The sequence below is a fragment of the Lolium perenne genome, chromosome 1 (genome assembly GCF_019359855.2).
Source record: "Lolium perenne isolate Kyuss_39 chromosome 1, Kyuss_2.0, whole genome shotgun sequence".
NCBI classification, from domain to species: domain Eukaryota; kingdom Viridiplantae; phylum Streptophyta; class Magnoliopsida; order Poales; family Poaceae; genus Lolium; species Lolium perenne.
The window spans coordinates 44,739,856-44,811,944 of record NC_067244.2 but is presented as its reverse complement, the minus strand read 5'-3'; the positions used below and the strand labels follow the sequence as shown (position 1 = coordinate 44,811,944).

Below are 72,089 nucleotides of genomic sequence, written 5' to 3'. Positions count from 1 at the left end.
GTTCCCAGTAGCCGTCAATGGTCAACACCTCAAGAAGTATTTCCCAAGCATGAGGACCAGTAAATGAAGTATGAAGGGGGGCCAATTGGAAATCGGCCAGTGAAATTTTTTTATATGAATCTTAGCCGATGCGCAGACATTGACTTGAGAAATATGGGTACCAGTATAGCCGATGTACAGACATCGACTTTAGAATAATGAAAAGCCGATGTGTAGCCATCGACTCTAGAGGAACAAAACTCAATGGAGCGGATTAGATCATGCCAGAATGGCACCTGAGGTGTTTTTCCCGTGGATTTTGCTGAATCTGTGCGTTTGAGACCGGGAGATGGCGTGGACACGAATTGGATCTGTTGACCGCGTGAATAGGCAACTTTAATGGCCTTAAAGCATGTTATGGCATAAGCCGATGCCCTGCCATCGGTTCTTTGTGCATTGACTTCGTTTGACAATCGGCAAAATCGACAAAGAAGCAAAATTAATTGGGGAATATTTCTTCATTAATAAAGGATTTCTTACAAGGAAAGAGCCGATTGCTCAGGGGAGGAAGAACAAAAGAAGGGCCTATCGGCCGATCTGCTACTACTACTAGACCTATACTAGTAGACCCTACTCTACGGGCCGTCGCTGCCCTCGTCGTCGGAGCTCTCGTCGGCGCTGCTGCCGGCGAGCTCCTCGTCGCTGCTCCCATAGCCCTCTATGGGAGCCTCCTCCTCCTCCTCGTCGTCGTCGTCATCGTCATCATCCGATCCGGCGCGGAAGCGCTTCGCCGGCGGGTAGTCCTCGAGGGAGTCGTCGTCGTCTTCTTCTTCCTCCTCTTCGGAGGAAGTGTAGCCATCCCACGAGAACGAGTCGTCCTCGCTCGTCGCTTCCAGCTCCCCATCGGCGAGGAACTGAAGGTCGTCGTCACCACTGGTCAAGGACTTGTCGTCCTCGGACCAGACGTAGGGCTCGTGGTCCTCCTTGTCCCACTCCGATGCGGCGAGGATGTCGTGCGCCGCCAGCGAGCCCCACTCCGGCGTCGGCTCGCGAGATGAGGAAGAGTCGGAGAAGACTGACGAGGTGGAGGAGGACGAAGAGGAGAAGGACTGGGAAGAAAGATCCGACGAGGCGGAGGAGGAAGAAGAAGAAGAGATGGCTACGGGAGATGGGGAATTTTTTGGGTGCCGATGGCCAGAACAGAGCAAGGGGATGAAGTGGCGAACTGTTCAGAGCGGTTAAATAAAGGGGATATAGTGGAGATTCAATGCCACAACAGTTTCTGAGGAGGTGGTGCCCAAAAAAAGAAAAAAAAAACAACGGTCAAATCACGCGGAGAAGTTGAGAAGGCAAGGCAGCATGATGAAGGATGCTGCGACGGTTTTGCTCTGCCACGACATGACCCGACGAAGAAAAAGCAGAGTGATTTTGGAATTATCAATTCCAAAACCAGGGGGGCATGTGTTATCACCAGAATTTGACCGAGTCAGAGGTGGGCCGCGATCAAGATGGGCTTGAAGAATATACATGGAAGAAATACGTGAATCGGCCTTATATGCAAAGTTTGGGCTAGTTTGCCCGTGTATCTGTAATATAGTAGGATACGTGTCGGTTAGTTAGAGTTTGGCTCGTGCCCGGTTGGGATTATTCCCACGATTAGAAAGTCTACGGACTATAAATATGTATCTAGGGTTTATGAAATAAACAACAATCACGTTCACCACAAACCAATCTAGGCGCATCGCCAACTCCCTTGTCTCGAGGGTTTCTTCCGGGTAAGCATCATGCTGCCTAGATCGCATCTTGCGATCTAGGCAGTACAAGTTTATTCGTTGTTCATGCGTTGCTCGTACTGAAGCCTTTTTGATGGCGAGCAACGTAGTTATCTTAGATGTGTTAGGGTTAGCATTGTTCATCGTATCATATGCTATCGTCGTGCAACCCTTAGACATCTAGCCGCCCTTACGCCTATCTTAGGTGTAAGGGCGGCACCCCGCTTGATCATTATTTAGTAGATCCGATCCGTTATGGTTGCTCCTTGTTCTTCAAGGATTAGTTTAATATCTGCATAGTTAGGCCTTACAAACGGGTTGAAGGATCCAGTGGCGCGTAGGGTGTAGTTTGCTAGCCCTAGACAGGATGTTCCAGGGATCAACCTCGTGTTGGTTTTTAGGCCTTGTCTAGGGTCGGCTTACGATCACCGTGCGTGGCCGCCAGGCTCAATCACGAGTAGGATGTTCCGATTATGTGGTGAAAACCCTAAATCGTAGTAGGTCGTTTTAGCTTTATTTCGATCAAGCAGGACCACCATATATTCGTACACCCCGTACGGATCATGGGTGGATCGGCTCTTTGAGCCGATCTACAGGACAACCTGAGAGCCGATCGAGGCTCGTATTTAATGTTTACGTGTATGCCATGCAGGAAACTAAGCGAGGCACATCCATCACCTTCCTGACCAGGTATAGGTCAGGTGGCACGCCCTTGCACCAGCATCGGACGTGCGTGCCGAATCTTTGCGGGCCGTCGCTCGGAGGGACCAGGGCCAGCCGCAGTCCTGGGAGCCTCCCGGCTCTACTGTGTTGCCCGTCGCTGCTCGCCGGTGGGTTTCTGACCGCAACAATGACATGTTACCTAATATTAGTAAATTGGAACTAATCATGAGAGAGCATAAACTACTGAACATCATTAAGTAACATACACCTTACACAAACAAACTAAGCATGTCCACATAAATGAGTATATGTACAAAAATGAAAACAAATAGAGTAAAAAATCATACCAGCCTCTCGCCACAACTCGAATTGTCGTGACCATCATTATTGCTCTTTACTTGTATGGCTTGAATAATATGAAATGATAACTAAGCTCCAATGAAATTACGGAAGACCGTTGGACCCTGCAGCAACTTTACAAAACCAAAGAAGAAGAACAAATATTTTTGGATTTTCGATTTTTAATCAACACACAAAGCAAAAAAAATTGGATTTTCCAGTAGCAAACCATAAAGAAAAAATGAAACAAACTAAGAAGCAAATGAAGAGAAGAAACATAAATTTTTTGGGTCTTTTTGTGTTTTGGAAAGTAGAAACAAAAGTAAGAACAACAAAAAGAAAGAAAACTAACATAAACACGCAAATGCAACTAGTGGCAGAAATCTGCCAACCCAACACAGAAGGCAAAGATCGATTTTTTTTGAAAATGTTCTGTAGCTCATCTCGAAAACTGCTCAACTAACGAAAGTTAGATAAAAACCTGGGTCATATGCTAAGGAGAAAAATTGTAAGCTCCAAATTCCATTCTAGCTATTTATACGAACTTTTATGGTGACAACACAGATTCTGTTTTTGGGCAACATCTTCCCCAATTCTTACCTCCTTCCTATTAGAGGCTATCCTTGGTATAAAAAACGAATAAATAGGCTAAGGAGAGGTTATTAGAGTGGTAACAACTTCCAATATTCAATAAAATAGAAATTACATAAATAAACTAACAAGACAAAAAAAAGCAAAACATGGATATACAAAGTTCCGACGGAATATGATATGTAGATGAGCGAGATGTCGGTATACCTCCCCCCAATCTTAGCTTTTGGCCTAAGTGGAGATCAACCCCAGGGTGACCAAGCATCGAAATAAATGTTGCCCCCATAATACGACGAGGAAGCACCTTCGTCCTGGTATGAACTCGAGGACGGCCCGGTGTAGTGTGTGGTGTAGTCCTTAGTGGCCGCCTCCTGCTGCTGCTGCTGTCCATGGAATCCAAGCAGTCGAAGCTACTCATCCAACTCCTCCTTTGAGCGAAACCACGACTTCCTGTGAACACTAAACAAACTAGATTGTGGTAGGGGAACCTCCCTTTCTTCCCCATCAACAAATAACATTATATATACTAAACTTTCTGCGCAAGAGTTAGCAGTAACAAATTGTTGGTGTTTCATAGCAGCAAGATCAAGTCTTTGTGGTTCCAACAACACATCATTTGGATCAATAGTAAGATCCAAGGCAGCTACAACACGTGTAGCAACAATTCCCCCATAAATGGACCCTTTAGCAGATAAGCGACGAGCAATAAGAGCACAAAGATTATACTTAGCACTATCATTGAGTGCAGTAGCTAGAAAAGCCAAGTGATAATGAGAAATATTACTAGTATTTTCCCTACCAAGAATACTAGTGGCAAGGTAATAAGTAAAGTATCTAATAGCTGGGAGTTGAATGTTCCTTATCTTGCCACGCTGGGCTTTGTGGTCATCATCATTCGTCACCTCCTGGTAGAGCTCCAACAAATCAGCGGGGCTGTCCTTAATCTTCCTCGGTGTCCCAGTAGTAGGAATACCTAGGATTGCACAAAATTTTGACAAAGGCAAAGTGATAGACTTGTTATAGATTTAAATGCAACACTCGGCTTGAACTTAGTGTTGCTAAAGTGGAAACTCTCAACAAAGGTTTTAGTGAGCAAATAATATTGTTCACTCTCATCATTCATGTAAGTGGTTAAGCCAACCCTGTCAACAAGGAACAAGAAATCATCATAAATCCTTGCATCTATCATGAAGTTAGCACAAGTGAAGGTGGATGGATGTGCATCTCCATCATCCCTTTCACCAAAGTATTAAGCAATGAGATCTTCATTGTAGGATTGCCTATATTGGGTAGATGATCTTAAAGACCTCCTTGGTCCAGGTGCTTCCCTCTCAAAGATTTCTCCATATGTGTGTTTGTCCATCCTTGTTCTCTGAATTTTTTAACAAACCTCATAAAAAGTGATTTAAAGACAAACAAATGAGGGACAACACTATGGAGACTTATAAGAGGACTAAACATGCATCAAAACATCTTATCCCATCATAATACAAGCATGCAAGCTCACTTAACATGTCATCTACATCAGCAAAATACTCAAGATATACTCCACCAATCAAAATTCTACTTGGATAATCGAAGGAGTCACATACCAGAGAGCAAATGCTTCAGATTTTAGCAGGAAATATGGGCTAAGAAAGGAGATCGAAAATTCGCGAGGAAGAACAGCAAGAACACGGGTTTGAGCAATGAGGATGTGTTTGTTCGAGTGAGAGAGGAGAATGGTAGAGTAGGGAACAAGTGAAGGGCCAGGGGGCCACACCAGGCCTTGGCGCGGCCTGGGTGTGCCCCGCGCCACCACATGGTGTGGCTGGCCTATGGGTCCCCCTGGGCTGCCCCAGGTGCCTCCCTGCCCCTTTTCATGCGTAAATTTTTTATAGATATTTTCTGGAATTTTCGAGAAACTTTATTTCTGTGCAATTTTCAGAATTTGAATAATGATTCTAACACAGAAAAACAATTATGGAATGATGAAAAACTAATTCAAAACCGAATCTACAGCAACTCTAAGACATTCTAATATAAAGTCAATCAATAGTACATATGTGAAAACATAGTTTAATTCATTCAAAATTACTTTGTTAACAAAGTTGATCAAGTCTTGTTAGCAAAACAATTTTTTATGAATCAAAACTTCGCATTTCACTATATGATTATGTTACCTCAATCTCGACAGGCATAGTCCCAATCATGACAATATTATTCTCTTTCTTCGGCTTGGGCAAAGGCAAATGAAATTTCTCAGTTTGGATGGTATCAACATTAATAATTGAGTTTAGACCATAGTTCCTATCAATCTTCTTGGGAAAATAGACCGTGTGCTCTTTGTCATCAACATTGAAAGTTACTTTTCCTTGGTTGCAATCAATAACAGCCCTGCAGTGTTAAGAAAAGGTCTCCCAAGAATAATAGACATATTATCATCTTCAGGCATTTCTAGCACAACAAATTCAGTTAATATCATACAATGATGAGCAACTTGAACAAGAACAATTTCACATATACCAACAGGAATAGTAGTGGACTTATCAGCCATTTGCAAGGATATATCAGTTGGTATTAATTTTTCTAGATCAAGTCTCTTATAGAGAGAAAATGGCATAACACTAACTCATGCTCACAAATCACATAAAGCAGTTCTAACGTAATTATTTTTGATGGAGCATGGAATAGTGGGTATACCTGGATCATCAAGCTTCTTTGGAACCTCGCCTTTAAAAGAATAGTTAGCGAGCATAGTGGAGATTTCCTCATTTGGAATCTTCCTTTTATTAGAGACAATATCTTTCATATACTTCGAATAAGGAGGAAATTTAATAGCATCAGTTAAAAGAATTTGTAAAACAAAGGTTTCATCCATTCACAGAACTTGTTATAGTGCTCTTCTTCCTTCGATTTGTGTTTCTTATCGGGAAAAGGCATTGGTTTTTGCACCCAAGGTTCTCTTTCACTACCATGTATAGTAGCAATGAAATCTTCCTTAGAGTACTTTGCATTCTTAGTATGCTTTTCAGTTTCTTCTTCAATTTCTTCTTTATCGGAAGCATCATTTTTATCATTACCACCTCCAGTTTCAGCATCAGAGATAGATATTCTATTAGGATCTTTAGCAGGTTCAGAGGATTCTACAACAGTTTTATTTTTATTTTTATTTTTCTTAGACTTAGTCCTAGTATCATCAACTCGTTGGGAATCTTGTTCAATTCTCTTTGGATGCCCTCAGGATATAAAGGACCCTAAGTAGAAACACCGCTTCTAGTTCTTATTTCATAAGCATGTTTTTTTCCTAGAAGCATTAACTAGCAAATGTTTTTGCACTTTAGTGAGATGATCAATTTGAGTTTGAACCATATGAAAGTGTTTAACAAGCATTTTAACATCATTAGAGGTTCTTTCTACAATATCATGCAAATTATTGATAGCTCTAGAATTTTCCATTAGGTGATTTTGCACTCTCTTATTAAAATTATCTTGCTTAATAATATAATTATCAAATTCATCTAAGCATTGATCAGGAGGTTTGGAGTAGGGAATATCTCTACTATCAAAGCGTTGGAGAGAGTGTACCTCAATAGTGGAAGAACGAGGGATTGGCTTACATAATTCTTCTATAGGTCGTAGATTCTTCACATCTTCAGATTTAATACACTTCTCCTTAAGAGATTTCTTGGCTTCCCTCGTCACTTCATCATTTAATTCAATCATTCCCTTTTTTCTTTGGTGTTTGTGTCGGATCGGGTGTAGTCCAATCATAATAAAAATTTCTTATCTTGGCCAATAATTCCTCAGCTTCAGCGGGAGTTCTTTTTCTGAAAACACAACCAACACAACTATCCAGGTATGTCCTAGATTCAACAGTTAGTCCATTATAGAATATATCAAGGAGTTAATTTTTAGCTAATGGATGTTTAGGTAGTGCTCTAATTAAATAACAAAATCTTGCCCAAGATTCAGGCAATTTCTCTCCTTCTACCTGGACAAAGTCAAAAAAATTCTGCAAAGCAGCATTGAAAGTGCATGGAGCCCCCATGTGTGGTTTTGGTAATTAATGACAATCCCTATGGACTAATGTTTGCATTGAGTTATATTTGTAGGTGTTGTCCATAGGCAATGCTTGAACCATTTGTTGGCTTCAAGGTTGCAATAAGAAGAAATTGTTGAAGGATATCAAGTGTCAAGTATGTCTTGAAGATGAAGATGAAGTGAGCCCTCAAGTTACTTCAAGACATCAACATAATGTAGTGCAAGTTCAATATGAGCCATCTCGAAGAGATCCTTTGCTTGAGTCTTGCCATCCATATGGTGATCATGGATATGTGAAGATGCGCTGAAGAAGAAGCTCTCCCATGGTGGATTATGGGGGAGCAATCCACAAGACTTCGTCAAACAAGCACAATCAAGAAAGGCGTTCCATCTTGTTGCAGTCAAGACCATCATCATCAAGCTCAAGTGGAATGCGCAAGGTTAAGTTTTGCTCTTGATAGGGTTTCTTTCTCACCGGTCTCATGGTGTAGTTGGAGACCGGTTTATAGTTTAGTTGCCGTACTATCAAGAGGGCTCTCGAGTGAGTAACTCGATCGTATCGTTCAGAGAGAGCTCAAACCTTTGCATCCTTGCATCATCTTTCTTGGTTGTTATTTGGATCTTATCCATGTGATGTTTTAGAGCTTGTGCGTATTCTCATGACAAGCTCTAGTTCATCAAGAATGGTTTTTTGCTTGGGCAACTTGTAGCATTTTCGAGGTTGGAGGTTTTACCGGTATGTCTTTCTTAGATAGGTCAAACCTTTCATCATTTGTTTCTATACTCCTTTGCTGGACTATGATGGTTCCCTGCATGATCTTGTAGAGCTTGTTACTAGCTTCGAAACGAGTCCAAGATCATCAAAATCGGAGTCCGGATACTCAAGTTATGCTTTTTCTAAGTTTGCCCAAAGAGAGGAGTTTGGGCTGAGCGGTAGTACCGCCCGAGCGCGAGCGGTAGTACCGCCCGTGCACGAGCGGTAGTACCGCCCGAGGTACCGCTCGTGGTACCGGAAATAGGCCAAGCCTCACAGTATGTTTCCAGGGTATTGGGACATGCGGCCGGTACCACGGCCGGTGGTACCGCTCCGGCCCGACCGGAGGTACCGCTCAGCCACGGCCGGAGGTACCGCTCCCCCTCCGCGCGCACAGCACACACGGGCGGTAGTACCGCCCCTTGCTGGCCGGTACTACCGGCCCCAAGTCGACTGGCCAGCCCCAACGGGCAGAAATTGGGGCATCTTTTTAAGCCCCTCTCTCTCCTGTTTTTTTGACTGCTTGCTCCTTCTTCTTCCTCCTCTCTCTCTCAAGCTCACCACCATTGTTGATTGACTTTTTGTGAGCTTGATCTCTCTTTCCCCAACCAATGATTCTTGCATCTTTTTGAGAGAAAGATTGAGGGGATCTAGATCCACACTTTGACCAAACCAAATCACCTCTTTGTGAGTGAATCTTTGGGATCTAGATCTTGGAGAATTGTGTGTTCTCCTCTTTGTTCTTCCTCTCTTATTCCCCCAATAGCTTTTGTAGCTTTGTTGGAATTTGAGAGAGAAGGACTTGAGCATCTTTGTGGTGTTCTTGCCATTACATTTGGTGCATCGGTTTGAGTTCTCCACGGTGATTCGTGGAGGTGAAAGCAAGAAAGTTGTTACTCTTGGGTTCTTGGAACCCTAGACGGATTGGAGGCCTTTGTGGCGATTTCTTGGGAGCCTCCAATTAAGTTGTGGATGTGTGCCCCAAGCTTTGTGTAAGGCCCGGTTTCCGCCTCGAAGGAAATCCCTTAGTGGAACCGTGACCTAGGCCTTTGTGGCGAGGGTCACCGGAGATTTAGGTGAGGCGCCTTCGTGGCGTTCGGTGTGTGGTGTGAGTACCGCATCTTGGGGTGAGGCCTTTGTGGCGTTGGTGTGCATCGAGCAACCACACCTCAAGGTGAGCCTCTTGTGGCGTTCGGGAGCACTAAGCAACCGCACCTCTCCACCGGAGATTAGCACTCGCAAGAGTGTGAACTCCGGGATAAATCATCGTCTCCCGCGTGCCTCGGTTATCTCTATACCCGAGCTCTTTACTTATGCACTTTACCTTGTGATAGCCATCGTGCTTGAAGTTATATATATATCTTGCTATCACATACTTGCTTGTATTGCTTAGCTTAAGTTGTTGATGCACATAGGTGAACCATTGCTTAGAATAAGTTGTTGGTGCACATAGGTGAACAATAGTATATAGGCTTTGGGCTTGACAAAGTAAACGCTAGTTTTATTCCGCATTTGTTAAGCCCATCTCGTAAAAGTTTTAAATCACCTATTCACCCCCCCCCCCTCTAGGCGACATCCGTGTCCTTTCAATTGGTACCAGAGCAAGGTCTCTCATTTTTAGGCTTCACCGCCTTGAGAGTAAAGATGTCGGCTAGAGGATTAGTGCACGATAACACTCTTATATTAGATGGCACAAATTATGATGTTTGGAAAATTTGCATGCTTAGTCATTTTCGGGACATTGACCCTCATATGGAGAAAATTGTAGATATAGGTTTTTCTCCTCCTATGGATTCACAAAATCTATCTTTAGAGGATGAGAAAAATTTATATCTCAATTCTCAAGCTTCTTATGTTCTTATGAATGCTTTGCGAGATGTAGGTCTTTTTCCTTACTTGCCTTTCTGGAGCGCTCATGAGTTATGGACAAAAATTCAAGATAAATATGATGTGTCCAATATTATTAAGGATGATTGTATTGCTTCCACTTCCGGTCGTGATGAGTTCTCATCTTCATCCACTTCACCAAAGTGTGGTAAGACACAAGGTAATGATATGGTGAGTGGTGATGAAAATTGCAATGTTGATATTGGGCGTACTATTGATGATTCTTCATCTCTATCTCATTGCAATGCTTCATCTTTGGACTTAAACACATCTAGCACTAGAAATGATTTACATGCTTGTGTTGATAGTCCTTGCATATCATGTGTAAGTTGCTTGAATAAATCTAATGATGATATGCTTGCTTTGTCTTGTGGCCATGATAAAAATGCTTATATTTCCTCTAGTTGTTGTGTGACTAACATTGTAGAGGAAACCAAAGATTCTATTGGTCAAGACAAGATCTTGAAAGGAGCCTCAAGTAACTCCTCATCTTTATCTCACGGTCCTCATATATGCCTTATGGCCAAGGGTTCCACGGTACCTCCTACCATGGAACCTAATATGTCTCGTGGTGATAAGGATGAGGATGAATATGAAGAAGAGGATTGGGTTGTCTCTCTACGCGATAAGGGTGAGAGCGTATTCAAGGTTATTTGCAAAGATAAAATTGATAGCACTCACTTCTTTGAAATCTTGACTACCGCTATTGAGAGCCAAAAACTTATTTGGATGCATGAGAACACCATTGATAAAAAGGGTGCTCTTGAACGAGAGTATGCCAATGATGTAGCATCCTTAAAGAATGATCTTGAAGAAGAACAAGATACCGTAGCCTCTCTAGAGGAGCAACTTGAAACCCTTGAGGTGTCTCAAAATGAAATATTTGCTAAACTCACTAAAGAAAGAGACCATGCTAAAGCTAAATTAAAATTGCTTAAAAATGAAAAGTCCAAAGTTGGTGTTGGTCATGATAAACTTGTTAAGGATCTAGATGATCTAGACAAGGCCCACAAGGCCTTGGAGAGCGAACACTCTATCCTCACCAAGTCATATGAGCAACTACAAGCTTCATATTTAAAAGAGCATGCTATGTTACCCTCTCTTCTTGATATGTCTTGTGATGATGCTTGTGCTACTAACTCTACTACTTGTGAAGCATCTATCTTGAAGGAGAATGTTGAGCTAAGGGCTCAACTTGATTTGCTAACTAGCAATTATAGGAAATTGGAAGAAAATCATGGAAAGCTTGCTAGTTCCCATGAGGATCTTCTAGCTTCTCATGATAGGCTAAAGTTAGCTCATGAGGCTATCATATCAAAGGCAACACCTTGTGAGCCTCATGTGGATACTAGCACTACTACCCAAAATGCTATATTGCCATGTGCTAGTCCTAGTAATTCATCCACTCATAGTATTGCTAAATCTTGTGATGAATTATCTTCCTTGCCTTGTTGCTCTAACAATGAAGGTTCTACTTCCTCTAGTACTTGTGTTGTTACTAACCATGTAGAGGAAATCAAAGAGCTCAAGGCCCAAGTCACTTCCTTGAAGACCGACTTGGTAAAGAGTCATGAAGGGAAATGCAAACTTGACACGATGTTAAGTGTGCAACAATCCCCTAATGACAAGAGTGGACTTGGATTCAAATCCAACAACAAGAACAAGTCCAACAACAACAACAACAAGAACAACAAGAAGGGCCAAGTACAAGTCAAAGACCCGGCCAAGATTGTTTGCTTCAAGTGCAAAATTGAAGGGCACCATGTTAGATCTTGCCCTTTGAAGAAGAAGCAAAAAGGGAAGCGGCCTCAAGCTCAAACTCATATTCAACCTCAAGTTGAAGAAATTCCACTTCCCAAGAAAAATCAAGCCAATGCTCCCATTGTGGAGAAATCTAGTGAGAAGAAGGAGAAGAAAAGAACTTGCTACTTATGCCGTGAGAAGGGCCACATCTCCTCCTTTTGCACTATTGGTACCTCATCCAACTCTATCACCGTTGATGATGTTTATTCTCTTCGTAAGGATGAGGGTGGCAATGTGTTTGCCAAATTTGTTGGTGCTCAAAGTGGTGTCAAGAAAAGAACCATTTGGGTTGCCAAGCCTATTGTGACTAACCTCTTAGGACCCAACTTAGTTGGGGACCAACAATCCAAAACTTGATCAATAGGTGCTTGTTGGAGGGCATTGGAGACTTGGCTACATCATGAAGAATTAAGGGATCTTCATCATTTATATTATATCAAGCCAAGTCTTTTGATTATCTTGCTACTATCATATATCCAATGTTCCTCCTTGCGGTAACATGTTCTCAATTCATTTATATTGAAAGTTACTCGCCCCTTTGCATGTGTTAGTTTTGTTCCTAACATGTGTTTGTATATGTTGTGCTTCCTAATAGTTTTGCTTGAGAAATCAAGTCTATGCATGTTGGGTTGCACACCATGTATTTGTGTTTGTGATGGAGCCTCTTTGCATCTTGTTGTATCTTATATGGCTCTTATGAGCGATTAATGGACAATCCCATTTTGGGGGAGTGATATTCCTTTGGGAATTTCATGATCCTAAACAATGTGTGTACATAAGGAATATCGCTTAGAATTGATATTGCGAGATTATCTAGTCGCTATGTGGTATGTCATCTTCATGAGAAATTCAAATTCTAATGTCCATTAATATCTCTACTTGGATCTTATTTGCCTCTTGTGAAAATAAATTCCTTATCACATTATGGGGGAGTAATAAGCTTTGTGCATATTACAAGCCTAGAAAATGTGAACATTTGAGGTTGTGTCACATAGAATTGATACCGTAAATTATCTCTCTCCTATGTGGCATGTTTGCTCAAACAAGCTCCAATTTGCTTAAATGGCTTCATTGCTAATATCTTTGTGGATCTTATTTGTGAAAGTTTTTCTTGGCATGGTTTTTCACAACGTGTCCCTCAATACATTTTTGGAAAACCATGTGCTTCAAGTCATACTATTAATTGCTTTGCATGTTGGTATGAATACTATTAATTGCTTTGCATGTTGGTATGAATACTATTAATTGCTTTGCGTTGGTATGAATACTATTAATTGCCTTGCATGTTGGTATGACTAAATGAAGCTATCAAGAAACTATCTTTGCATGATGGTTAACTCTTATCTCTTATCATATGCTTTGTTCGTTGTAAATATGATCTTATGTATACTTACAAACTACCACCGGGAAATATTTCCTAATACCTCTTGTCCTAGGACAATTGGTAATCAATTATGAGGTAGATATTTATTGATCATATCTACATTGGCTCTTGCATTTAAATTGTCTTATTTATTGCGATGAATGTGTTGTGCTTTGACTCCCATGTGTCTTCCTTGCATCTTATGGATCTAATTTGTCTATTCAAACTTTCTTAGCATTTTAGTAGATATAGGTAGCGTGATGATCCTAGTTTTGTGCATTTTGTATTCATATGCAAAATCCTAGATAATGCACTAATCTTGGGGGAGCTCTCCTATATTTGTTAGAATGCTTAACATCTCTTGATCATTATCAAAAATTTGGTTTTGGGAGACATAAACTTTCTTTTTGGTACTTTGTGCCATCATAAAAAGTGTTGAGGGTTTGGTTTGTTTGTTGGAACCTTGCTCTCTTGGGAGTTGGTTATCTCATCCCTTTGTGTTTAGGTTTGATTAGCTTCTTATATTGAGATAATTCTTTGGAATCAATCTTGTGTTGATTTGATTCTTTGATATAACTTGGACAACCATTATCTCTTGATTTATTTGGTGTTTTGTCCAAATTGTATCTTCCTTTGGTTCTTGAAAATATTGTGCATGCATATTCAATATATGTATATCTTATGGCATGTGTTACTTCCTTTGAGCCAATATATAGGGTAAACTCCATCAAATCCTAATTTGGCTAAGATGTGCATGAAATTCATTTTCATATCTATATGCAAATAGAATTGTGGAGTTTGTCCTATATGTTGTAGTGTGTCTAACTACTTCGGACCCAATTAGTTTGGGGACCATTTTGTACTTACCTTTGTGTTAGGTACAATGGATATGCATTGGATGCTTGTCTCACTCTTATAAAGAAGTGGTGACTCAATGGTAACTTGAGGCAAGCTAGGATGGTCAACGAACACATATCTACTACATCCACTTCTCATGCATACTTTTCTTGTATCCAACCTTATGGTTGCATCTTGGCATGAATCTCTTGATTTGCAAATGTTGTGCTTCTTGCAAAAGTCTTAATGAAACCTCTTTATTGTGAATGTGAGTAATTTGAGATGAGTGCATTTGTTGGGAAGTATTTTAAATCATGCTCATGATTCATCCATCCCAACTATGCCTATCTAGCAATTTTGTTGCATATCAATTCCTCAAGGCTCTCACATGTGCAATATAGATGAAAGTGCAAATTTAGTTACTTCTTTTGGTATCCCCGTTTGTGATACTTGTTGCCTTTCTCAAATGCATCCCAACTATCTTCTATCCCTTGTTGATATTTGTGATGTATTTTAGTTGTTTGTGGTTGAAGTTCATGAATGTACAATAAGATAAAATTGAGCCTTTGGCCATGCTATTAAGCAAAAATTCTTATTGGTATATTGCATGACTTCGTCTTGGATATCATACTATTTTTCTTGCGTATCTATTTTGTGTGTGCATGTTTCTTTGTGGATAAATATTTTTGTGATATTGCCCACTTAGAGAAACTTATACACATAAGAGATGATACATCTCCTTTTGATATCTTATTTATTTATTGTGTGTTGATTGGTCATGCTAAGCAATATAATTCATTGAAGACTATGATGATGCTTTTTGCTCATCCTGGTAATAGTCTTATAATATGCTTTATCGTGCCTTTCACATATCCTCTTGGTTGAGCCTTTTTATTGTGGTGCCTCTTAATTGTTGCTCAACTATTTGTTTGTTGCAAGTGTTAAGCTTATTTTTCTATCTATGATCTATTACAAATGTTTGTGTTTTAAATGAGGGAGTGAGGATTCCATGTTATGCATATTGTATTCAAATGCAACATTTTATTTTATGCATGTACCTTGGGGAGCTTCCTCATTTGATTTAGAACACTATCTTGTGGCGATCATTAGAGTTTGATTCACTTGGTATCTTTTGTTATTGAATGATATTATGGGAGTGATGATTCCATGTTTGTGCACTTTATACTCCAATGCAAATTGTCTAATTTTGTGCACAAACCTTGGGGAGCTTCCTCATATTATTTAGAGCAATCTTCTTGATCTTACAATAATATCTATCTTTCTTTTGGTAACTTCCTTGTGGTTCATTTGGTTGCTTGCTTCATTTGTTGAAGCTTCTTGACTTTGTTATCTTTTTGCAATCTTTGATCCTATCTATAGTGTGATTCCTTCCGAATATTCGTCATTGGATATGTGCATTTGATTCCACTCAAATTATGAGAAATGCACACGCTATGGAGGAACTCTCACTATATTGGCCTTCTAAATTTTTCACCCATTTCGGCAATTGGTGCCAATGGGGGAGAAGTTTGGAGGGTTTAAGGGAATTTGGTTATGTCTTTGCTTTGTGCTTAAGCATGTGCCTTTATTGCATTGCATCTTGTTGCTTTGCATAGTTGAATATTTAGAGGAAACTCCACTTGGCTTTGAATGCCAATATATGCAATGAAAGTCAAGATCATTCACACATGCATATATTATGGGGGAGTTTGCTCTATATATTCAACTTATTTGTTACTTAAATTCCTTATATAAATCCTCTCAAAGAGATTGTCATCAATTACCAAAATGGGGGAGATTGAAAGTGCATGGAGCCCCCATGTGTGGTTTTGGTAATTAATGACAATCCCTATGGACTAATGTTTGCATTGAGTTATATTTGTAGGTGTTGTCCATAGGCAATGCTTGAACCATTTGTTGGCTTCAAGGTTGCAATAAGAAGAAATTGTTGAAGGATATCAAGTGTCAAGTATGTCTTGAAGATGAAGATGAAGTGAGCCCTCAAGTTACTTCAAGACATCAACATAATGTAGTGCAAGTTCAATATGAGCCATCTCGAAGAGATCCTTTGCTTGAGTCTTGCCATCCATATGGTGATCATGGATATGTGAAGATGCGCTGAAGAAGAAGCTCTCCCATGGTGGATTATGGGGGAGCAATCCACAAGACTTCGTCAAACAAGCACAATCAAGAAAGGCGTTCCATCTTGTTGCAGTCAAGACCATCATCATCAAGCTCAAGTGGAATGCGCAAGGTTAAGTTTTGCTCTTGATAGGGTTTCTTTCTCACCGGTCTCATGGTGTAGTTGGAGACCGGTTTATAGTTTAGTTGCCGTACTATCAAGAGGGCTCTCGAGTGAGTAACTCGATCGTATCGTTCGGAGAGAGCTCAAACCTTTGCATCCTTGCATCATCTTTCTTGGTTGTTATTTGGATCTTATCCATGTGATGTTTTAGAGCTTGTGCGTATTCTCATGACAAGCTCTAGTTCATCAATAATGGTTTTTTGCTTGGGCAACTTGTAGCATTTTCGAGGTTGGAGGTTTTACCGGTATGTCTTTCTTAGATAGGTCAAACCTTTCATCGTTTGTTTCTATACTCGTTTGCTGGACTATGATGGTTCCCTGCATGATCTTGTAGAGCTTGTTACTAGCTTCAAAACGAGTCCAAGATCATCAAAATCGGAGTCCGGATACTCAAGTTATGCTTTTTCTAAGTTTGCCCAAAGAGAGGAGTTTGGGCTGAGCGGTAGTACCGCCCGAGCGCGAGCGGTAGTACCGCCCGTGCACGAGCGGTAGTACCGCCCGAGGTACCGCTCGTGGTACCGGAAATAGGCCAAGCCTCACAGTATGTTTCCAGGGTATTGGGACATGCGGCCGGTACCACGGCCGGTGGTACCGCTCCGGCCCGACCGGAGGTACCGCTCAGCCACGGCCGGAGGTACCGCTCCCCCTCCGCGCGCACAGCACACACGGGCGGTAGTACCGCCCCTTGCTGGCCGGTACTACCGGCCCCAAGTCGACTGGCCAGCCCCAACGGGCAGAAATTGGGGCATCTTTTTAAGCCCCTCTCTCTCCTGTTTTTTTGACTGCTTGCTCCTTCTTCTTCCTCCTCTCTCTCTCAAGCTCACCACCATTGTTGATTGACTTTTTGTGAGCTTGATCTCTCTTTCCCCAACCAATGATTCTTGCATCTTTTTGAGAGAAAGATTGAGGGGATCTAGATCCACACTTTGACCAAACCAAATCACCTCTTTGTGAGTGAATCTTTGGGATCTAGATCTTGGAGAATTGTGTGTTCTCCTCTTTGTTCTTCCTCTCTTATTCCCCCAATAGCTTTTGTAGCTTTGTTGGAATTTGAGAGAGAAGGACTTGAGCATCTTTGTGGTGTTCTTGCCATTGCATTTGGTGCATCGGTTTGAGTTCTCCACGGTGATTCGTGGAGGTGAAAGTAAGAAAGTTGTTACTCTTGGGTTCTTGGAACCCTAGACGGATTGGAGGCCTTTGTGGCGATTTCTTGGGAGCCTCCAATTAAGTTGTGGATGTGTGCCCCAAGCTTTGTGTAAGGCCCGGTTTCCGCCTCGAAGGAAATCCCTTAGTGGAACCGTGACCTAGGCCTTTGTGGCGAGGGTCACCGGAGATTTAGGTGAGGCGCCTTCGTGGCGTTCGGTGTGTGGTGTGAGTACCGCATCTTGGGGTGAGGCCTTTGTGGCATTGGTGTGCATCGAGCAACCACAACTCAAGGTGAGCCTCTTGTGGCGTTCGGGAGCACTAAGCAACCGCACCTCTCCACCGGAGATTAGCACTCGCAAGAGTGTGAACTCCGGGATAAATCATCGTCTCCCGCGTGCCTCGGTTATCTCTATACCCGAGCTCTTTACTTATGCACTTTACCTTGTGATAGCCATCGTGCTTGAAGTTATATATATATCTTGCTATCACATACTTGCTTGTATTGCTTAGCTTAAGTTGTTGATGCACATAGGTGAACCATTGCTTAGAATAAGTTGTTGGTGCACATAGGTGAACAATAGTATATAGGCTTTGGGCTTGACAAAGTAAACGCTAGTTTTATTCCGCATTTGTTAAGCCCATCTCGTAAAAGTTTTAAATCGCCTATTCACCCCCCCCCCCCCTCTAGGCGACATCCGTGTCCTTTCAAGCATGTTGAGCACTAGCAGGGAAATATTTCTGAAATAAGGCATTAACTAAACCAATAGGACTATCAATAGATCCACAAAATAAATTATCATACCAAATTTTAGCTGCACCTTTCAGAGAGAAAGGGAAAATTTTAGTGACAAAGTAAGTGCGTATCTTAATATCATCGGAGAATAAATTGCTCAAAGTAGAGAGTTAATTCATATGTTTCATAGCACTTTCATTTGCAGTACCACATAAAGGTTCTTTCTACACAATAGATGTGTAAGATAAATCCAGAGAGAAATCATAATCCTTATCTCTAATATTTATGGGAGATGTGGCAAACTTAGAATCAAGATACAATTTATATCTAACAGCTCGTCTTGCAAGAAGACTTTTCATAGCACTTGCATCTCTAGTAGCATGACATTCTTCAATGAAGTCATCGTCAAGTTCAATATAAGTTTCATCAAGATCGTCACTAGGACCCCCTAGCTTCAGGTCAAGTAACAGGTGTAATAGTATTTTCAGCATTTTCAATTTATTTAGCTCTAGTAATTGTAGTATCTAGAAAAGGATCTAGCGAACCACTCTTATCGAGCACAGTAGAAACATCATCAAAATCATCATGAGCATTATCAGATTCAACAGAAGTAACAGTAGCATGTGGATGTGGAGGAGTAAGAAGCTTACTGATAACAGATGGCGAATCAAGAGCAACAGAGGTGTTCAGAGTTGTACTTCTTCTTGTAGTGGATGGAAATATAGGGACTTCGGTTCAGGAGTTTTCCTCATAATAAATAAATTGCAGCGAACAATAGCACCTTCAAGTGGGCTTGTAAATGATGCTATGCTCCCTGGCAACGGTGCCAGAAAATAGTCTTGATGACCCACAAGTATAGGGGATCGCAACAGTCTTCGAGGGAAGTAAAACCCAAATTTATTGATTCGACACAAGGGGAGCCAAAGAATATTTATAAGCTTCAACAGATGAGTTGTCAATTCACCTGCACCTAGAAATAGACTTGCTCGCAACAGTTTATTAGTAGTAATGGTTTTATAGCAGTGGTAGTAGTGAAGTAATAACAGTAATAAAATGAAAACAGCAGTAGTGATGATTGCAGTAGACATCAACAATAAAATACTGTAGGCACATGGATGGATGGACGAGCGCTGCATGAATGAGATAGTTCATATAACAGCATGAATTAGGCATTTGCAGGTATAATGATAAAAGCATCCTAGTATAAAGTAACCATAGGCGTGTGTTCTTATTTAGTCGTGCGTGCTCGCAATGAGAAACTTGCACGACATCTTTTGTCCTACCAGCCCATTGCAGCGGGGTCTCAAGGGAAACTACTGGTAATTAAGGTACACCTTTTAATAGAGTACCGGAGCAAAGCATTAACACTCCGTGAACACATGTGATCCTCACATCATAGCCATCCCCTCCGGTTGCCCAATTATTGTCACTTTGGGGCCTCGGGTTCCGGATAACAATATGTGTATACAACTTGCATATATGATCAAAAACAATAATTATCCTCATGAATCAATAACATGTTCAGATCTGAGATCATGGCAATCGAGCCGAATGTGACAAGCATTATGCATAGAAAGTTGCAACAGTGTCAAAAATACTAACAACGGATACTAGGCACTATGCCCATAACAATCTTATAGCTTTTACATGACCAAACTCATCCAATCCCTACCATCCCCTGCAGCCTACAACGGGAATTACTCACACATGGATGGGGGAATCATGGATGGTTGATGGAGAGGCATCGGTGGTGGCGATGGCGAGATCTCCTTCAAATCCTCGTCCCGGCAGGGTGCCAGAACGGAGTTTCTGATCCCTGGATTGGGGTTTCTGGTGGCGACGAAGCAGCGGGACTCTTTCTAGAAAAACGTCGAACCCCCTCGGTTTTCAGGTCAGGGTCTTTATATAGTACGAAGGAGAGGTCGAGGGGGTGGCCGAGGCGGCCAGACCACCCCTAGGCACGGCCAAGCTTGGCCCGCGCCTAGGGCTGGTGTGGGCCCCTTGTGGCCCCCTCCATCTCGTATTCTGGCTCCGTGAGTCTTCTGGTGAAATATGGATTTTGCGATATTTTCCGGGAATTTTCCTGAAAGTTGGATTTATGCACAAAAACGAGACACCAGAGCAATTATGCTGAAAAAAACGTTAGTCCATGTTAGTTTTATTTAAAACACACAAATTAGAGGGCAAACAACAGCAAAAGTGTTCGGGAAAGTAGATACGTTTTGGACATATCACGCTCCTGCGCTGGTTGCGCCTCCCGACTTCTGGGCTAGCCGCCTGCCTTTATCAATGCCGACAGAGGCATGTTACCTGAGTGAAGATAAAATCCATACCCATATTAAGGACAGAGGCATATTAATGAGAATGGTTTCAGAATTCGAAGCGAAGACTTAGTTCCAAATCAAATACCCTGTATTTTGTACTTGGTGTTCTTCTTCGACGCAATATCATTACTCGTCCCCGTGGCTTTGCCGGTGGCGCGGCCTCGTGTCTCGTCGCCGGTGGTCGCGGTTCTGGTTGCTGTTGGGCGCTTACGCCGTGTCGTGGTGCCGCCCGCCTCCGGCTCCACAGTCGATCGCGATAGATTTCCGATTTGGCGGCCGCATGATCTTGTGCAGTTTCTGAGTTTTGATATCAACAAGGGTGCATACATCACCGACCAGGGAATTAGGCCCAACAGCCACCAGGCCCAACACGGACAGAGATCATGTGGAGATGCATGGATGAAAGCTGAAACATATCGGTTCGTTGTTTCTGAATTCTGACCTCTCAAACAACATACCTATGGATGGCAGCAGAACACAAATCTGAACCGTATCTGCATACATATATCTACTATTAGTGCTAAAATTTAGGTATGGCTGCCAAACCTCGCCATATAGCTGGCTCCACCCCTGACTGGAAAAAAAAATTAGATGAGAAATAAACAGAAAAAGAGTTGGTATATGGGGTTAGTGAGCGAGCCCGTGCACCACGAAGGGGGTCTCCGGAAAGACCGATTCCGTGGAAACCCAAGATCAACGTTGGGCTGTGTCTGGAGGAAAGATTTCCCACAGCGCACATGTACCCGATGGCCGTTGGGCCAACAACCTGGGCCAGACTTTCCCCGCCACCAAGGCAAACTCCTCGGTGGACAGGTGTTTTCTCCTTCGAGACTCGAAGAGAACTTTTGACCGGTCACTCCAGCAGACGTGACACGATCCTCTTGTGCGAGCGCGCGAGCGCAGCTCAAGCACCAACGACCCGCATTTCTGCAGGTCCACCCTCCTGCCACGTGCTTCTAGCCCACAACCCTAGTATAGCAACTCTAGCCCCCCTAGCTGGAGTCAGTTGGCTGGAGTTACAAGCGCGCGCTACCACGCTTGGCTGCTGCGCGGGATGGGAGCTCGGTATATATGCAGGTCGTGGAGACCCTCAGCTAGCGAGGTGGGACTATTATTCGAGTTCAGTTGTACAGGGCAGAACGTCCAGGTCGAACTGGGCCGAACCCGCTCCAGAACACGTTGTCCACTCTCTCCACTGACTCGTTGAACAGCGCCGTGGCCCATGGTTCACTTCTCTCCGACCACAGCCCAATCAGGTCAAGTTTACCAAACCAAAACAGCCAAGATTCGCAAGGAAAAAAAAATCTACCAACAGCTGACTCTCAACGGCTTGGAGTTCCTATCTTTTCCAGCTCCATTTCTTGCGGGGGGAACTTTCTAAAAAAGTTCTATCGCAGCGTGCCGGCAAACTCCTTGCAAAGGCTAGATGTTCATTTGCACCGCTGTATGTACTACCTCCGTTTCAAGGAATAAAGCGTCCTCATTTTACGTGTTTTTTGTTTGATCAAGAATTAGTTCAAATATATAAAGATTGTTTGTATGAAATTAGCATCATTAGAAAGTGCTTTTCAATTCAAATCCATCGATACTAATTACATATAATATAATCAAGATTGTGTTGCTCAATTTTTATGGTCAAAGTTCGTCTTGGAATATGTGTGCGCCTTATTCCTTGGGACGGAGGTAGTAAATATTTTCCATTTTTTATGGTACCCCTGATTTATTTTAGTCTAAGGCCTCCTAGGGCACGATGCAAGCGAACATCTCGCATAAGCCCGTGAAAGCAAAAACTAGTATCTCTATCTCTATTATTTTAAAAGAATAAGTTTCTCTTTTTTCTCCTATCGTAGGTTTCGTCAAACGTATTTTAATAAGACTATTTTGCCCTCCCACCGCTCTATTCGGTTGATGATCGATAACTTAGATACAAGAGCAAGGGATTCGAATATGGGTCACGTTCCTTCAAAGAGATGTGAGGAAGAGTTATGGAGGTTGACAAACCAGCCGGCATAGAGAATTACAAGAGGGAGGATTTTCCCTTAAATTAACCCATTAGTCAAATCCTAAGATATAATTTTTCTTATGCTCTAGATTTCGCCTAACCTCATTTTTTCGTCTGCCGACACTGACTCCTCGTATGGGTTCCACTTCGAATCTTTATTTTTTGATCTTCCTGATTATGTGGTGGTTCACAGAGCGAATAAACTAGGAGTTTATCTTGGAAAAAACATCTCCTGAGATAGCTTTTTCAACTAAGAATTTAAAAGATGTCAAGAAAGGATAGGTCTTTACTTATGTTAAAAATAATTTAAACTTGAATGAGGATGACCTAAAAAAATTATTTTGTTTCTAAACTCTCTGGTCTTTTGAAGATCTCACTGAGGAAGAATGTGTTGGTTTGATGGATCATACGGATCTAGATAACCAAATTACAACAAAAAGGCGTGGGCGTAAAAAACTTTAAGTAGATAAGTTAAAGGTTAGAGGTAGTTCGGGGATAAGAAAGAATCAGAACAAATAGTTTTTTTTGTAATGCAAGCTCTAATTTGGAATTGTGAAGGTTTCAAAGATTTGTCTTTTTTGCACAAGGCACGAAACATATCGGTTTTTGCTGAAACAACTTTGTAAGCATGTAATATGTCAAGGTATACACGGGAAATTTTTATTTGTATTTTTCTAACATTTTAAAATATGTTTAATATGCATTTCAAATAAAGGGTGCATATGCACCCGGGTGTAGAAACATCCTGTCCACCTAAGCATCTTTTTATCCAAGAATCTAGTCGCCAATCTAATTTCTCGGTGCCTTTCCTTAGGAACCCTGCGACATGCCGAGATTTTGCGTTGTTTTGTCTACCCCCTCATGGGAGGTCGGGTGGCATTCTAGCCGGCGTTGATATGGACTCTCTCACGGTTGACTCGGGATATTTGTATATTAAATTCCATGGAAGATCAAAAGATGGGTTTGAATGGAATTTTATTGTTGTTTATGGTGCAATCGCAAGAACCAAATAAGAAGCCTTTCTTGGTTGAGCTTGTAAAAAAAAAATTAAATAGTGATCTTCCTATGTTGGTAGGGGGGGATTTTATTATCATTCGGGGACCTCATGAGAAAAATAAAAATAATTTTAGTGCACATTGGCCTTTTGTTTTAGTGCTATAATGGAAACTCTAAATCTAAGAGACATCATCCTCTTGGGTAGAAAATGCCACGAAAAGAAAAACTCGCACCCCAAGCCGGGCAACATTAATGACCAACTAGACATGGCCTAATCAGCTGCTCCACGTCGAATGGCGCTCAGTTTAATCAATCAACAACCGAGTGAAGTGACGTTAACCGAAGTTTTCCCTCGTGGCGAACAATAATGATCGGGCGTTGCGTGCACATGACACACAGATGGAAGTAGTTATCAGGTTTTGTTTCTCCAGAGAGAAAAAACGAAACCGAGAAGAAAAAAGGAGGATGGATGCAGACGAAAAGCGCCGGAAAGCAACACGCCTCCCTTCCCAATCTCGTAGTTTAATGGCTGCCGCCCCGCTACTGTCGCGCCGCCGCCCTAGCCTAATGGCGTAGCTAAACTACTCTACCCTCGCTCGCAGTCGCAAGCTGATTAAGCCTCTCCAGCGGCGAACAGAAAGATTTGTCTTTCTTTGCAGGAGAAAGGCAGGATTTTGTCGCCGTCGTCTTCGTCGGTGGCAGCGGTGGTTCGTCTCTTCTCTTCTGTTTTTCCCCTTCCGTTCGTTTTCTGGTCTGGTGGGAGAGAGTGAGAGGGATCGAGCGAAAGAATCGGTGGTGTGCTCGGCCGAGGTTGGGTTGCTCCGTCTCTTGGTTTGTTGGGGCTTGGTTCGATCTGGCGCCGGGTTCCCGGCGATGGGGTTCGGTCGATCTCGCCAGTGAGGCGGGGGTGGGCGTTCCTGCCTTCGGCACCTCTCCTCCGCGATTTGGTCGCCAATTGGATTCGATTTGGTTATTAGCCAGCTGCGAAATGTTTGGTTCATATAGTATTTCATGCGTTCTTCTCTTTTGCGTGTGTTAATCAGGTTTCTTGATTTGTTCTCCACATTGGTGAGATAGTTTTGTTCGATTTCTTTGTGGCATGGTATTGATTAGACGAGCTGAATCAGCCGGCTCTTGCTGCTGTCCTTGGGCGCTTCATTGCCTACACTGCTCTAGTACCAGTGAATCCTCTTGAGGACCGCAGTGAACTCGTTCGTATGATTGCCGCCCTAGGCGCCAACATTTGGTTTATGGCTATAAATTGATGCTAGACTTATTTGTTTCTCTGCAGGACAGGCAGTACAGCACTGATTCTTAATTTGAGACCACTTCTCTGCTGCAGCAAACAGGATATAAATGGTCACAGTGAGCTGAGGGTTGAGTATGTGTACCAACTGGTCTCAACTCTGAACACAGCTTCATAGGCTGCTTGATTGATACTTCTGTATCAGAGGTATTCATTTCTTCGTGCAGTCGTTAAATGTTTCTCTTCATAATTACATATTGTTAAGGGGGCAAGGTATGATGGTCTTGTTAATGGTGATGTAGTTCACCGGTTGCATCTTTGTTTCCTGAGCTGGATGCAGGCATGTATAAGAACCAGCTCCAGGAGCTTGCACAGAGGAGCTGCTTCAACTTGCCATCCTATGCGTGCATACGAGAGGGGCCGGATCATGCACCCCGGTTTAAGGCCACAGTTCATTTCAATGGGGAAGCATTTGAGAGCCCGACATTCTGTTCCACCTTGCGGCTGGCGGAGCATGCGGCAGCTGAGGTAGCACTCAATGAGTTGTCCAAGAGGGGGCCTTCATCATCACTTGCTGCTAAAGTTCTGGTCAGTTTTGTTGATGGACCTAGGATTTTCTTCTCATATACACTGTACTATGCAAATTATTATGTCATCTGCATGGGAACATATTTTTGTTTCCACTATCCACATGGTGAAATCAGGAGATATGCTTGACTACAACTACGAAGAATGCTCACCTTGGATTTCTGTAGCTTCTATCTCGTAATAGGAATTTAGGATATTTTAATCTTTCATAGACAATCTTTTGTTGATAAATTGTTGTACATAAACCATGTTTTTTTGCGAAAACGCAAAAGCCTTGCGTTTCGATGCATTGATAGATAAAGAAGGGTTTATGTACAAGTCCGAGGACGGATACAACACGCCGTACAACTCGACCCAAGAAAAGGAAAAAAAGACTAAACTAGGGGAGTAACTGGCGCACACCCCAGGCTCCCGCGTTTGCCCATTGCCGCGCCTCGGCCACGATGTCGTTGAATAAGGATATCACCGAAGGCCGTAAGCATGATAATCGACGAAGTGCCTTTACGCAGTTGGCGAGGGACGGTCCGCACCACCAGCGACCACCACTCCGCGAAGTCGCCCTCGGCCGTGGGAAGGCCTGAGGTGGATTGGATCCACGACAGGACCTCAAACCAAACCGTCCTGGAGAAGGAGCATCCTGTGAGAAGGTGCCTCATGGTCTCAACCGACTGGTCGCTGGTTAGAACTCATAAGTATTACAAAGAAAATGTGTCAGTCAGGATAAGTTTGGAATCTCGTTCTCCTCTTTAGGGTACTGAAAGTTGAAATAACAACATCTCCCTGTTGTGGGCTGGCTTAACATGGACGAAGATAAATATTGTTGTAGCTAAACTTTCAAATACTTAATATGCAACTGGATGGCATTATTATGCATCCCTCCTTATCTTTATCTGTCTGCAAAAGGTGCTTGTTTAATCTTATGCTTCATTTGACAACTTGCTTAATCTACTGTCATGACTTTCACTTTCCATTTACAATGTGTACAACTCTTAGTAGTTATTATGCCGATGGGTATTACGAAATGCACTTAGATATGTATAACAAGCCAGCCATTCCTCGAGTCAAAGAACAATAAATTTCATGTGCACTGTGGATCTATCTTCCGTGTCAGAGTATATTAAAAGTTCACTGTTCTTGACAATTCCCGCTGCAATAAGTCAAAGCATAGTTATACTATTGATGATGGATTGGTTGGGAAGGTTCAGTTACTTATTATATCTGATGTTGACTTGCCAGTTGTCCCATTTTCTTGCCTGCTATCGCAGTGAAAACAAATCCAAGCGCATGAGATGTTTGCGGTTTTCTCCCATATACATGTCAACCATTTTAGTTGATGTCATCTAGATTTCAGCATATTTGGACTGGATGTTGTATCATCACTTTGCTTATAAGTGTTTAATTTGCTATGTGTTCTGATTATACTACAAAGGTGATGAGCACATGTTTGGCAACACGACCTTTAGGAATGTCCTCAAAGTTGAGGGGCTAATGGTGTTCTCCTACACAGGATGAAACTGGGATCTACAAGAACCTGCTGCAAGAAACTGCTCATCGGGCCGGTTTAAAACTGCCTATGTACACTACTATTAGATCCGGACCAGGGCATACACCAATGTTCACTTGTACAGTGGAGTTAGCAGGAAGGATCTTCACGGGCAATCCTGGCAAGACTAAGAAACAAGCTCAAAAAAATGCTGCTATGGCTGCCTGGTCTGAATTAAAGGAATGTAAGTATTTTCTCTCCTTCTGGTCTTACTATATGATTTCATCATATCTGTTAGTTGATGCATCTGGTCTTGTTAACTCCAGAGTTTGTTCCAATATTTCTATCGATTTTATCGTGCTATCATTTTAGTTTCACTCAGCTTGTTCCCTTACCATCCATATTTATTGTGTAACAGTGCCTCGAGTAGGTGAGGTAGCATCTTCATCTTCTCCATCCGATCATGACAATGAGGAGCAGGAACAGGTCACAGTTGCCCGCACTCTTGAAAGTTTGAACCAGAAAAATGAAGGCAAGGCACCACATCAAAAGGAAAAGCAGCAACGCAATAACCGCCCGCAACCTCGGAGATCTTATCCTAAACCAAGTGCGTCATTTTACGGGTCACGCTTACAAAATCAGACATACCCAAATGTTGCACAAGAGCAAGCAATGTACCATATGTGGCACCAGGTGCAACCAACACAGCAGAAGCCCCATTTTCGGATGGTTCCAACTATGGGCAACACAAGGTTTCCACCGCCACCAACTATACTCTCCATGTACCCTCCACCTAGAGGACAGTTCGCCGTGCCAGCCAGCCAAGATGCTTTGGCTCTAATTCCATGTTTTCCTGAAGCTGCTCCTGCCCTTCCACGGTACTTCTCGCCTTACCCTGCCTCATACGTACCAACAAGTCCACTGCCAGCTGCAGTTAACATGATGCATGGGAGAAGGCAAGGGTGTGCTGAAACGGTTGAGCTTCCTGATGCACCAGTTTTCGCCAGATACACTGCTCCAGATTACTCTAGTGCTCTGGAAAATGTTTGTCCAAGTGAGGTTCAACAATGGCCTAAAAATGGGAAAGAGGCATATACCGAGAGCAGTGCTGCCACCGAGGAAAAGAATAAAGCTCCCCAGACTTCTTCAAGCTCCACAACGCATCACCCATCACAAAAGTTGGAACCAAATGAAGATAGAGAGTCGAAAAAGGCAGCAGAACAACCACTTCTTGGTCCATATGTTGTACAAAGACCTGTCCAGCGACAGAGTTATCCTAGTCCCGTGCAGCACAGCGAGCCTATCCATAGAAATAATCTTCCGTTCAGGACGGCAACATCACCTGGCCCATGGTCTTCGGACATGCAGACTCCACCAAGATTTGGTACTGCGACTCTTGCGAATTCAGCCAGTTTCTTATACCAGCAGCGGCCTCCATGGCTGGCGGCCCCAGTTACAGTTCGAACTTCTATCCCTGTGTGTTCAGCTAGACCAAACGCAGCGGTGAACTCTAGCCCGGGAGCAGCAACTCGAGTCCGACCTACTGTCCAGATGCTCTCTAGAAATAACTCTGAGGCCCAGAGGAACACGAGAGACATGAGTGATGCTTCGACAGCAAGTTCAGAACTTAGTAAGCTCCATATCTGAGCCGTGAGCAATGATCGCTTGTGCGGTAGGTTCAGAACTACGGTGAGGCTTTAGTTAGGGCTCAGACTTTGCAGTATATCAGTTTTGGTTACCGTTTTTCACCTTGTGGTATTAAGTTAGATAGAATGAGCTTTACAAAGAGTTGGAGAGGGTTCATGCTCGCGATCACGAGGCCTGTTGTATTTCATGTATACTGCTTTCTTGTCAAGAAAAATGAATGAGAACAATAATATGGCGAACTCAAGTTTCCTTGTGAGTACGGCTGCAAGGAAAGTGTGAGGCTGATGAGACGCTCAAGACTGATTCAATATTTAGATCAACCCGAGATCGATTTGAAAATAAATGAGCTAGCTGAGCCTATGTTGTAGTTCGGTTAAAAAGTGAGCCCAGTTGGAGCCAAGGCTAGTTGGCTTGATTTTGACTCGATATAGCTCGGACTAGTATAGATAGATTGTTATCTTTGATTCATAGAATGAAAATCATGATAGCTACCCTTTTTTGTTCTTCGGAATGAAAATTTTCGTTACCTTTAAATAGCTGCAGAGATTTTCAGCGTTACCACACGTAATTGCCACAACTTTGTGTTAGATGGAATACCTGTGGTTTCCTTCTACTAATTCCCAAACAAGTCTTGGGTAGGTTTCAACCAAGTTTTGCTAGCTTCTAACCTGCAGCCTTCCTGTGCTAACACATGAGCAAACCCTGTTGGCTGTACCCCGTGCCCGTGCCCATTTAACCTTGTAGTCAACCTGCTCCTGCAGCTCCCTCTTAATTTCTTCAACCGAAGGACCATGATGCATCGAGACATGTCCTTCGTCAATTGCCACTACCGGTGGCAAACGGGGCGGGATGCGGGATGCAATTTTGTTCTAGGTCTTCTTTAATTCTGCTGAAATCCAGTACCACCTTTTGCCCATAATTCTTGGGGACTTATGCAGGCGCAGCTTGCAACCCTAATTGCCACAGTTTCAGCAATCACTCCGTGATCAGCGACAAGTTTTTTCACCATTTTTATTCAGCTCGAAAATCGCTTGAGATGGTTACAAGCCGAACCAAGACTGTCCAAGCTGAAACTCAGGCTCTATCACTTCACCCCTTGTAATGGATGGCTTCTAGTGCCGATGCGCCCTGTTCAAATTGTTGACACCTGATGCTCCATCTCTCATTTTTTCGTCTTGGCCAACAAATCATTGTCTCAGCCTGGAGTCAAATACTAGAACTATATGAAATATTTTGGTACGTATTGCAGACCATGGAAGCAGATGGGAATGGGTCGACAAGAAAGCATTAACTATCAATGGCATGTAACTTACGATAGATCACCAAAAGCTTTAACCAGTTCAACAATCTGGTTGACCCATGAACACTGTCACGGTACACTGTTTAAACAGTTTAACGGGTAAACAACTTAACCATGTCACTGGAATCTAGTACTATTAAAGATAGGAATCCAGACTTCACCAATTTTCTTTTAACTTGATTCAGACTTGAGAGCAACTTCTACTTGATTTTGAGACACTATAGCTAATAAGTCCAAACACACAGGATGAGATGATGGGGCACGTCTGGGGGCTTCCCTTTGTTGTCAACAACCAGGAACACTAGATCACCGTCGCCTTCTCCTTCCCTGTGACAAATGAACGAACAGCAACAGCAGGTGAGTCCACTGGAATAATGACAGCACTCAATGACAGATGGAAGAACAAGGTAGCATCTAATCACTTACCGAGGCTGCACTGCCATCCCGGCGCCCTCTCTTGGAAGAGCTCTGGATGGGAGACTCAAATGCTGGACTACTTGCCGCAGGACGCTTTGAGGATGTCATGTTCTGCAAGTCACACAAAAAGTGGATGATTAGCAAAAAATGCATGACAATGGCTCATCTTGATGAAATGTGATTATTCCAGTGATATTCAGGGGAGTTAGGGCAAGAAGCTGATAGGAGAGCAATAACCAACCTTCTTTTCTTTCCTGGCCTGTCTATCACGCTCATCACACTCTTGGTTCTCCTTCTCCACCAGACGAATGAGAGTGTCACATCTTCTAGACAACTCTTGGGTGGTTCTGGACTTCACAAACCAATCGAAACGGAACAAGGGAGACATGCGGAAGGCCGACTTCAGTTCTTCCCAGTTTCCATAGCCAAGTTTGTGCACCATGCATAACTGTACAGCACGAAAAGCTCATTAATTATGTCAACCATTTCAGTTATTTGGTAAGAGTTGTGGCACCGGCATTTACCAGGAATCTGTCACATTCTTCATTGTACAACTTCCCTTTGTTCTGGCCATACTGAATTTTCAACTCCAACCATGGGTTCTTATAGCGGTCCATCTTTTTCGCAATGGCTTTCATAATCTCATCCTTCCGAGAGATCTTTGATTCTCCTTTCTCAATGTTCTTAATAATTCGGTCATAATCTGGTACAAGAAAGAAGACATCATATGGATTAGACAAAATGGACCGCACATGCCATAATTTGTGAGCTCATCAAGTAAGGAAACCCTTAAGAACAAATAACTAATATACAGAGAGAACGAGGAGAAAAAAAAAATAGGCGGAACGAGAAAATGGGAAGGAACATGGTCTGAGCATATACCATTCAATTCTGTGTATCTTTCTTTGAAAACTTCGGCATACCGCTGAACTTCCTCCTCTGTTTTCCCTTCCATTTCAGAGAATATACTCTTTATGTCGTCACGACCATATTTCTCACAAGCTCGAATGAATGTGTTGAAGTCCCTCCTTGTCCATGTTGAAAAGCCCTAAAATTTACTCCGCGTGAGAAAAGAAATAAGAAAGGGAAACCAGGTTCAAATTAAGATTTTATTATATCCAAACCTCTTCCAGCAGCTGCTCCTTCTCCTCTTGCTCCTCCTCGGTCAGTGGTTCCAGTTGATCTAAATGGCAAGACATGCAATCATCAGCATAACCAGATAATTGTTGCAGTGCAACTACAAATGTAAGACTTGGCCATACCTTCATCATCCCCATCACCATCACCAATTGTATCCTTTTTCTGATTTGTTTGCTGAATTATTTTGAAGGTAAACATTAGACCAAGGTGGGACGTATTTTATTTATTTTCAAAAATACAAGTCACGATTCTCTTGAATATGGATGAGTGCTGGCGTACTGGATATGCATACAGCAGTTCCACAGATCAGGCTTAGGTAATACACACCCATAATCAAATTCTTTAGCACTACAATATCTACTTGACCATGAAAGGTCATAATGAAAATAACACAAACCATAATTATGCGGTGTAGCTTGGGGATGCTTCTCAAGTAAGTAAAAGTAAGTAAATTAAGACTTATGAGACAGAAGACGGGAGTCTGAGCAGGCACTCCAGTGTAGGTGAAACAAAAAAGTACAGCTCTAGTTGAGAAATTACCACTAGGTATTTGACTTCCTTTTCATATAATTCATTGAGCCTCTGAGTGTTGAAGAACTGGAAATCATGCCTGACATATAGAAAATCAATACCAGATGAGAACACCCCATTAAGCACCAAGACCAAGAATCTAAAAATTAGGCTTTATTAAGTGACAAATGAGTAACTGAAAAGACATACAAGTTTGGCATTCGGGGAATTCTTGGTTCCCTAGGTTTTGCTGGTGCACCTTGGCGAAGTGCTTGCTTGAAATATTCAGACTCCGAGTAGCTACATAAATAAATTAACTAAAATTAGCATCATTAAATTAAATAATTAAAATTTACTATAACCTCAAGATATCGAACATACTTTCGCTTTCTTTCTCTTCTAGGAGGTTCTATCCAGTTATCGCTGACTAGCTTTTTAAAATCAGGCTTGTCCTCCTCCTTCAGAAAAAAGTAAGTTTGATTAACACAGGTTTTAAGGCTAAATATGATCAAATATTTCAATACTAACAAGTGGATGACTAGTTGAACTGAACTTCAGATATGCAATAAACAATGAACATGACACTGATTAATTACCTTGTCATCATCAAAATCATAAAGTTCCGCAGCTGCATAAAAACATAACATGCATCAGCTGAGCTAAATACAATGCACTGCATAAAATGCCAAAGCCACGGGAGATTATCTGGAAAAACACTATTTTGTGCAAACACATTCAACCATAACCTTAACAGATATATGAAACTCTAAAAAGAAGCTGGCAAGCAGCAACGTGGCCAGATATATACTGAAACGGAAGTATGGAGTATTTTAGTAGTTGAGTTTCAACTTTCAGTGATTTTTTTCAACTGGCTGAATATCATCCCACTCTACATATATTAACAATCTTTTTTTATATAAAAGAATAACAATCTTTAGGGTTACTACAACCAACAAGGCAGAAACTTAAAAATTGCAGAGGAAAGGATGGAGGGTCATACTGTCGTCCATTTTAAATTTAATGGCATCTTCTGTGAATTTCTTCATTTTTGCATCAAGCTGTGCTGTCGCTTCTTCTCCTCTAGCGATAATGCGGTCAATATCTTCATCTGTTATTGTACTATCCTTGGAACTGAATACCATTTCAGCACCAAATCTCACCATTTGCAACAACTCATCCTTATTGACAGCTGATAAAGTACACAACAGCAAAAACATATTAATACTTGTTCCAGTTAAACATAATTTTTTTATTTACATTACATGCAGTGGGAAGGGAAAAAAGACACTGATTGTTGTTTTTATTGTTGTACATGCAGTGAGAAGGAAAAAGAACAAACCTTTCTGTTCTGCCAATCGGCCTTGCTGTATGACCAAAGCATCCAAGGCAAGCTTCTTATATGCTCTCTCAATTACTTTTTCCTCAATGGTATACTGCAATGCAGTAATTTCTGTAAGATATAAAAATAAAAAAATGCTGCTACCCTTCCAATTTTTAAACATAAATTAAGAACCTCAGTGCAGAAACGGAAGACTTGAACTTCTTTCTTTTGACCAATTCTATGTGCACGGTCTTGAGCTTGCAAATCCACTTGAGGATTCCTGAGAAACCGAAGAACTTAAGCCAAAACTCCACGGTTACAACAAAAAATATTTATTTGAGAAGACTATACCAGTCACTATCATAAAGAACCACAATGTCAGCTGTTGCAAGATTGATCCCAAGACCACCTGCCCTAGTTGAAAGCAAGAAGATGAACTTTTCACTCCCTGGCTTGTTGAAAGCTTCAATGGAAGCATCACGATCATCGCCACCAGTATTACCATCAATCCGGCAATACTGATACCCTCTGTACATGAGATAATCTTCCAAGATGTCCAAAAGACGGGTCATCTGCAGGATATACAATTGTGTTCAAATACTCAAATGGAAGGAAAATAAGGTATAATGTATATGCCACAGAACTCTTTGTACTCCCTCCGTTTTTATTTACTTCGTGTTCTGAGTTTGGTCAAAGACAAACTTTATCAAGTTTGACCAAAAATATAGGGAAAAGTATCAATAACCATAATACCAAATACATACAATATGAAAATATAGCTTGTGGCGATTCTAGTACTATAGATTTTACATTGTGGATGTTAATATTTTTTTCTTAAATATTTAGTCAAACTTTATAAAAATTGAGGTTGACTTAACCCAGAATGCAAATTAATAGTGAACGCAGGGAGTAGAATCTGAGCATGGACACCAAACCACCTCACAAGCAGAATGTCCTTGGTACCATGTCTTGATCACAACCGGATGCTTTCTGAAGCAGCCAGGTTAGGTGCAGGAGTAACAGAAAAAGAAATAGTACCTGGGAGAATATTAGTACTCTAGAGTCACGGGCCTTTAGCTTGGGAAGCAATTTATCTAACAGAACCATTTTTCCTGTAGAAAGCATCAAGGGTGTGAGCTATTTGTGCAATTCTAGTAAGTTTGAGAAATTTATTACAAATACCAGAGCATACAAAAAATACCTGCATTCTCAATTAGATGGTCCCCAGTTGTGTAAGGTGGGCCAGGCTCAGCGCCTTGGAATAAATATGGATGATTGCAGCACTTGCGCAGTTGCATGGCTATGTTAAGAAGGCGCTTGCGCTCACCACCAGCATTAATAACCTCCAGATCCTTTTGAAGTAAAGCACGATAATACTGTTTTTGCATCTCAGACATTCCAACTTTAAGTATAGTCTCCTTCTTTGGAGGTAAACCTTTCTCAACATCAGATTTAAGCCTTCGAAGGAGAAAGGGACGCAAAACCTTGAAAATGACACAGCAAATGAATTATGTAAGGAAAAAAACTAACATGTGCTACCTATTGAGCATTAATACTTCTCGCAACAAAAAACTGAGAATATAAATTTGTAAATATTGTATCTGTTACCTTATGAAGCTGCTGAACAACCTCATGTTGATCATTTTCCCCTGAGATCTGGAACCATTCATCAAAAGTCTCCGCGGAGCTAAATATTTCTGGTAACAAGAAGTTGAGAAGAGACCAAAGCTCATGAAGATTATTCTGCAGCATAGTCAAGAAATTAGTGATGGTAAAGTTTCCTTGAACATAGCACAAAGATTGTGATAAGACTTTATGCTGATATACCTGCAGTGGAGTTCCCGTAATGAGCAGGCGGTAATTGGTGCTGAAAAGCCTCATTGTCTTAGAAAGAAGGGAGTTCTCATTTTTTATTCGATGAGCTTCATCAATAATAATATAGCGCCAGCTAAAACGCCTCAATGCAGTTTTTTCTTTTATTGCCATTTCAAAACTAGTAACACAGACATCAAACTTCCCTGGAGCTAACAAATTTTCCCGTATATGATTCTGGCCAAATAGAACAAGTATATTAGTAAGATTCCAAAAGAAGTTCATAAGAATAACTGAGATAACTTTGGACTTGCCCTTTCTTCTGGGTTTCCTAAGAACTTGACAGCACGCAGAACAGGGCAAAAACGTGCGATTTCCTTCATCCAGTTGCCAAGAGTAGACTTTGGTGCAACAACCATGTGAGGACCAGTTATTCCTCTGAACTCATGCAGATATCCAAGCAGTGAGATAGTTTGGAGAGTTTTCCCAAGACCCTAAATGAGAAGGTGTGGCATGACAAATATGAGCACACGAAGGTGAATCAAGTATAACCATATTAGCTTTATACACAAAAAATAGTGAAGAGTAGGCACAAAAGGCAGGGTGAGAAAAAAGACATACCATTTCATCAGCCAATATCCCATTGATGCCATTCTCATACAAACGTATGAGCCAGTTAAGTCCAGCTAGTTGGTAATCTCTCATCTTCCCATTTATGCCTGCCAAGTGAGGAAATGAGAATGCTAGCATTTAGTAGTTAACATACAAATAAGAAACGTTTATGGCGAAACCATACACAGGGCATTTATTGAGACGGTTGCATAGGAAGACAGAAATTAGCGATACTGAAACGTGAACACAAGCACTGGGTTCTAACCAAAAACTAAATAGCAAAACGACAATGTCAATTGCACATGACCACTAGTGTTCAGTACAAACAAACAAATGAAACATCACATGAGCTAAACCAACACAGTTATCTACAATAGCTTGGGCTGAATCAGACAATTGAACCTGAGTAAATCCCAGGCACCCATGTCCATGTCCAAGTAATATTTTATGTTATATAAAGCAAATTGTGAATCGGAATCCGAAGTCAAGTCGGATAGTCAGACCAGTGCATTGAGCAGATATGAGTCCATGCTGAACATAAGGACCAAATATGCCCTTCTTTGAAAATGGGCCAACTACGTTCAGCATAGACTCGCTTAGGAAATTGCTACGAGGCGTGAACAAAACAAGAGTGAGGGCCGCAGTTTTGGTTGTTGAATCCACTTTGCATGGTGCAGATGTGACCAACTTACCATATTGCCCATCTAACTAGACTGTCGAAGGACCTACATATAGAGTGAAATTATTTGATGGCTCCTTTATAAAATGTCAGTCTTTTTCGTAATTTATTTGAGCAGTGAATTCACGATTCTGTTCCAACATGAATATCCAAATTTAGTGACAGTGGCCAGGCCCTATATATTATCATCACTACTGCTGCCTCTTCTCAATACTGCCACCAAGATTTTTTAAAAAAAAAAAAAGAAGTTGAGATGTTACATCTCTTTGCTACCAGTAGGATACATTCTGAAGTTGGAGTCATAGCTTCAATAGGAGTGGTACACATGAATGTACCAAGACCATGTGATACCCAGATATAACTCACTTTATTCTCTTGTAGCAGCTTATGTTCGAAAAAGAAGTATATACGAAACCCAAAACTAACTGGCTATAACTCCACAAACCATCCAGATGAACCAGATCTCAATTTACACAAACAAACAAACAAATAACTGAATAAGAATGTCTACCAATTCATCACTTGTAGTGAGAATAAAACAGGAAAATCGTTCTGTGGCATTTTGTCATGGAACAACTGAACCTTCCACGGTGCAACAAACAGTGAACTTAACATCACCGGTATATAAACTGGTAAATGAGAAAAAAGATTCAATAAAACCATCAAGAAAACACTCACATGATGGTTGTATAAGCAAGCGTGTTCCTCCTGCACTAGCAAGTGCATCTTCCTCCTTGAGGTATTCTTCATCTTCCTCCTCCTCTGTCACCTTTGATTCATGACGACCCCTATAAGTTCTAACCACATTAGCAAAACAGAGAAGGCAGACGCTAGACGACAAATTACATGGTGCATTAAGTAAACAAATAACTGGATAATGTAGTTAATAGCAACAATGCAAATTATGACAAACGAGTCGAAAATACCATGCAAAATAGTTTCCCTCAGTTAAAGCTATGCATGCCACTTGAAGTCAGGTACCCTTAGTACACAAAGAATACTAAATTGCTAGTAGCTACATGTGATCAACGGAACTCAGATAGGTTTAGCACGATAATTCAGCCAATAATGAATTATAAGTATTTTGTTTAAGTTCATGATAAGATATCCTGCCTCATTTTAACAGCCCATCCATTTGAAGTAAATCAAATATGCAGCTCCACTGTTTCCAAAAATAGGAACAGAAAACAGTTTCCTGACTAAATTATGGTTATATGAATGCTCTTGTGAAATACTGTGGCCCGTCAAGACTACGTGAAAGAAAAGGGGCATGCACCACTGTGACTTCTCATAAATGGATGACACCGTGTAGTTGTACATGTAATAAAAAGATGTACTAAGTAGTACTGTAACATAAGATTACAAATCCAATTCTTCAATAGATGCTTATGCTAATACAGTAACACCAAAATATGCTAAAAATGCATGCTGCTGAAGGGCTGATGTACTACTGGATATTAGGCCTTTCTAGCTGGAGTTTCCTATTGCGTCTGAAATACCAAACCCTAAACCTTGAAAATAGGAGCTTTCATCGGACGAAAGAAAAAAAAAAGGAATATTCACCTTCCGCGAGACTTTTTCTCCGCAGATTGGCTCCCTTTGGCAAAATGAGCAAATATTTCAGTCTGCTGCAGGAGGTATTTGAGACGCCCCTTCCCCTTCTTGTTCTGCTCAAACGAGAGAAGACAACAAGCATAAATCATTTGCAAAGTGAGACATTCATGTTGACAGGTTTATCTTAAGGGGAGGAGGACAACAGAATGGGAACATACCATGTCAGCATCGATGGTGGCGTTTTGGCTGTCAAGTATCTCCTGGATCTTCTGCTTCTTGAGCTTCTGCATCTGCCTGAGCTTGGCGCGCTCCCGCTTGCCAACCTCTGCGTTTCCGGCGGCGTCCTCAGACTGCGATAGAAGATGACAAGCAAGTCAGTGTTGATTAACAGCAACGCAGAAATCAGCTGCTGCTTCGGCAACTTCAAACTACGGTGGTTGCCTTGAGAAACTAGGTAGATACCAAAGATGCACCGTATAGCTTCAAAGTTTTGCTGAGATGAAGTCTATACGAGAACCATAGAAAAACAATGATATACGGAAGATAAACTAAGCTACCCACAAACTCCGAACTACCAGTCGAGGCACATTTTCCCAGAGGACCACAACCCATGCATCAGACAACCGCTAACTTCCTAAAACCTAACCCTAGATCGCCTGTAAAATGCACATGAAGAACGTAGACGACTAGATCACTCGTAAAACGCCCATAAGAGCGTATAGCAACCATGTTGGTTTGCTTCAAGGCAACTATAACCACAGATAGATAAAATCGGTACAAAAGCGAAACGCACCTCGTCGGCGTCTTCCTCGCCGCCCTCCTCCGGGGCGGCGGCCTCGTCGTCCTCGGTAGACTCGGCCTCGCCCGCGCCGTCGCCGGCGTCGTCGTCGTCGTCGGCGCCGGCGCCCGTGGTGGCAGCCACGATCTCCTCCTCGTCCACCTCTTCCTCCTCCTCGTCCTCCTCACCGTCCTCCGCCGCCTGCTCGCCCTCCGGCTCCTGCTCTTCCTCGGATCCGTCCGACTCCTGCTCCTCCTCCTCCGGCTGCTCGTCGCCGACGGAGGTGGAGACCTCCTCGTCGTCGTCCTCGTACTCCGCCGGCTTCCCCATGGAGGAGGGAGGGGGGGCTAGGGTTTCGCGAGATCTGGCGGCTAGGGAAGGGAGTAGTCGAGTAGAGGGGGGAGAGATGGATCGGGTGCGGGGATTGGAATTGGGAGAGGGGATTTATGGTGGGAAGGGTTTGTGCGCGAGCGGGTGTATGAAAAAGAGATGAAACGCAAGGGGAAAGAAACTGCGGGGAGTGGCGGACTGCCGGGGTACTTTTGCGGGCTCGTCCCTGGAGAATCTTGTATTTCTTCCCGCCAATGGGATGCTCGGGGGTTTGCGTGGGCCTTCGGTTGGCGCTTTTTGGGCCGTTGGCCCAATATCCCATGATAGTGGCCACCGTCCCTATAATCACGGCGGGAACTTGATACGATGAAAGCATACGACCGCGTCGAATGGGACTATTTGAAAGCCATCATGATCAAACTTGGTTTTGCTAATGCATGGATAGATACTATTATGGGCATGATATCATCAGTATCGCTCTATGTCCTCTTCAATGGGACAAAGCTGGAGGAGTTTAAGCCTACTCAAGGGATCAGATAAGGAGATCCTATTTCACCCTACCTTTTTTTGATTGCAGCATAGGGCCTTTCGTGCCTCCTAAACCATAGAAGTCGGTCATCGAACCAAAGCGGAATCCAAGTGGCTCCACCGGCACCGCCGGTGAACCACCTTCTTTTTGCAGATGACAGACTGTTGTTTTTCAAAGCTAATGGTGAGGGTGCAACAGAAATTTCCGAGTCTCTAAACTTGTATGGCTTCAGGACAGAAGATCAACCGCGGGAAATCTTCTATATATTTTAGCAAGGGTTGTCCTCACGGAGAAATAAGTGTGATCAAGGAAATTCTAGATGTCCCAAATGAATCCCTCACTGAGAAGTATTTGGGTATGCCCACAGATGTAGGTAAGTCAAAAAATGGGGCCTTCAAATATTTGAAGGACCGAGTATGGAGTAAAGTACAAGGATGGATGGTAATGATTCTATCAGCTGTTGGAAAAGAGGTGCTAATTAAGGCAGTAGCCCAGGCAGTTCCGATTTATTCAATGGCTTGTTTCAAGTTACCCCGGGGACTTTGCCAACATATAGATGCTTTGATTAGACAGTTTTGGTGGGGGGAGTAAAGAGGGAAAACGAAAGACAGTCTGGGTTTCTTGGGAGGAGATGACGAAACCGAAATACATGGGAGGACTAGGCTTTCGAGATACTGAACTGTTCAATCTCGCGCTTCTGGCTCGCCAAGCGTGGAGAATTTTACAAGAGCCGGATACCTTAAGTGTCAGGATTATTAAGGCAGTGTATTTTCCTTACACTGATTTTTTTGGAGGCTGAATTGGCATCCCATCCTTCTCAGATCTGGCGGGCACTAATGGAGGGAAAGGAAGTTCTATCCCAAGGTCTGATACGGAGGATAGGGGTCGGAAAATCTACTCGGATTTGGACACAAAACTGGATACCGCGGGATCAATCAATAAGGCCTATATCATGCAATACTGATCAGTCGCCCACGTTGGTAAGCGAGCTGCTAGACTCGTCTACTGCTGCATGGAATATGGAGATGCTGACAAAATGTTTTGTGAGAGTGGACATTGATGCCATCTTGGCTATTCCGACATGCACTCGGACTATCCATGATTTTTGGTCTTGGAACTATGATAAGCGTGGAGTCTTTTCCGTGAGATCAGCATACCGTATGCTAATGAAAATGAAGATGCGAAGGGAAGCTTGGCTTGATGGAAGTGGGGGCGTTTCTGATACTTTCTGTGATCAAAAAATGCTGGACTAAGCTATGGAAGGTAGATGTACCTTCAAAGATTAGAGTCTTTCTTTGGCGTTTGGCTAAGCAATCACTCCCGACGACAAACCTCCTCCATCATCGCAACATGGCTACCACCAGTTCATGTGCTTTATGCGGGGCTACTGATTCTTGGCGTCACTGCCTGATCGATTGTAATATGTCGAGATGTGTTTGGGTGTTGGAAGATGAGGAAATAGTAGAGCATATGTGTGCAACGTCTGAGCTCAATGCTAAGAATTGGATATTTACTATGTTGGAGACTCTTCCTTTAACGGAGTTTGTCAGAATCCTTGTTACCCTATGGGCAGTTTGGACGGCGAGGAGGAAAGCGATCCATGAAGGGGAATTCCAGAGCCCTTTGTCTACTCATTTTTTTGTTCGAAAGTTCTTAAACGACCTAACCTTGATCCTGAAATCTGGTCCACTGACTCACAATAGTAGACACTAGCATACTGTTGTCCCTCGGTGGAAGCCACCAGCCGATGGTCATGTTAAAGCCAATGTGGATGGAGCCGTATCCAAGAACAATAGTAAGGGATCAGCTGCGGTGGTTATAGGGAATAGAGAGGGACATTACCTAGGATCATCGGCCATAGTGTTATCAGGTGTAGTTGATCCCCCAACTCTTGAAGCGTTAGCATGCCGAGAGGCGCTGTCATTGGCATAGGACCTAGGCTTACCGCGAGTTTGCACTGCTAGTGATTGCAAGCAGGTGGTTGATGATATCGCAGAGGATTCTGGAGGCCGCTATGCATCCATTATCAAGGAAATAAAGGTGTATCGATCGGAGTTTGAGAAAGTGACAGTGGTTCATGAAGGGAGAAAATCCAATATAGAAGCTCATAATCTAGCTCGTTTTGCTTTGTCTTTAGATCTAGGTCGCCACTTGTGGCTTTTAGCATTATGATCCTCTAGTTATACCTGTAATACTGAACATTGAGTAATAAAGTAAGCAGGTTTGCCTTCAAAAAAAATCACGGCGGGAAAAGAAAGGAGCTCCTCAAGGCCGACCAGGGACAAACCTATTCATCGCCCCGCTGCGGGGCGTATTAACGCCCGCACGCGGGAGACAGTTCACGTACCAAAGGTCCAAGTAACTTCTCGATCTGATTTTTCGTTTTATTCGGGTCCTTCTCGTTCGGGCGGTTTTCTTCGGGTCTTTGCTGTTTCCTTCTGGCTTTGGAAAATTTTAAATTCAATCAAATTTTAAAGTTAAGCAAATTTTGAATGTGAGAAAAAATCAAATCTAATCAATTTTCAATTTTGAATTTTTTTATTTTAAACATTTTTTATTTTGAACATTTTGAAATCTGTACTTTTTTTGTTCGAATCCAAATTTTGTTCATACTATTTTTGCAGATTCAAAATTTGCTCATATTCAAATTTTGTTCAGGTTTATTTCCCTTTTTAAACAAAAACTTAAAAAAATGGTCGGGAACAGTGAAGGCTGGGATTCAAACTTGGGTCACCGCCGACTACACAGGTATAGCAACCACTAGGCTATAGATCAGATGATGTGACAAGAGAAAATGTGTCGTTGCCTATTCGATGGTACCTCAGAGGAGGGATCCTCACGAGGGGGAGAAGTAGTAGGGGCCATAGGGCGGAGAGTCCTCGGGACGGTGGTATGCGATTTACCCAGCTTCGGAACACCTGCTCGAGGACCGGGCCTACTGTTGCTTGTCTAGAATTATCTGGGCGCTTTCGCGTTGTTACAATGAGTTGTGGTTGTGCCTCTAGGGCTCCCATGATCCGGATTATAAAGGCGCACGAATCTAGGGTTTACATGGAGAGTCCTAGCCGGATTACAGGTTGCCTAACTACGGTACAATATCTTGCCGTGTACGTCAAGGATCCGCCCTCCATCTACGTTGTACTGGATCCGGGTTCCTCATAGGCCTTCACGGATCCGGCCTCCTCCGAAGGTCGGTTAGGATCCGGCTCCCTGATCCTGGGCTGGACTTCATCCTTCATGATCAACAGCAACTGGGCCACCCGATGGGCCACATGCCACATCACCATCTGTAGGTCACCCGGGCTTGCTGGATCTAGGCACTGTCGATGGTACACCCATGAAGTATACCCACAACAGTAGCCCCCAGAGTTCTCCGAGATTCACCTCCTATTTCCGTCTTGCTAAAGCTTCGTGGCTTCCGACAATCTCGGCAACAATGGAAACTTTAAGAACTCCAACTTCATCTTATCTTCTTTCCAACTTTTAGTCGGAAAACACCTTTATCCTGCGGGACTTCATCCATCGACAGCATTGTTATAACGTGTCTCCGGGTTACTCCCCTGCTGAAATATCGGTTGACAATTTTTAAACTTTTACCCAGAACCTCGAAAAGTTCAAACTGTTCCGCCAATCTTGGCGCCATTTTCGGGCAGTTTGAGCGGTAACTTATCCTTAACCATTTTCACCGCTTAGGGTTTTCGACACGTGTCAGCCATCCAACGGCGCGATGCTTGCGTTCCGACCACAGGATGCGGAGCACGAATCTCCTTCCGCGGTCTATAAATATCCCACCGTCCACCCTAATCCCCTCATTCGCACCCTTTTCACCTCTCTCACCAGCGCCGCCTCCGAGATCCTCCTCCGCTGCGCCAGAACCCGACGGAAGATCGCCGGAGCTCGAACGCCACCGCGAGCTGTTCTTCGTGTTCTTAAGTCCGGCAAGCCACCGCAGCAAATACCTCACCGCCGGCGACTCCGACCACCGCGGACTCCATTCCGGTAAGTCCTCCGAGCTTCGTCTTCTGGTCGTACTTGGTAGGGATGACTAGGGTGTTTGACGTTGGGATCCGGCTAAGTTTAGTCATCTCGCATTTTCCCTTGTAGGTGTCTTCTTCGACTCCGCCTCCATCGTCTGAACCAATTATGGCGACGCTAATCTCTTCCGCCCCTCCTCCCTTCGTACCAGTTTAGCTGGAGCCTTCAAAGGATTCCGGCAAGAACATCGAAGGGTCGTCAGCTAACCCGGAAGAAACCACGGGGGATGAACAGATGGAAAAGAAGGCGGAGGAAGCAGCCGCCAAAAAATCCAAGGCTCGCACGCGAGACAGTGAAGCCAAGGGAAAGTGGTGGCCCTGCACCACCACGGAAACTGAACTCCGCAACCTCGAGGCGGAGGGATTCTTGAAGCCCGGGTCCTGGCGGACGATTCCGGGTTCGTTGAGTCCAGCTCCCGAAGCCGTCGAGCGGGGCTTCTCCTTTCCGCCCAGCGATTTCTTCTCAGAAATTCTGAAGGCGTACGGGCTACAGCCGCACAACATCTCGCCGAACAGCATATTGGCCATCAACAATCACGTGACGCTGTGTGAAGGCCACCTCCGGGTAACCCCAGAGCTCTCCCTCTTCCAGTACTTCTTCTCCATCAAGAAGGAGAAGGTTCCTCAAACTTTCTCTCTGGCCACCTACGGAACTATTACGTTCAAGCTCCGCCCTGGCCACGTCTATCCTCCCACCGACCGCCACAAATCCGCGCAGTACTGGTTCGGAGGCTTCTTCTATCTGAAGGACGTTTCCGACCCGGCCAGCGCGAGGGTGTTGCCAGCCTTCAAAAATGGCCCCGCCAGCGAGACTCCGGCCTGGACCCAGTGCCCACATCTTTCCGAGTCTCCTCAATTGACTCACGCAGTAAGGCGGATCTGCAAGCTGACGGGGGACGGCCTGTCAGGGAAGGACCTTACAATGTCCTGGTTTACAAAGCGGATCCAGCCTCTTCAGCATCGGGACCGCCTGATGTTCCAGTACACGGGGCGCGATGATCTTATGCGCGCCTCCAAAGATAACCTCTCTACTAACGCTGTTGATAAGCGGATCCGGCTTCTGATCAAGATTCTGCGTGATCTTCGGATTCACGTGTGCAACATGGATATCCACACCAATGGCTCCGGGATCGCGGTATGTATCTTGACCTAGCACCAGTTCTTTTGCTGCTCTTTGTAAAAAAATCTAAGTGTTTTCATGCTCAGTTGGAGGAACTAGAGGAGAAGGTCCTCGGAACCTTACTCCGAGTCCCTCACTCCGGAACCAACGACCCCAAGGCCGCTTCCGACGTGGAGGTCCCTGAAACCTCAGGTCCTGCCAAGCGGAAAAGAGCTGCTCCTTCCGGCCCTGCCCCGAAACGCGCCCGCGAAACACCAAGTGTCGCGGCTACCCGGAGGGCGGAGAAGGAAAAGCACCGCCTCAAGCAGATCAACACCAGCAAGCAATCGCAACCAAACATCAGCCAATTTTTCATGACGTCTTCTTAAGTGCTTGGTTTCCGTCTAAAATTCCTCTGCTACTATTTAACAGGCATTTGCTAAGTGTTAGGCCTTTACTTGTATGTAGCAAAACTTCCGGAAGCAAGCTCCCCAAGAACCCCAAGAAAAAGGCTAAGCCATCTCCGGCTTCTGTACCTGTTACACCGGAAGTAGAGGTTCCGCCCAAGGCCTCTTCGTCCGCTGATACGTCTCCAACGTATCTATAATTTCTGATGTTCCATGCTTATTTTATGACAATACCTACATGTTTTGTTCACACTTTATATCGTTTTTATGCATTTTCCGGAACTAACCTATTAACGAGATGCCGAAGTGCCAGTTCCTATTTTCTGCTGTTTTTGGTTTCAGAAATCCTAGTAAGGAAATATTCTCGGAATTGGACGAAATCAACGCCCAGTATCTTATTTTTCCACGAAGCTTCCAGAACACCGGAGAGAGACCAGAGGGGAGCCAGGGGGCCCCACATGCCAGGGCGGCGCGGCCAAGGGGTGGGGTGCGCCCCCCTATTGTGTGGCCCCACCAGGGCCCCTCCAGGGCTGCCCTTCCGCCTACTTAAGGACTCCATCGCAAAAACCCTAAAAGAATAAGCCACGATACGAGAAAAGTTCCAGAGCCGCCGCCGTCACGAAGCCAAGATTCGGGGGACATAAGTCTCTGTTCCGGCACGCCGCCGGGACGGGGAAGTGCCCCCGGAAGGCATCTCCACCGCCATCTTCATCACCGATGATGTCTCCCATGAGGAGGGAGTAGTTCTCCATCGAGGCTAAGGGCTGTACCGGTAGCTATGTGGTTAATCTCTCTCCCATGTACTTCAATACAATGATCTCATGAGCTGCCTTACATGATTGAGATTCATATGATGAGCTTTGTAATCTAGATGTCGTTATGCTATTCAAGTGGATTTTACTTATGTGATCTCCGGAGACTCCTTGTCCCACGTGTGTAAAGGTGACAGTGTGTGCACCGTGTGGGTCTCTTAGGCTATATTTCACAGAATACTTGTTCACTAAGTTATGATTTGAGTTGGATGTCTCTATGAAATTATGGTGTGTTAGTACCTCCTATGAATGCTCACAGTGACAGCGTGGGGTGTTTATTAGTACTTGGGAATACATTTTTAAGGTTTGCCTACATGATGAATTAGTGTTCGTTATCTTTCCAGAGAGTAATTCAGAATAGCATAGTGAAGTGCTTATTTATATTCCTTTATGATTGCAATGTTGAGAGTGTCCACTAGTGAAAGTATGATCCCTAGGCCTTGTTTCCGAACATCGAATCTCCGTTTATTTACTGTTCCACTGCATGTTTACTCGCTGCCATATTTTATTTAGATTGCTATTACCGCTCATATACATCCATACCACTTGTATTTCAATATCTCTTCGCCGAACTAGTGCACCTATACATCTGACAAGTGTATTGGGTGTGTTGGGGACACTCTTGTATCGTGATTGCAGGGTTGCTTTAGAGGGATATCTTTGACCTCTTCCTCCCTGAGTTCGATAAACCTTGGGTGATTCACTTAAGGGAAACTTGCTGCTGTTCTACAAACCTCTGCTCTTGGAGGCCTGATGACCCACAAGTATAGGGGATCGCAGCAGTCTTCGCGGGAAGTAAATCCCAATTTATTGATTCGACACAAGGGGAGACAAAGAATACTTGGAGGCCTTAACAGTGGAGTTGTCAATTCAGCTGCACCTGGAAACAGACTTGCTCGCAAGAGTTTATCAGTAGTAACCGTTTTATAGCGATGAGTGAAATAACAGCAGCAGAGTAACAGAGACAGCAGTAGTGATTATAGTAAACAGCAGGATTAAAATACTGTAGGCACGGGGACGGATGACGGGCGTTGCATGGATGAGAGAAACTCATGTAACAATCATAGCAGGTCATTTGCAGATAATAATAAAATGGTGTCTAAGTACAAAGCAATCAATAGGCATGTGTTCCAATTATAGTCGTACGTGCTCGCAATGAGAAACTTGCACAACATCTTTTGTCCTACCAGCCGGTGGCAGCCGGGCCTCAAGGGAATCTACTGGATATTAAGGTACTCCTTTTAATAGAGCACCGGAGCAAAGCATTAACACTACGTGAACACATGTGATCCTCACGTCACTACCATCCCCTCCGGTTGTCCCGATTTCTGTCACTTCGGGGCCATTGGTTCCGGACAGCGACATGTGTATACAACTTGCAGGTAAGATCATAAACAATGAATATCATGATGAAACAATAACATGTTCAGATCTGAGATCATGGCACTCGGGCCCTAGTGACAAGCATTAAGCATAACAAGTTGCAACAATATCATCAAAGTACTAATTACGGACACTAGGCACTATGCCCTAACAATCTTATGCTATTACATGACCAATCTCATCCAATCCCTACCATCCCCTTCGGCCTACAGCGGGGGAATTACTCACACATGGATGGGGGAAGCATGGCTGGTTGATGGAGAGGCGTTGGCGGTGATGATGGCAATGATCTCCTCCAATTCCCCGTCCCGGCGGAGTGCCAGAACGGAGACTTCTGGCTCCCGAGACGGAGTTTCGCGATGTGGCGGCGTTCTGGAGGCTTTCTGGCGACTTCGACTTCTCCCCGTGCGTTTTTAGGTCAAAGGCAATATATAGTCCGAAGGAGGGCGTCGGAGGCCGGCCGAGGGGGCCACACCACATGGTCGCGCGGGCCCCCCCTGGGCCGCGCCGCCCTATGGTGTGGGGCCCTCGGGCCTCCACCTGATTTGTCCTTCCGGCTCTGTCAATATTCTGGGAAAATAGGGCCTTCTGCATAAATTCCGAGGATTTTCCTGAAAGTTGGATTTCTGCACAAAAACGAGACACCAGAGCAGTTCTACTGAAAACAGCGTTAGTCCGTGTTAGTTTCATCCAAAATACACAAATTAGAGGCAAAACAATAGCAAAAGTGTTCGGGAAAGTAGATACGTTTTGGACGTATCAACTCCCCCCAAGCTTAGCTTATTGCTTGTCCTCAAGCAATTCAGTTAACAACTGAGCGATAAAAGAACTTTCACGAACACATTTGCTCATATGATGTATATATTCTCATGCTATGGTTAACACTTAGGCAGTTCATAATGAGATACATGCAAATAAGATCATCTAACAGCTATGTCAATCATGGAGAGGTACCAACAATTAATAATAAGCATCATGAATCATGTATATAAGCAGGATTGCAATGTTCATAAGAGAGTATGATAAAGTGGTATCTCGCTTGCCCGTATTTGATCGGCAAAACATAAATGCCCAGGCACCTCTGGAGTTCATAGAAAGACTAGAAGTAGTGATTGTCAAAGATAAAAGCATCAAAGTTATACCACAATCAATCATATTTTGAGACAAGCATATTATACTTAGAATGACAGTTGTGCTCTCAAGATAGTGCTCAAAGAAAGAATGGAGACACAACATAAAAGTAAAAGATTGACCCTTCGCAGAGGGAAGCAGGGATTAACATGCGCTAGAGCTTTTCATTTTTAAAACAGGAGTAAAATTATTTTGAGAGGTGTTTGTTGTTGTCAACGAATGGTAATGGGTACACTAACTACCTCGCCAACCGGACTTCCAAGAGCGGCTCCCATGAATTATTTTTATGTTTATGTGGCACTCCTTCCAACCTTTCTTTCACAAACCATGGCTAACCGAATCCTCGGGTGCCTGCCAACAATCACATACCATGAAGGAGTGCCTTTTTTATTTTAGTTTTATTATGATGACACTCCCCCCAACCTTTGCTTACACAAGCCATGGCTAACCGAATCCTTCGGGTGCCGTCCAACGATCACATACCATGGAGGAGTGTCTATTTAAGTTAATTAATTTGGGACTGGGAATCCCATTGCCAGCTCTTTTTGCAAAATTATTGGATAAGCGGATGTGCCACTAGTCCATAATGAAAGTCCGTCAAAAGTAAATGACAAGGTTGAAAGTTAAACACCACATACTTCCTCATGAGCTATGAAACATTAACACAAATTGAGAAGCATTTTGAAGGTTTTAAAGGTAGCGCATGAGAATTTACTTGGAATGGTTTGAAATGCCATGCATAGGTATTTATGGTGGACACTTTGGAACAACTTGGTTTTCAGGTGTTTGGAAGCACGAGCAGCGTTCCCGCTCAGTACAAGTGAAGGCTAGCAAAAGACTATGGAGCGACAAATCGAGAGAGCAGTAACTGTCATAATCATGCTTGCGGCAAAATAAATTAACGGAGGCATGAACGTGATACAAGAACTCTGAAGCAATATAAATCGTCGAGGCTTAATTGACTTTTGTTCAGTCATATGCATGCGTGAGCATGTGCCAAGTCGATATAAATGAATTATTCCGAGGAGGATACCACAATGCCATACCTACTTATGAATAAAACAATGCAAGCAAACATCCATGACATGCTACTCATATTAATAAATTGGAGCTAAACATGAGAGATCATAAACTACTAGACTTTCTCAAATGACATATACCTCACATGAACCAACTAAGCATGCTCACATGGATGAGTATATGTACAAAAATGAAAACAAATAGAGTTCATACCAGCCTCTCACCACAATCCAATTGTCGTAGATCGTCATCATTGCCTTTCACTTGTGTAGCTTGGATAATATGAAATGAAAACCACGCTCCAGCCACCGAAGACCATTGAACTCAAGATGAACTTTACAAACCCAAGAAGAACAGCAAATATTTTTGATGTTTTCGAATTGGAAACAAGAACAAAGGAAACAAGCAAACAAAGCAAAATCTTTTTGGGTTTTCTTATAGCAAACTAGCAATAGCAAATAAAGCGAAACAAATGCAAGAAACCAAAATAAACAAATGGTGAAGAGAAACAACAGAAATATTTTTGGTGTTTTTGTGTTTTGGGAAAGAAACAAAGCAAAAACAAGAAACGGCAAACTAGAAAAGTCACATAAACACAAAGCAGCAGAAATTCGTCAAACTTGACAGCAGTACAGTACCCGATTTTTAATAAATTCTTCCACTGCTCAAATCGAAAAGTGTTCAACTAATGAAAGTTAGATAACAACCTGGGGAACATGCAGAAAAATTGGCTTCGCAAAATACTGTTCTCGCTATTTTTGAGAATTTTTTCGGTAACAGTACAGAATCTGTTTTCAGGCAGCACTTCCCCAAATATCATCTCCCTCTCATTAGAAAACCACTCAAACAAACAAAACAAGTATATACAAGTATCCAGCAATCATAATATGCAAAGAATGAGTGATGCCGGTATACCTCCCCCCAAGCTTAGGCTTTTGGCCTAAGTGGAGTTCAACCCCAGCGAGGGTCGCTGTTCCTCGCCGGTGGATAATGCATGGCGTAGTCATAGTAAGGTTCCTGTGCAGAAGAAAAATGTGGAGGCTCCACATGCCCAAAATGTTAATGCGAGGAACTTGCTGCATCGGATGATGAGTCGAGGTGTTCCTCGGCCTCCTCCGTGTCGTTTCTTGCATGATGGCCTCCTCCCTCTATGTGTGCATTCAGTGCACCTTCTGTGACCGACCAATCCTCCCTGGAATCAAGGTTAAATAGAACAGGCGCAGGCAATCTTACTAGTTTCTCAGTTTTCTTAGTTATTCTCCAGACTTTTTTATAAAATGTCATCTTGTAAAATAGGTTACCCAAGTTAGATGAATCAGAAACAAATTCATGTCTGATCATAGAGACTATGTCAAGTTTTTCTATGGAAAGTAGAATATCAAGATGATGAGGTTCTACATTATGAAAAGCTAGTAAACGAGAGGCGATGAGACCTCCACAAATTCCACCTTTCTCACGGTTAGTAGTAAGTCTATAAGCTATCAATGCCCCCAAATTATAAGTCTTACTACCTTGCAGTGCAGCAGCTAGAAAAGCTAAATCCTGAATAGATAGTTTACCACCACTCTTTCTAGCAAGAACGCATTTAGTAATGAAATAAGCAAAGTAGCGGATAGCTGGGAGTTGAATGCTAGTAATTTTACCACCATCCTCTGAGAAACTCCTTCCATGACAAATCATCTCGAAGAGGCTTAAGAGCTCTCGCGGCGATCCCCTTATCTTCTCGCATGATCCCCATTACGGTACTCTAATTGCTGTACAAAAATCATTGAATGGCAAGTTGACAGTTTTATTATAAATCTTATACTGAACCATGGGGTTAGATCGCGACCAATTGAACTTAAAGTCCTGCACAACAGACATAGTCAATTTTGCATATTGGCATGGTTCCTCATCAACAAAACCATTCAACCCTGCACGAGAAATTAGACCCTGAACATCATCCAATATTCCTACGCTTCTCATGAAATCTGCGCACGGGTAGTAAGAGGGGTATACTCCCTCTTCACGGTTCACTCTCATGACTTGTTGCACCTCCAATTCTTGTTGGTTTAGTTGATATCTATTCCACTCCATTTTCTGAAATTTGTCAACAAATGATATAAAACTTGATTTGGTGACATATAATCAAGGGGAGCTACTATAGGAACTTGCTAGAGTACTAATCATGCATCAAAACTATTTTATACAACTTAGAACAAGCATGCAAGCTCACTAAACATGTTACCTACATCAGCAAAATATTTAAGATATACTCAACCAAACAAAATTCTACTTTGATAATCGGAGGAGTCACATACCGGAGAGCAAATGTGCCAAATTTCAGACAGAAATCTGGGCTGAGCAAAGAGATCGAAAAATCCTGAGCTCTTGAGCAAAAACGCGAGTGAGAGAAAGCTGGTTCGAGTTTTTTCGGGAGAGAGAAGAGTCTGGGAGAAAGAGATGAAGTAGTGGGGCAAGGAGGGGCCCACACCACAGGGTGGCGCGCCCCCCTCCTTGGCCGCGCCGGCTGGTGGTGTGGCACCCTGGGGTGCCCCACAGGTCATCCTCTGGTGCTCCCAGGTGCCTCTTCGAAAAATAGGACCAATGGTATAATTTTTGTGAATTTTTGAAAACTTTGAAAAATGCACATTTCTGGGTATTAAGTTTATTATTACTGGCCAGGAAATTTTTTGAAATCTCTAAATAACTAAGGAACTTTGCAAAACAAAAGTGCTACAGCAAATAAGACAAGTGGAGGAAGAAAGAGATGTTGTTTACCTCCCCTATGCATATAAAAAGTATTTGTTAACAAGGTTGATCAAGTCTTGCCACCAAATAAATTTTACATAGCATATGAAGAAATAAACCTCAAATCAATCATGTTACCTTGAATTGTATCGATATGGATCCAATCATAAGATTTTGATAACCTTCTTTAGGCTCATATATAGGACAATCGATAGTTCCAACTTTGATAGTTCTCACATTAGAAATAGTATTAACTCCACATACTTTATCAATCTTCTTGGGGAAATAGACGGTATGCTCCTTATCATCAACATTGAAAGTAACCTTCCCTTTATTGCAATCAATAACAGCCCCTGCGGTGTTAAGAAAAGGTCTCCCAAGAATAATGGACATATTATCATCTTCAGGCATTTCCAACACAACAAAATCAGTTAATATCAAGCAGTTATTAGTAACTTGAACAGGAACATCCTCACATATACCAACAGGAATAGCAGTAGATTTATCAGCCATTTGCAAAGATATATCAGTAGGTATCAACTTATCTAGATAAAGTCTCTTATAAAGAGAAAAAGGCATAACACTAACACCGGCTCCCAAGTCACATAGAGCAGTTTTAACATAATTATTCTGAATAGAACAAGGAATAGTAGGTATACCTGGGTCGCCCAACTTCTTCGGCACTTTGCCATTGAAAGAGTAATTAGCAAGCATAGTGGAAATTTCCTCATTGGGGATTTTCCTTTTGTTAGTAACAATATCTTTCATATACTTTGAATAAGGAGGCAATTTAATAGCATCAGTCAAAGGGATTTGCAAGAATAAAGGTTTCATCCAATCGCAAAATTTATTATAGTGTTCTTCTTCCTTTGATTTTAATTTCTTAGCAGGAAAAGGCATTTGCTTTTGCACCCAAGGTTCTCTTTCATTACTATGTTTCTTAGCAATAAAATCTTCTTTAGTATACTTTTTATTTTTAGCATGCTTTTCAGGTTCATCTTCAACCTCTTCTTTATCAGAAGCATCATTCTTATCTTTATCATTATCATTATCATGTTCATTTCCACTTTTAGTTTCAGCGTCGGAAATAGAAATACTATTAGGATCATTAACAGGTTCAGAGGATTCTACAACATTTTTATGTTTCTTCTTCTTTTTCTTCTTAGAAGGAGCACTAGGTTCAATTCGTTGAGAATCTTGTTCAATTCTTTTGGGGTGCCCTTCAGGATATAGAGGATCCTGGGTAGAGACACCACCTCTAGTTGTTACTTCATAAGCATGTTTCTCTTTAGAATTATTATTTAGCAAGTCGTTTTGCACTTTAGTGAGTTGATCAATTTGAGTTTGAATCATTTGAAAATGTTTAACAAGCATCTTAACATCATTGGAGGTTCTCTCCACAATATCATGCAAATTGCTAATAAGTTGAGAATTTTCCATTAGATGATTCTCTACTCTCATATTAAAATTTTCTTGCTTAACAATATAATTATCAAACTCATCTAAGCATTGAGCAGGAGGTTTTGAGTACGGAATATCTTCCCTAGTAAAGCGTTGAAGGGAGTTTACCTCAATCATGGATGAAGGGGGAATTATCTCACATATATCTTCTATAGGAGGTAGATTCTTCACATCTTCGGATTTAATACCCTTCTCCTTGAGAGACTTCTTAGCTTCCCGCATATCTTCATCATTCAATTCAATTAAACCCCTCTTCTTCAATATTGGCGTTGGAGTTGGTTCAGGTGTATTCCAATCATCATGATTCCGGCTTATTCTAGCCAATAATTCTTCAGCTTCATCTGGAGTTCTTTTCCTGAAAACACAACCAGCACAACTATCCAAATATGCTCTAGATTCAATGGTTAGTCCACTATAAAATATATCAAATAGATCATTCTTTTCTAAATCATGTCCAGGTCGAGCTCTGATAAGAGAACAAAATCTTGCCCATGCCGCAGGCAATTTCTCTTCATCTCCCTGATCAAACCTATAAATTCTCTGTAAAGCAGCATGTTGAGCACTACCAGGAAAGTATTTCCGAAAGAAAACATCACGCAAATCAGCTGGACTTTTAATAGAACTAGGAGGCAAATTATTATACCAAGTTTTAGCATCATCCTTTAATGAGAAAGGAAAAATTTTAATGACAAAGTAAGTACGCATCTTGTCATCATCAGAAAACAAGCTACTCATAGAAGAAAGTTCATTCATGTGTTCTACAACACTTTCTTTTTCAGTACCACAAAAGGGTGCTTTCTCTACAATAGCTATATGAGATAGATCAAGAGAAAAATCATAATCTTTATCCTTAATGCATATAGGAGATGTGGCAAATTTAGGATCAGGAGATAGCTTATGTCTAACAGTATATTGTGTAAGAAACTTTTTAATTTTACTTGCATCAGCAGTAGCATTGCATCTATTAATAAAATCATGATTAAGCTCCACATAATCTTCATCAGGATCATCACTAGAATAATCAAGTTCAGGTGAACTAACAGGTGTAGTGGCATTTTCATCAGGAGTTTCAGCATTTTCAATTTGTCTAGACCTAGCAATTGTAGCATCTAGAAAGGATCCCAATGAACCACTATCATCAAGCACAGCAGAAACATTATCAATATTATGAGAGTTTTCAGATTCAGCAGACGTACCAGCTTGTGGCGGTGAAACAAGTTGACTTATCACAGATGGTGAATCAAGTGTAGCAGAGGTACTCAGAGTTGTACCTTTCCTTGTAGTGGATGGTAATATGGCGACTTTAGGATCGCGAGCTTTACCCATGATGGAGAATTTGCAGTGAACAATATCAATCCAAGTGAACTTCCAAATAAAGTTATGCTCCCCGGCAACGGCGCCAGAAAACAGTCTTGATGACCCACAAGTATAGGGGATCGCAACAGTCTTCGCGGGAAGTAAATCCCAATTTATTGATTCGACACAAGGGGAGACAAAGAATACTTGGAGGCCTTAACAGCGGAGTTGTCAATTCAGCTGCACCTGGGAACAGACTTGCTTGCAAGAGTTTATCAGTAGTAACAGTTTTATAGCAGTAGCAGTAGTGAAATAACAGCATCAGAGTAACAGAGACAGCAGTAGTGATTATAGTAAACAGCAGGATTAAAATACTGTAGGCACGGGGACGGATGACGGGCGTTGCATGGATGAGAGAAACTCATGTAACAATCATAGCAGGTCATTTGCAGATAATAATAAAACGGTGTCCAAGTACAAAGTAATCAATAGGCGTGTGTTCCAATTATAGTCGTACGTGCTCGCAATGAGAAACTTGCACAACATCTTTTGTCCTACCAGTCGGTGGCAGCCGGGCCTCAAGGGAATCTACTGGATATTAAGGTACTCCTTTTAATAGAGCACCGGAGCAAAGCATTAACACTCCGTGAACACATGTGATCCTCACGTCACTACCATCCCCTCCGGTTGTCCCGATTTCTGTCACTTCGGGGCCATTGGTTCCGGACAGCGACATGTGTATACAACTTGTAGGTAAGACCATAAACAATGAATATCATGATGAAACAATAACATGTTCAGATCTGAGATCATGGCACTCGGGCCCTAGTGACAAGCATTAAGCATAACAAGTTGCAACAATATCATCAAAGTACTAATTACGGACACTAGGCACTATGCCCTAACAATCTTATGCTATTACATGACCAATCTCATCCAATCCCTACCATCCCCTTCGGCCTACAGCGGGGGAATTACTCACACATGGATGGGGGAAGCATGGCTGGTTGATGGAGAGGCGTTGGCGGTGATGATGGCGATGATCTCCTCCAATTCCCCGTCCCGGCGGAGTGCCAGAACGGAGACTTCTGGCTCCCGAGACGGAGTTTCGCGATGTGGCGGCGTTCTGGAGGCTTTCTGGCGACTTCGACTTCTCCCCGTGCGTTTTTAGGTCGAAGGCAATATATAGTCCGAAGGAGGGCGTCGGAGGCCGGCCGAGGGGGCCACACCACATGGCCGCGCGGGCCCCCCCGGGCCGCGCCGCCCTATGGTGTGGGGCCCTCGGGCCTCCACCTGATTTGTCCTTCTGGCTCCGTCAATATTCTGGGAAAATAGGGCCTTCTGCATAAATTCCGAGAATTTTCCTGAAAGTTGGATTTCTGCACAAAAACGAGACACCAGAGCAGTTCTGCTGAAAACAGCGTTAGTCCGTGTTAGTTTCATCCAAAATACACAAATTAGAGGCAAAATAATAGCAAAAGTGTTCGGGAAAGTAGATACGTTTTGGACGTATCAAGGCCCAACACTGTCTACGGGAAAAGAAGCGTGAGTAGACATCAAGCTATTTTCTGGCGCCGTTGCCGGGGAGGAAAGATAAAAGGCACTCACACTGCGGCCCCAGGCAACTAAGCTATTTTCTGGTGCCGTTGTAAGTGCTCGAAGCTATTTCCTTTAGATCCTGCAATTGCATCTTTTTGTTTCTTGTTTATCACTAGTTTGGTATAATGGAAAGCAACTATGAGCTTTTTAATCTATTTCCTGAGTTAAGACATGGATTGTTTGCTGCGAAAATTAAAAAACCTATGAAATCTTATTTGCATGCTAGTAGCAATGATATTAGTATGAACGCTGTGAACACCATTGTTGCTAATGATATGGAAAATTCTAAGCTTGGGGAAGCTGGTTTTGATGAGCATGATATTTTTAGTCCCCCAAGCATTGAGGAGAAAATTTACTTTGATGATACATTGCCTCCTATTTATGATGATTATAATGATAGTGGTCTTTTGGTGCCGCCTACTATGGAGGATAAATTTAATTATGATTACAATATGCCTCCTATATTTGATGATGAGAATAATAATGATAGCTACTTTGTTGAATTTGCTCCCACTACAATTAATAAGAATAACTATGCTTATGTTGGGAGTAGTAATAATTTTATGCATGTAGCTCATGATGAGAATGTTTCATTTGATAGTTATATTGTTGAGTTTGTTCATGATGCTACTGAAAATCTTTATGAGAGAGGAAAATATGGTTGTAGAAATTTTCATGTTACTAAAACACCTCTCTATATGCTGAAAATTTTGAAGTTACACTTGTTTTATCTTTCTATGCTTGTTGCATTATTCTTCATAAATTTGTTTATTTACAAGATTCCTTTTCATAGGAAGTGGGTTAGGCTTAAATTTGTGTTGAATTTGCTTTTTGATGCTCTCTTTTGCTTCAACTATTATTTCTTGCGAGTGCATCATTAAAATTGCTGAGCCCATCTTAATGGCTATAAAGAAAGAACTTCTTGGGAGATAACCCATGTCTTTATTTTGCTACTGTTTTGTTGTGTCTTGGAAGTTGTTACTACTATAGCAACCTCTCCTTATATTTATTTTATTGCATTGTTGTGCCAAGTAAAGTCTTTAATAGTAGGGTTGATACTAGATTTGGATTACTGCGCAGAAACAGATTTCTTGCTGTCACGAATTTGGGCAGGGTTCTCTGTAGGTAACTCAGAAAAATCTGCCAATTTACGTGCGTGATCCTCAGATATGTACGCAACTTTCATTAAATTTGAGCATTTTCATTTGAGCAAGTCTGGTGCACCTAAAAAATTCGTCTTTACGGACTGTTCTGTTTTGACAGATTCTGCATTTTATTTCGCATTGCCTCCTTTGCTATGTTGGATGGATTTCTTTGTTCCATTAACTTTCAGTAGCCTTGGGAAATGTCCAGAAGTGTTAAGAATGATTGTGTCACCTCTGAACATGTGAATTTTTGATTATGCACTAATCGTCTAATGAGTTTGTTTTGAGTTTGGTGTGGAGGAAGTTTTCAAGGGTCAAGAGAGGAGGATGATACAATATGATCAAGAAGAGTGAAAAGTCTAAGCTTGGGGATGCCCCCGTGGTTCATCCCTGCATATTTCAAGAAGACTCAAGCGTCTAAGCTTGGGGATGCCCAAGGCATCCCCTTCTTCATCGACAACTTATCAGGTCACCTCTAGTGAAACTATATTTTTATTTCGTCACATCTTATGTGCTTTACTTGGAGCGTCTGTTTGTTTTTGTTTTTGTTTTGTTTGAATAAATTGGATCCTAGCATTCATTGTGTGGGAGAGAGACACGCTCCGCTGTTGCATATGAACAAATATGTTCTTAGCTTTATTCTTAATGTTCATGGCGAAGGTTGAAACTGCTTCGTTCATTGTTATATGGTTGGAAACAGAAAATGCTTCATGTGGTAATTGGTATATGGTCTTGAATATTTTGATACTTGGCAATTGTTGTGCTCATATAGATCATGTTTAAGCTCTTGCATCATGTACTTTGCACCTATTAATGAAGAAATACTATAGAGCTTGTTGACATTTGGTTTGCATGATTGGTCTCTCTAAAGTCTAGATATTTTCTAGTAAGGGTTTGAACAACAAGGAAGATAATGTAGAGTCTTATAATGCTTGCAATATGTTCTTATGTAAGTTTTGCTATACCGGTTCATACTTGTGTTTGCTTCAAACAACCTTGCTAGCCTAAGCCTTGTACTGAGAGGGAATACTTCTCGTGCATCCAAAATCCTTGAGCCAAAAACTATGCCACTTGTGTCCACCATACCTACCTACCACATGGTATTTCTCCACCATTCCAAAGTAAATTACTTGAGTGCTACCTTTAAAGTTCCATTCTTTGTCTTTGCAATATATAGCTCATGGGAAAAATAGCTTAAAAACTATTGTGGTATTGAATATGTACTTATGTATCTTATCTCTTAATAAGTTGCTTGTTGAGCGGTAACCATGTTTCTGGGGACGCCATCAACTATTACCCTTGTTGAATATCATGTGAGTTGCTATGCATGTTCGTCTTGTCTGAAGTAAGGGTGATTTATCATGATCAAATGGTTTGAGTATGCATATTGTTAGAGAAGAACATTGGGCCGCTAACTAAAGCCATTATCCATGGTGGAAGTTTCAGTTTGGACAACAATCCTCAATCTCTTATGAGAATATTATCTGTTGTTGAATGCTTACGATTTAAGAGGAGTCCATTATCTGTTGTCTATGTTGTCCCGATATGGATGTCTAAGTTGAGAATAATCAAAAGCGAGAAATCCAATGCAAGCTTTCTCCTTAGACCTTTGTACAGGCGACATAGAGGTACCCCTTTGTGACACTTGGTTAAAACATATGCTATGCAATGATAATCCATGTAAATCCAAGCTAATTAGGACAAGGTGCGGGCACTATTGGTAATCTATGCATGAGGCTTGCAACTTATAGGATGTCTTATACATAACACATATGTTTTATTACTACCGTTGACAAAATTGTTTCTATGTTTTCAAAATAAAAGCTCTAGCACAAAAATAGTAATCCATGCTTCCCTCTGCGAAGGGCCATTCTTCTACTTTATGTTGAGTCATTTTACCTATTTCCTTCCATCTTAGAAGCAAACACTTGTGTCAACTGTGCATTGATTCTTACATGTTTACCTATTGCACTTATTATTTTACTTTATGTTGACAATTATCCATGAGATATGCATGTTGAAAGTTGAAAGCAACCACTGAAACTTAATCTTCCTTTGTGTTGCTCCAATGCCTTTACTATGAATTTATTGCTTTATGAGTTAACTCTTATGCAAGACTTATTGATGCTTGTCTTGAAAGTACTATTCATGAAAAGTCTTTGCTATATGATTCAGTTGTTTAATCATTATCTTTATCATTGCTTTGAATCACTTCATTCATCTCATATGCTTTACAATAGTATGATCAAGATTATGTAAGTAGCATGTCACTTCAGAAATTATTCTTTTTATCGTTTACCTACTCGAGGACGAGTAGGAACTAAGCTTGGGGATGCTGATACGTCTCCAACGTATCTATAATTTTTGATGTTTCATGCTTGTTTTATGACAATACCTACATGTTTTGTTCACACTTTATATCGTTTTTATGCATTTTCCGGAACTAACCTATTAACGAGATGCCGAAGTGTCAGTTCCTGTTTTCTGCTGTTTTTGGTTTCAGAAATCCTAGTAAGGAAATATTCTCGGAATTGGACGAAATCAACGCCCAGTATCTTATTTTTCCACGAAGCTTCCAGAACATCGGAGAGAGACCAGAGGGGAGCCAGGGGGCCCCATACGCCAGGGCGGCGCGACCAAGGGGTGGGGCGCGCCCCCCTATTGTGTGGCCCCACCAGGGCCCCTCCGAGGCTGCCCTTCCGCCTACTTAAGGACTCTGTCGCGAAAACCCTAAAAGAATAAGCCACGATACGAGAAAAGTTCCAGAGCTGCCGCCATCGCGAAGCCAAGATTCGGGGGACATAAGTCTTTGTTCCGGCACGCCGCCGGGACGGGGAAGTGCCCCCGGAAGGCATCTCCACTGCCATCTTCATCATCGCTGCTGTCTCCCATGAGGAGGGAGTAGTTCTCCATCGAGGCTAAGGGCTGTACCGGTAGCTTCGTGGTTAATCTCTCTCCCATATACTTCAATACAATGATCTCATGAGCTGCCTTACATGATTGAGATTCATATGATGAGCTTTGTAATCTAGATGTCGTTATGCTATTCAAGTGGATTTTACTTATGTGATCTCCGGAGACTCCTTGTCCCACGTGTGTAAAGGTGATAGTGTGTGCACCGTGTGGGTCTCTTAGGCTATATTTCACAGAATACTTGGTCACTGAGTTATGATTTGAGTTGGATGTCTCTATGAAATTATGGTGTGTTAGTACCTCCTATGAATGCTCACAGTGACAGCGTGGGGTGTTTATTAGTACTTGGGAATACATCTTTAAGGTTTGCCTACATGATGAATTAGTGTTCGTTATCTTGCCAGAGAGTAATCCAGAATAGCATAGTGAAGTGCTTATTTATATTCCTTTATGATTGCAATGTTGAGAGTGTCCACTAGTGAAAGTATGATCCATAGGCCTTGTTTCCGAACATCGAATCTCCGTTTATTTACTGTTCCACTTCATGTTTACTCGCTGCCATATTTTATTCAGATTGCTATTACCGCTCATATACATCCATACCACTTGTATTTCACTATCTCTTCGCCGAACTAGTGCACCTATACATCTGACAAGTGTATTGGGTGTGTTGGGGACACAAGAGACTTCTTGTATCATGATTGCAGGGTTGCTTGAGAGGGATATCTTTGACCTCTTCCTCCCTGAGTTCGATAAACCTTGGGTGATTCACTTAAGGGAAACTTGCTGATGTTCTACAAACCTCTGCTCTTGGAGGCCCAACACTGTCTACAGGAAAAGAAGCGTGAGTAGACATCATCCGCCAAGATGGATCCCAAGGATGTCATCAACATTGATGATCTCACGGAGGAACCAACTGCCGAATCCGTCAAAGGCGATTCCGGCAAGGGCGCGTCCTCGCCTGCACCTCCGCCTGAAAGACCTGATGTTACTTCGGCTGAAGCTCCGGCTGATGATGTTAAAAAGAAATTACTCATAAGTCGTGCAACTGGCTGAAGGAGATATGCCCAAGAGGCAATAATAAAAGTGGTTATTATATATCTTTATGTTTATAATAAATGTTTATATGTCATGCTATAATTGTATTAACCGAAACATTAGTACATGTGTGATATGTAGACAACAAAGAGTCCCTAGTATGCCTCTTAACTAGCTTGTTGATTAATGGATGATTAGTTTCATAATCATGAACATTGGATGTTATTAATAACAAGGTTATGTCATTGTATGAATGATGTAATGGACACACCCAATTAAGCGTAGCATAAGATCACGTCATTAAGTTATTTGGTATAAGCTTTCGATACATAGTTACCTAGTCCTTATGACCATGAGATCATGTAAATCACTTATACCGGAAAGGTACTTTGATTACACCAAACGCCACTGCATAAATGGGTGGTTATAAAGGTGGGATTAAGTATCTGGAAAGTATGAGTTGAGGCATATGGATCAACAGTGGGATTTGTCCATCCCGATGACGGATAGATATACTCTGGGCCCTCTCGGTGGAATGTCGTCTAATGTCTTGCAAGCATATGAATAAGTTCATAAGAGACCACATACCACGGTACGAGTAAAGAGTACTTGTCAGGAGACGAGATTGAACAAGGTATAGAGTGATACCGATGATCAAACCTCGGACAAGTAAAATATCGCGTGACAAAGGGAATTGGTATCATATGTGAATGGTTCATTCGATCACTAAAGTCATCGTTGAATATGTGGGAGCCATTATGGATCTCCAGATCCCGCTATAGGTTATTGGTCGGAGTGAGTACTCAACCATGTCCGCATAGTTCGCGAACCGTAGGGTGACACACTTAAAGTTGGATGTTGAAATGGTAGAACTTGAATATGGAATGGAGTTCGAATATTTGTTCGGAGTCCCGGATGAGATCCCGGACATCACGAGGAGTCCCGGAATGGTCCGGACAATAAGATTCATATATAGGAAGTCATTTTATAAGATTTAAAATGATCCGGAAGGTTCTAGAAGGTTCTAGAAAAGTCCGGAAGAAACCACTATGGAAGGCGGAGTCCCAAAGGGACTCCACCTCCATGGCCGGCCAACCCTAGAGGGGGAGGAGTCCCAAGTGGACTCCCCCTATGGGGGCCGGCCACCCCCCCACATGGAAGGGGGGAATCCCACCCCAAGTGGGATTCCCACCTTGGGTAGGTTTCCCTATCACATGGAAGGTTTTGGGTTCGGGTCTTATTCGGAGACTTGTAGTCCAACACTTGGGGCTTCCACCTATATAATGAGGGACAAGGGGAGGGGGCCGGCCACCCCAAGAACCACCAAGGTGGCCGCACCCCTTAGTGGCCGGCGCCCCCTCTCCCCAAACCCTAGCCGCCCCGCTCCTCCACTTCCCGCACGCTTAGCGAAGCTCCCCCGGATTTCTCCACCACCATCGACACCACGCCGTCGTGCTGTCAGATTCAAGAGGAGCTACTACTTCCGCTGCCCGCTGGAACGGGGAGGTGTACGTCGTCTTCATCAACAACCGAACGTGTGACCGAGTACGGAGGTGCTGCCCGTTCGTGGCGCCCTGATCAAGATCTTCTACGCGCTTTTGCAAGCGGCAAGTGAACGTCTACCGCAGCAACAAGAGCCTCATCTTGTAGGCTTTGGAATCTCTTCAAGGGTGAGACTCGATAATCCCCTCGTTGCTACCGTCTTCTAGATTGCATCTTGGCTTGGATTGCGTTCTCGCGGTAGGAAATTTTTTGTTTTCTATGCAACATTATCCTACAGTGGTATCAGAGCCAGGTTTATGCATAGATGGTTGCACTAGTAGAACACAATGGTTTTGTGGGCGTTGATGCTCTTGTTATCTTTAGTTTGAGTACTTTGCATCTTTGTGGCATAGTGGGATGAAGCGGCTCGGACTAACTTTACATGACCGCGTTCATGAGACTTGTTCCTCGTTCGACATGCAACTTGTATTGCATAAGAGGCTTTGCGGGTGCCCGTCTCTCCTACTATAGTGAAGATTCAATTTACTCTTCTATTGAGAACATTAGTATCAACGTTGTGGTTCATGTTCGTAGGTAGATTAGATCTCTCTCGAAAACCCTAAACCACGTAAAATATGCAAACCAAATTAGAGACGTCTAACTTGTTTTTGCACAGTTTGGTGATGTGATATGGCCATAATGTGATGATGAATATGTATGAGATGATCATTATTGTATTGTGGCAACCGGCAGGAGCCTTATGGTTGTCTTTAAATTTCATGTTGAGTAGTATTTCAAAGTAGTTGTAATAGTTGCTACATGGAGGACAATCATGAAGACGGCGCCATTGACCTTGACGCTACGCCGACGATGATGGAGATCATGCCCGAAGATGATGGAGATCATGTCCGTGCTTTGGAGATGAAGATCAAAGGCGCAAAGACAAAAGGGCCATATCATATCACATATGAACTGCATGTGATGTTAATCCTTTTATGCATCTTATTTTGCTTAGATCGCGACGGTAGCATTATAAGATGATCCCTCACTAAAATCTCAAGATAATAAAGTGTTCATCCTTAGTAGCACCGTTGCCAAGACTTGTCGTTTCGAAGCATCTCGTGATGATTGGATTGTTGGAGATATGCCCAAGAGGCAATAATAAAATGGTTATTATAATATCTTTGAGTTTATGATAATGTTTACATACCATGCTATAATTGTATTAACCGAAACATTGATACATGTGTGTTATGTGAACAACAAGGAGTCCCTAGTAAGCCTCTTGTATAACTAGCTTGTTGATTAATAGATGATCATCGTTTCATGATCATAAACATTGGATGTTATTAATAACAAGGTTATGTCATTATGTGAATGGTATAATGGACACACCCAATTAAGCGTAGCATAAGATCACGTCATTAAGTTATTTGCTATAAGCTTTCGATACATAGTTACCTAGTCCTTATGACCATGAGATCATGTAAATCACTTATACCGGAAAGGTACTTTGATTACATCAAACGCCACTGCGTAAATGGGTGGTTATAAAGGTGGGATTAAGTATCCGGAAAGTATGAGTTGAGGCATATGGATCAACAGTGGGATTTGTCCATCCCGATGACGGATAGATATACTCTGGGCCCTCTCGGTGGAATGTCGTCTAATGTCTTGCAAGCATATGAATAAGTTCATAAGAGACCACATACCACGGTACGAGTAAGGAGAACTTGTCAGGAGACGAGGTTGAACAAGGTATAGAGTGATACCGATGATCAAACCTCGGACAAGTAAAATATCGTGTGACAAAGGGAATTGGTATCGTATTTGAATGGTTCATTCGATCACTAAAGTCATCGTTGAATATGTGGGAGCCATTATGGATCTCCAGATCCCGCTATTGGTTATTGGTCGGAGAGAGTTCTCAACCATGTCTACATAGTTCGCGAACCGTAGGGTGACACACTTAAGGTTTGATGTCGTTTAAGTAGATATGGAATATGGAATGGAGTTCGAAGTTTTGTTTGGAGTCTCAGATGGAATCCAGGACATCACGAGGAGTTCCGGAATGGTCCGGAGAATAAGATTCATATATAGGAAGTCACTTTCCAAGTTTGGAAATGATCCGGTGAATTTATGGAAGGTGGTTTCTAGAATTATCCGGAATAAATCACTATGGAAGGAGGAGTCCCGGAGGGACTCCACAAACCCTAACCAGCCAACCAAGTGGGAGGGTGGAGTCCATGGTGGACTCCACCTCCTTGGCCGGCCAAGAAAAGGGGGAAGGGGAGAGTCCCTGTCCCTCTAGGTTTCGTCCATAAGGCAGTTTTTCTGTTGGGGTCTTATTCGAAGACTTTGGGCAAACCCTTGGGGTTCCACCTATATAATGAGGAGGAGAGGGAGGGGGCAGCCCATGGCTTGGCCGCACCACCCCTGCCCCCTTGAGGCCGGCGCCCATAGCCCCCTCTCCCCAAACCCTAGCCTCCCCTCCTCCACATACAAACTCCCGCAGCGCATAGGCGAAGCCCTGCTGGAGTTCTCCACCACCACCGCCACCACGCCGTCGTGCTGCTGGGATTCCGAGGAGGATCTACTACTTCCACTGCCTGCTGAAACGGGGAGAAGGATGTTGTCTTCATCAACACCGAACGTGTGACCGAGTACGGAGGTGCTGCCCGATCGTGGCACCGTGATCAAGATCTTCTACGCGGTTTTGCAAGCGGCAAGTGATCGTCTACCGCAGCAATAAGAGCCTACTCTTATAGGCTTTGGAAATCTTCAAGGGTGAGTCTTGATCATCCCCTCGTTTCTCCCGTCTTCTAGATTGCATCTTGGCTTGGATTGCGTTCTCGCGGTAGGAATTTTTTTGTTTTCTATGCAACGAATCCCTACAGTGGTATCAGAGCCGTGTCTATGCATAGATGGTTGCACGAGTAGAACACAATGGTTTTGTGGACGTTGATGCTCTTGTTGTCTTTAGTTTGAGTACTTTGCATCTTTGTGGCATAGTGGGATGAAGCGGCTCGGACTAACTTTACATGACCGCGTTCATGAGACTTGTTCCTCGTTCGACATGCAACTTGTATTGCATAAGAGGCTTTGCGGGTGTCTGTCTCTCCTACTATAGTGAAGATTCAATTTACTCTTCTATTGACAACACTAGTATCACCATTGTGGTTCATGTTCGTAGGTAGATTAGATCTTACTCGAAAACCCTAAACCACGTAAAATATGCAAACCAAATTAGAGACGTCTAACTTGTTTTTGCAGGGTTTGGTGATGTGATATGGCCATAATATGATGATGAATATGTATGAGATGATCATTATTGTATTGTGGCAACCGGCAGGAGCCTTATGGTTGTCTTTAAATTTCATGTTGAGTAGTATTTCAAAGTAGTTGTAATAGTTGCTACATGAGGTGAACAACCATGAAGATGGCGCCATGGACCTTGACGCTACGCCGACGATGATGGAGATCATGTCCGTGCTTTGGAGATGAAGATCGAAGGCGCAAAGACAAAAGGGCCATATCATATCACATATGAATTGCATGTGATGTTAATCCTTTATGCATCTTATTTTGCTTAGAACACGGCGGTAGCATTATAAGATGATCCCTCACATTAATATCAAGATAATAAAGTGTTCTCCCCTCGTATGCACCGTTGATATAGTTCGTCGTTTCGAAGCATCTCGTGATGATCGGATGTGATAGACTCAACGTTCACATACAACGGGTGTAAGCCATGTTGCACACGCGGAATACTTGGATTTACTTGACGAGCCTAGCATGTACAGACATGGCCTCGGGACAACGGAAACCGAAAGGTTGAACATGAGTCATATGGATGATATGATCAACATGTTGATGTTCACCATTGAAGCTACATCATCTCACGTGATGATCGGTTTTGGTGTAGTGGATGTGGATCGTGTACCACTTAACAACTATGAGGGATGTTGTATTAAGTGGGAGTTCATTAGTAATTAGATTAGAACATGAACTAATTATCATAAACATAGTCTGAGTAGTATTTTGAATTAATTTTGTAGTATTGGCATCCGTTTTCTACCATGCGCTAGTCTTGTAATTGAGATAGAGATACTGTTAAAATCTGACAAGAAACTTTACGGATTGGTACCGTATTGTTAAAGAATCAAGAATTGATTAAGTCCTATTGCAAACTTTTAGTAAACCTCACATTGTTGATTCAAAGAACTATGGTTTCAATTAGTACCTAAAGTTATCTTGTCTCCGTGAACCTTGAAGTTCAAATCTGTTTGAAAAGTAAGGAGCTGAAAATTTAGTTTTCAGAAATAATCAAGGTATGAGATATATGTGATATCTAAGACCTTATTGCAAGATGATAGAATATAATTTGGTGAGACTACATAAACTCATAAGTTTTATGGGAATGTACGAAGGTTGAAGACGCAAGGCGTCCCAATCCTCCAACTATTGGGGCACTAACAATATTCGCATATCCATGAAGTTATCATCCTTAGTATGCACCGTTGCTAAGACTCGTCGTATCGAAGCATCACGTGATGATCGGGTGTTATAGATTCTACGTGTGCATACAACGGGTGCAAGCCAGATTTGCATATGCGAATACTAAGGTTAAAACTTTACGAACCTAGCATGTACAGACATGGTCTCAGAAAGTCATGATGATACAATGGATAAAATTATGAATGAAATTGTTCATCATATTACAAGGTTACTAATAGTGAAATCCGGAACACTTGACATATGATGATCAACTTCAAAGTAAGAACCTCAAGGTTATTGGTATTTGACCAACAAACCGAGAAGTTATTGAAGTTGATGTGTTTTTCTGAATAATGAGGAAAGCTAAAAGAGAAACTACAAAAGATTATTGGCAGAAAGAAAGAAAAGACTAGAATGTCTAGCTCAGGTGTATATAAATGATATACATGTTATGGTTGTATTCCTAGTTAGGTCACACAATAAAATTCTTGGGTATTAGTACTATATTGGTTGGTATGAAGTGTCATACAAAACAACGCAATACAAGAATACAATGGCCTAAGTGACTGACAAGGAATATGATAGGAATGCACGTCTGGAACAAAATAAAGTGTTATTATGTTCATCGTTAGCATTCTATCTAGCCCTTAGAATTTATAAAGAACTTAATAATTGTTATTTTGCTCTGGTCAAATGAAAACAATGAGTTGTTCAAATTATGACATTACTCCATGTACGATGGATAAGTTATTATAAATCTTAATGGTGAAACACACATACATAACACTGACGATAAAATGCCATAAGGCAAATGATTTAATTCCACGTATTTGTGGAACCGCCATTTAGGTCATGTTAGAAAGGAACGCATGAAGGAACTCCATGCAAATGGATTTTTGGAGTCATTTGATTTGTTGAATCGTTTGGCGCTTGCAAAATCTTTTCTAAAAAATAATGACTGAAATACCGTTCATGGGCCGAGAGTTGAACGGGCAACTAACTTAGTGAAAACATACATAATGATATATGTGGTTCACTGGGCATAGTTGTGTGCGGGAGATTCTTCTACTTCATGAAACTTTCAACAATGAATTGAGTATATATATGTGGCTATATTCAATAAGGAAGAAGTTTGAAACATTTGAATGGATTCAAATAAATTTCAGCATGAAGTGGAAATCATCGTAATAGAAAAGTCAAATATCTATGATTGGATCATGGTGGAAATATTTGAATTACGAGTTTTAGCGAACATCTAAGAGAGTTATGAAATTGTTCTACAACTCACGTTTCTTGGAGTATCATAGTGATGATGAAGTATCCAAGAGATGTATCCAAACCTTGTTGGGTCAATGATGAGATAAAATATTGACGCCATTATATTTTTGTGGATTATGCTTTAGTGACTACCGCTTTTACACTGAATAGAGCATCATCATGATCCGTTGAAATGACACCATATGAGTTATGGCATGGGTATGAACCCTGATAGTCATTTCTTAAATTTTGGTATGCATAGCATAAGTAAATAAGTTTACAACCAAAATCGGATGAATGTCTTTGTTGGTTATCCCAAAGATTTGATTGGGAATTCTTCCCACGAAACAAAGATAAAAGTGTTTGTCAATGTTTCTTATTTCCGAGAAATTGTTTCTAGCGAAGTATTTGAGTGGGAGGACAATAGAACTTGATAAGGTTTATGAACCTGAGCATAATAATCAGAGTAGCGCAGCATCGGAATTGGTTCCGGAAGCGGCCACGACGATCATAGCTCCCATGACTACAAAGTGTTTTAGCCATGGAGATCGAAATACCTATTGAATCTTGTAGGTATGGTTTACTTTGTGATCAAATAAATGATTTGTGGACAAAGGATTGTTTTTGAACAAATGATAAACCAACTACATGCAAAGAAGTTATGATGGGCCCTGACTCCGTTAAAATGGCTATACGCCATGAAATCCAAGATAGATTTGATGGACTTGGATGAAATATCCTTGAAGAAGCTCGACTTGTTGAAAAGTTGCTTACGATAAAGTTCAAAGAGTTGACTACGATAAGATTAGATCTTCCGTAGCAATGCTTATAGTCTATGTGGATTATTCTAGTAATCACTACATATTTCTTTTATGAGATATGCTAGTAGGATGGCAAAATACATTACTTATCAAAAGTGTGTATTAAAGGTGTATACAAGATACAAACAAGAGTTTTTCTAGAATACTAGATAGGTATTCGAACTTCAATTGGATGAAGTGAGTATCGCGGAGTTGGAATCTTCACCAGATGAAATAGTCAAAGAGTTTTTGATTTCATCAAAAACGATGAAGATGCTTGCATTTGCAAGAAATTAAGTGGGAGCGCTGAGACATATTTATAATACTTTATGTAGATGACATATAGTTGGTTATAAATGATATAATTATATACTTGATTAAAAAGGTTTCATTGAGAAATTAACTTCAATGAAAGGATATGGACTGAAACAAATTTAGTGTCAAGATCTATGAAGATAGATTGAAACACATAATAATTTAAGTCAAAGTACATAGAATGGACATTGAAGTAGTTCAATATAGAAATATTAAGAAGATGTTCTTGTAATGTGAAGTTTTAACAAGACTTGAGTGTATCTGACACTCAATGAGTAAAAACACATGAGTGATTATAGATCACAAATAATATGTACACAATCAGATGTCATGTGCTCTTAAAAATGTTATGAGCATATACCAGAATGATTCATGTGATGATCATTGAAAAACAGTAAGAAAATTCTTGAGTACTTAAGAAGAACCAAGGATATATATATATAGTTTTGTATGGGGAAATGACAAACAAATTGCTGTAAGGTGTTGCACCGATATTTGTTTTGTCACATATGAAAATAAAATTTCAAATCTCAAATTAGACTAAGTGTTGTTTAAAAGGTAGCACAATGAGCTAGAAGTTGTCTATGCCAGATTTAGAAGAGTTCTAAATATTGTAACGGATTCTACGAAAGAAGGCAGAGTATGTCATTGTTTTGACAATGACAAAGGATGTTAAAGTCAAGAGGTTCTTTGAGAACTTGGTGTAGTTCCGACAGAGTCAGAACTTTGAAGCTATATTGTGTGTGACAATATTAGTGACATATTTCAGACCGCGGAATTAAGGTTCCACGAGAATACCAAACATATTTAATGCCGACTCATTTGGAAATGAGTGATGCGTTGAGACGCAAATGAATTGCAAAATACATACGTTTCTGAGCGTGTCAGATCCGTTGACTAAAACCTCTCCCGTGAGCAAAACATGATAAAGCACCAGAAGGCCAAGGTGTTATATCTTTACAAATGTAAACTAGATTATTGACTCAAGTGCAAGTGGGAGACTGTTGGAGATATGCCCAAGAGGCAATAATAAAATGGTTATTATAATATCTTTGAGTTTATGATAATGTTTACATACCATGCTATAATTGTATTAACCGAAACATTGATACATGTGTGTTATGTGAACAACAAGGAGTCCCTAGTAAGCCTCTTGTATAACTAGCTTGTTGATTAATAGATGATCATCGTTTCATGATCATAAACATTGGATGTTATTAATAACAAGGTTATGTCATTATGTGAATGGTATAATGGACACACCCAATTAAGCGTAGCATAAGATCACATCATTAAGTTATTTGCTATAAGCTTTCGATACATAGTTACCTAGTCCTTATGACCATGAGATCATGTAAATCACTTATACCGGAAAGGTACTTTGATTACATCAAACGCCACTGCGTAAATGGGTGGTTATAAAGGTGGGATTAAGTATCCGGAAAGTATGAGTTGAGGCATATGGATCAACAATGGGATTTGTCCATCCCGATGACGGATAGATATACTCTGGGCCCTCTCGGTGGAATGTCGTCTAATGTCTTGCAAGCATATGAATAAGTTCATAAGAGACCACATACCACGGTACGAGTAAAGAGAACTTGTCAGGAGACGAGGTTGAACAAGGTATAGAGTGATACCGATGATCAAACCTCGGACAAGTAAAATATCGTGTGGCAAAGGGAATTGGTATCGTATTTGAATGGTTCATTCGATCACTAAAGTCATCGTTGAATATGTGGGAGCCATTATGGATCTCCAGATCCCGCTATTGGTTATTGGTCGGAGAGAGTTCTCAACCATGTCTACATAGTTCGCGAACCGTAGGGTGACACACTTAAGGTTTGATGTCGTTTAAGTAGATATGGAATATGGAATGGAGTTCGAAGTTTTGTTCGGAGTCTCGGATGGGATCCAGGACATCACGAGGAGTTCCGGAATGGTCCGGAGAATAAGATTCATATATAGGAAGTCACTTTCCAAGTTTGGAAATGATCCGGTGAATTTATGGAAGGTGGTTTCTAGAATTATCCGGAATAAATCACTATGGAAGGAGGAGTCCCAGAGGGACTCCACAAACCCTAACCAGCCAACCAAGTGGGAGGGTGGAGTCCATGGTGGACTCCACCTCCTTGGCCGGCCAAGAAAAGGGGGAAGGGGAGAGTCCCTGTCCCTCTAGGTTTCGTCCATAAGGCAGTTTTTCTGTT

At 42.1% G+C, this 72,089-nt stretch overlaps 2 protein-coding genes across 9 annotated transcripts; one reads left to right on the top strand and one right to left on the bottom strand.

Moving 5' to 3' along the window:
- The first annotated feature begins 23,936 nt into the window (after positions 1–23,936).
- LOC127348304 (double-stranded RNA-binding protein 2) lies at positions 23,937–28,725 on the top strand. Of its 8 annotated transcripts, none has more exons than XM_051374404.2 (5): positions 23,937–24,224; positions 24,814–24,970; positions 25,066–25,351; positions 26,859–27,078; positions 27,253–28,725. In XM_051374404.2, the coding sequence occupies exons 3-5, from the start codon at positions 25,106–25,108 to the stop codon at positions 28,479–28,481; spliced, it is 1,695 nt and encodes a 564-aa protein (XP_051230364.1). In that variant the 5' UTR covers positions 23,937–24,224; positions 24,814–24,970; positions 25,066–25,105; the 3' UTR covers positions 28,482–28,725. The 8 variants fall into 8 exon arrangements, with proteins under 8 accessions (XP_051230364.1, XP_051230340.1, XP_051230360.1 ...); XM_051374380.2 differs by having other exon boundaries at positions 24,809–24,970; XM_051374400.2 differs by having other exon boundaries at positions 23,938–24,221; positions 25,104–25,351.
- A 1,043-nt stretch (positions 28,726–29,768) lies between these two features.
- On the bottom strand, positions 29,769–39,028 carry LOC127348293 (probable chromatin-remodeling complex ATPase chain). Its single transcript, XM_051374368.2, has 25 exons — positions 38,620–39,028; positions 38,045–38,176; positions 37,836–37,939; positions 36,951–37,060; positions 35,603–35,700; positions 35,296–35,475; positions 34,997–35,218; positions 34,778–34,912; positions 34,371–34,653; positions 34,208–34,281; positions 33,521–33,741; positions 33,362–33,449; positions 33,188–33,281; positions 32,849–33,037; positions 32,445–32,476; positions 32,230–32,306; positions 32,059–32,148; positions 31,879–31,948; positions 31,461–31,512; positions 31,323–31,381; positions 31,081–31,246; positions 30,723–30,901; positions 30,440–30,646; positions 30,208–30,309; positions 29,769–30,108 (listed from the first exon to the last, which is right to left on the bottom strand). Exons 1-25 carry the CDS (start codon positions 38,932–38,934, stop codon positions 30,088–30,090), a joined length of 3,300 nt encoding a protein of 1,099 aa, XP_051230328.1. The 5' UTR covers positions 38,935–39,028; the 3' UTR covers positions 29,769–30,087.
- Between the last annotated feature and the right edge of the window lie 33,061 nt (positions 39,029–72,089).

Coding starts and splice junctions, on each gene's coding strand:
- LOC127348293 (XM_051374368.2), bottom strand. CDS start 38,934: ATGGGGAAGCCGGCGGAGTACGAGGACGACGACGAGGAGGTCTCCACC. Junction 37,061..37,835: donor GAGAAAAAGTCTCGCGGAAG/GTGAATATTCCT, acceptor TAGAACTTATAG/GGGTCGTCATGAATCAAAGG. Junction 30,310..30,439: donor AGGCCAGGAAAGAAAAGAAG/GTTGGTTATTGC, acceptor TGTGACTTGCAG/AACATGACATCCTCAAAGCG.
- LOC127348304 (XM_051374404.2), top strand. CDS start 25,106: ATGTATAAGAACCAGCTCCAGGAGCTTGCACAGAGGAGCTGCTTCAAC. Junction 25,352..26,858: donor CACTTGCTGCTAAAGTTCTG/GTCAGTTTTGTT, acceptor TCTCCTACACAG/GATGAAACTGGGATCTACAA. Junction 27,079..27,252: donor CTGGTCTGAATTAAAGGAAT/GTAAGTATTTTC, acceptor ATTGTGTAACAG/TGCCTCGAGTAGGTGAGGTA.